Source organism: Melanerpes formicivorus, unplaced genomic scaffold, assembly GCF_026170545.1.
Source record: "Melanerpes formicivorus ecotype bairdi unplaced genomic scaffold, bMelFor1.0.p_v2 SCAF_101, whole genome shotgun sequence".
Lineage (NCBI taxonomy): Eukaryota > Metazoa > Chordata > Aves > Piciformes > Picidae > Melanerpes > Melanerpes formicivorus.
Genome location: NW_027142453.1, coordinates 1275119 through 1347207, shown reverse-complemented (window position 1 = coordinate 1347207; position 72089 = coordinate 1275119). Strand labels below are relative to the sequence as shown.

General features: G+C 45.3%; 1 protein-coding gene across 4 annotated transcripts; it reads right to left on the bottom strand.

Moving 5' to 3' along the window:
- Positions 1-18275: 18275 nt before the first annotated feature.
- Positions 18276-70023, bottom strand: AKAP11 (A-kinase anchoring protein 11). 4 transcript variants are annotated; one of them, XM_068166502.1, is made up of 11 exons: positions 69920-70023; positions 62671-62787; positions 54899-54946; positions 53117-53248; positions 50880-51144; positions 45800-50414; positions 43226-43381; positions 36204-36317; positions 35393-35439; positions 31888-32048; positions 18276-20206 (listed from the first exon to the last, which is right to left on the bottom strand). In XM_068166502.1, exons 1-11 carry the CDS (start codon positions 69977-69979, stop codon positions 20060-20062), a joined length of 5862 nt encoding a protein of 1953 aa, XP_068022603.1. In that variant the 5' UTR covers positions 69980-70023; the 3' UTR covers positions 18276-20059. The 4 variants fall into 4 exon arrangements, with proteins under 4 accessions (XP_068022603.1, XP_068022605.1, XP_068022604.1 ...); XM_068166504.1 differs by having other exon boundaries at positions 36204-36287; XM_068166503.1 differs by having other exon boundaries at positions 50886-51144.
- Between the last annotated feature and the right edge of the window lie 2066 nt (positions 70024-72089).

The window sequence follows — 72089 nt, the reverse complement described above, 5'->3', positions numbered from 1 at the left end:
ACATCTTGGTCTCTCCTCTAGGCCTGCTTATGCAATTTTACACTTTCTGTTCAAACTGATTCAGAGAAAATGCATGAACAGTTGTATCAGAGCTGCCAAAAGGCAGTCTCTGGCCTATTTCTGCAAATAAGGTTTAAATGCAGTGGAAAATGTCTTTCCCTGTCCTTGGCTTTTCTGATGTCAACTATGCCAAAATGAATGAATGGGAGATGTTAGGTGTTTCAGCCTCTCAGTCCTTCAGAAGTTCACTTGAGACACTTTCAGTGGGAACACCTGCCTGAACTGGACTCAGAGAATCATAGAATCAATAAGGCTGGAAAAGACATCAGAGATCATCAAGTCCAAGCTGTCACCCAACACCTCATGAGTAACTAAGCAAGCCACATCCAAACCCCTCTTGAACACCTGGAGGGACTGTGACTCCACCACCTCCCTGGGCAGCCCATTCCAATGGCCAATCACTCTTTCTGTGAAGAACTTCTTCCTAACATCCAGCCTAAACTTCCCCTGGTGCAGCTTGAGACTGTGTCCTCTTGTTCTGGTGCTGGTTGCCTGGGAGAAGAGACCAACCCTCACCTGGCTACAACCTCCCTTCAGGGAGTTGTAGAGAGCAATAAGGTCTCCCCTGAGCCTCCTCTTCTCCAGGCTAAGCAAGCCCAGCTCCCTCAGCCTCTCCTCACAGGGCTGTGCTCCAGACCTCTCACCAGGTAGTGACAGGACTAGGGGGACGGGAATGAAGATGGAGGTGGGGAGATTCAGGCTGGATGTGAGGAGGAGGTTCTTCACCATGAGAGTGATGAAGCCCTAGAATGGGTTGTCCAGGGAGGTGGTCGAGGCCCCGTCCCTGGAGGTATTTAAGCCCAGGCTGAATGCGGCTGTGGCCAGCCTGCTCTAGTGTGGGGTGTCCCTGCCCATGGCAGGGGGGTTGGAACTAGATGATCCTTGTGGTCCCTTCCAACCCTGACTGATACTATGATACTACTATGATATCCTCAGCTGTCTCAAACAGCACTCATACCTAAGGATAAAGGATGTGACACAGTCAGCAGTGTGCTTTGGGCTGGGATATGCCTGTTTTCCTCTAATGAGCTGACAATGCCATCCATGGTATGAAGCAGTGTGTGCCACTCTATTGTCAAATACAGGTGTTTATATGCAGGCTAACAACATTGTGCTGCATGCTTGTGGAAAGTAAGAGTACTACAAAATCAGCCTCTGGCAGGAGAAATGGATTCTGATTCCACAAAACACATTGCTTTTAAGTTCTCCTAGTAATTTTTCAGTCTCAACAAATGATGACACCTCTGTATGTTTATTTGTTACTGAACCTCCAAAAGGTTAATAACACAAGGAGGACTCCTAGCTACATATTTTCCCCTGGTTTCTTACCCATTAGTGTAATCAAAGTGTCCATTTTCCAAGCAGGCATTCGTACTGACAAGTGCATTTTACTGACCCCTTTTACACAGAGGTCAGGCAGTGAAGGATAGATAGAAATCCCTGTAGAAAATTGCCTCATTGTTAAGTAGGAAGGACATTCAGCCACTCATAAGTCATCTTGATCTGTCAGATTCATCGGCTTGTTAAAAGCTCAAGATAAGAATAGCCACCAGAGTAACAAGCCTTGCCACCTTCATTGTGGTATGTTCTTAGCAGCAGTCAATAAAAAGGTGTCATTTCCCCATACAATTCCTGTACTGCCAGAAATCTTCCTGTATGTAAATCATGGCATCAGGCTTTCAAGATTTCCCAATAACTAAGAATGGCCTCACAGTTCAATTGCCTAACTGGAAACGAGGACAAATTGTTTCCAGTGTCCAGTTTGGGGTTTGAAATATATAGACTGTGACCATCTGTGATACAGAAGACTAGACTAGACTAGAATAGAATAAACCAGGTTGGAAAAGACCTTTGAGATCATCATGTCCAACCTATCACCCAACACCATCTAATCAACTAAACCATGGCACCAAGTGCCCCATCCAGTCTCCTCCTAAGCACCACCAGTGATGGTGATTCCACCACCTCCCTGGATAGCCCATGCTAATGGCCAATCTCTCTTGCTGGGAAGAACTTCTTCCTGACATCCAGCCTAAACCTCCCCTGGCACAGCTTGAGACTGTGTCCTCTTGTTCTGGTGCTGGTTGCCTGGGAGAAGAGACCAATCCCCACCTGGCTACAACCTCCCTTTCTTCAGGTAGTTGTAGACAGCAAGAAGGTCTCACCTGAGCCTCCTCTTCTCCAGGCTAAGCAACCCCAGCTTTGTCAGCCTCTCCTCTTAGGGCTTGTGCTCCAAACCCCTCCCCAGCTTTGCTGCCCTTCTCTGGACACCTTCCAGCAACTCAACATCTTTCCTAAACTGAGGGCCCCAGAACTGGACACAGGACTCAAGGTGTGGCCTAACCAGTGCTGAGTACATCGAAAAGCATCTCTGCAAGTAACCCCAAAGCATCTCTGCAAGTAACCCCAAAGTATCTCTGCAAGTAGCCCCAAAGTTTTGTGAAAGTCTGAACTTGAGAACTCTATTTTCCTTCTCTCTCCATCTAAAAAATCCAGCCAAAAGCTGGAACTGGTGACACTGCACACTCGCTAAAGAGCTGAGAAATGTGACCTGCCAAGCTTCCAGATGTAGAGTCTATATCCTAGTGTTACATACACAAAACTGTGTTTACACCATGGACACATTTTAGGATTGACTTAAATCTCTGTGAGCATTCATAGCCATTGAGGCACTTGACTAAACATGAGCTTATTTGTGCTCACAGGCAGTTTGAAGAACAAGGCAGACAGGCATGAGGCAGATGATGGCAATCAAATTTATTAGAATAAACCTTTATTAGAATAAACCAAACCAGGTTGGAAGAGACCTTCAAGATCATCGTGTTCAACCCATCAACCAATCCAACCCACCTAAACAGCTAACCCATGGCACCAAGCACCCCATCAAGTCTCCTTCTGAACACCTCCAATGACGGCGACTCCACCACCTCCCCGGGCAACCCATTCCATAGCGCAATCTCTCTTTCTGTATAGAACTTCTTCCTAACATCCAACCTGAACCTCCCCTGGCACAGCCTGAGACTGTGTCCTCTTGTTCTGCTACTGGGTGCCTGGGAGAAGAGACCATCATCCGCCTGTCTACAACCTCCCTTCAGGTAGTTGTAGAGAGTAATAAGGTCACCCCTGAGCCTCCTCTTCTCCAGGCTGAGCAACCCCAGCTCCCTCAGCCTCTCCTCATAGGGCTTCTGTTCCAAGCCCCTCACCAACTTTGTTGCCATTCTCTGGACACGCTCCAGCAAGTCAACCTCCTTCCTAAACTGAGGGGCCCAGAACTGGACACAGTACTCGAGGTGTGGCCTAACCAGTGCAGTATACAGGGGCCGAATGACCTCCCTGCTCCTGCTGGCCACACTGTTCCTGATGCAGGCCAGGATGCCATTGGCCCTCTTGGCTGCCTGGGCACACTGCAGGCTCATGTTCAGCCTATTATCCACCACTACCCCCAGGTCCCTCTCTACCTGGCTGCTCTCCAGCCACTCTGACCCCAGCCTGTAGCACTGCATGGGGTTGTTGTGGCCAATGTGCAGAACCCGGCACTTGGATGTGTTCAGTCTCATGCCCTTGGACTCTGCCCATCTGTCCAGCCTGTCGAGGTCCCTCTGCAGAGCCTCTCTACCCTCCAGCAGATCCAGCAAAGTGAATTACATAAATAAGGACCCTTGGTTTTGAAAACCCATTGCTGCTATTGGATTTTACTAGGCTTGTAGTTTCAACTTCAGACCTCTACATGGACTTTCACTTTTGGTTCTGCAACCTGACATTTTACTCATTAGCTGTACACTGGCTGGAGGTGTGCATGTACAAGTTAAAAGGGCTATACCTTGCCTCCAAACATTCACCCATGAGCACTCCACTTACAGGAAAGCTGTGCAGTTTCGGCTTTGATTACAGCTCTGACATACAATACTGCCCATGCTTTTTCTCTCACTTAGACTTCCCCTGCTCTAACACCTCTTTGTTGTTCCAGTAATCTGCCTTTCCACTGACCCATATCCCTGCAACTTGGCAATCAAGCCCTACTGGGTTCACCACTGGTGCCTGTGGGTAACCTCATCCACCTCTTGGCTGACTCTTCTTCTCACTCTCTTGCAACACGAATCACACAGGAAAATCCCCTTTGCAGAAACCCACCTCTATCATCTTCACAGCTGAGTAAATGTGCATTCCCTTTGAAAACTAGCACTGAAATCACAAGCTTAACATTTGCAGTAATTTCCTATAATCTGGAGTTGCTGCCCTCACTGTGGTGAGGAGAAAGGTGTCAGCGTTTCAGAGCAAAGAAAGGATGGTACAAGCAAACTCAGTTGTGAGCCAGGTTTTACTGCCATTGCCAGAGCAAAGTGATTAAGAGGAGATGCAAAGGAATGTAAAGCATTAAAAGCAGGACAATGTTTAGAGGATAGATGGTCCCTGAATGTTACCTATGGGACACCACCAATGCTGAGTATCTCAGATATTGCTTTGGTACAAAATATTTTCTTTCAAGGGCAAGGGAGAGTGGGAAGCAGGTGGAGGAAGTGGAGCATCACGAGGGAGCTGGAATTGTTTAGCCTGAAGGAGAGGAGGCTCAGGGGAGACCTCATTGCCCTCTACAACTACCTGAAGAAAAGGAGATTGTAGCCAGGTGGGGGCTGGTCTCTTCTCCCAGACAACTAGCACCAGAACAAGAGGACACAGTCTCAAGCTGTACCAGGGGGAGTTTAGGCTCGAGGTGAGGAGAAAGTTCTTCACAGAGAGTTCTTAGCTGTTGGAATGTGCTGCCCAGGAAGGTCATGGAGTCACCATATCTAGAGTTGTTCAAGAGGAGATTGGACGTGGCACTTGGTGCCATGGTTTAGTTGTAAGGTCTGTGGTGACAGATTGGACTTGATGATCTTTGAGGTCTCTTCCAACCTTGGTGATTCTGTGATTCTGTGAAAGTAAAGATGCATCTGTCCCACAGATACAGTTGACATGTAAGGATCTGATGGGCCACTCAGTTTAAGAAGGACATCGAGACACTTGAACATGTCCAGAGAAGGGCAACAAGGTTGGGGAGAGGCCTTGAGCACAGCCCTGTGAGGAGAGGCTGAGGGAGCTGGGATTGTTTAGCCTGGAGAGGAGGAGGCTCAGGGGTGACCTTATTGCTCTCTACAACTACCTGAAGGGAGGTTGTAGCCAGGAAGGGGTTGGTCTCTTCTCCCAGGCAACCAGCACCAGAACAAGGGGACACAGTCTCAAGCTGCACCAGGGGAAGTTTAGGCTTGAGGTGTGGAGAAAGTTCTTCACTGAGTCATTTGTCATTGGAATGTGCTGCCCAGGGAGGTGGTGCAGTCACTATCCCTGGAGGTGTTCAAGGGGAGATTGGACATGGCACTTGGTGCCATGGTCTAGTCATGAGGTCTGTGGTGACAGGTTGGACTTGATGATCTTCGAGGTCTCTTTCAACCTTAGTGATAGTGTGAATACTGTGAATACTGAGCTGTCAAAGCACAACTTCATCTTTGACTTCCAGGGCTGTATGTTTACCCTTACTGTGAGAGATACCTACATTTGAAACTTCCTACCTGCAAAAAAATTGTAACTCCTAAGAAAAAAAGTCTGAGTATAGACAATCATTCTGGAGCATTTTGAAGTCTTAATCTTCTGCCATTTGTCTTCTCCAGGAGTTGATCTGCTGGAGGGTAGAGAAGATGTGCAGAGGGACCTGGACAGGCTGGGCAGAGTCCAACAGCATGTGACTGAACACATCCAAGTGCCAGGTTCTGCACATTGGCCACAACAACCCCATGCAGTGCTACAGGCTGGGGTCAGAGTGGCTGGAGAGCAGCCAGGCAGAGAGGGACCTGGGGGTGCTGGTCGATGGTAAGACGAACATGAGCCTGCAGTGTGCCCAGGCAGCCAAGAGGGCCAATGGCATCCTGGCCTGCATCAGGAACAGTGTGGCCAGCAGGAGCAGGAAGGTCATTGTGCCCCTGTACACTGCACTGGTTAGGCCACACCTCAAGTCCTGGGTCCAGTTCTGGGCCTCTCAGTTTAGGAAGGAGGTTGACTTGCTGGAATGAGTCCAGAGAAGGGCAACAAAGTTGGTGAGGGGTTTGGAACAGAAGCCCTATGAGGAGAGGCTGAGGGAGCTGGGGTTGATCAGCCTGGAGAAGAAGAGGCTCAGGGGTGACCTTCTTGCTCTCTACAACTACCTGAAGGGAGGTTGTAGACAGGCAGAGGTTGGTCTCTTCTCCCAGGCAACCAGTACCAGAACAAGAGGACACAGTCTCAAGCTGCACCAGGGGAGGTTTAGACTGGATGTTAGGAGGAAGTTCTACACAGAGAGAGTGATTGCCCATTGGAATGGGCTGCCCAGGGAGGTGGAGGAATCACCATCATTGGAGGTGTTCAGGAGGAGACTTGACAGGGTGCTTGGTTGCATGGTTTGGTTGATTAGGTGGTGTTGGATTAGTTGATAGGTTGGACATGATGATCTTGAAGGTCTCTTCCAAACTGGTTAATTCTGTTTTATTCTATTCTTTTCCTTCAAAGGCAGTTAGAAGCATCAGTGATTAGTGCAAAGATTAAAGCTGAGCAGAAGAACTGCTATAGCACCATGTACAAGCTAGAGAGGTAGAGAAAAATGAATACATGACAAGGACAAAAACTGGACCGGATGTCCTCACTCATCACTAGACATGCTACACGATTAACCACTTGTCCTCATTCTAGCAAGGAAGGCAGGAAATCCACAAAACCTCAGTATGTATGTAACAGTGCATTGCTAGCTAAGAAATTACAGCTATCAAGCTACAGAACAAAGCATGCACTACATTTACTATAATGTATCACACTGGCCTTCTCTGAAAACCTGGCAGTCCACTGCCATGCAAGCCCGTAGTATCAAGATTGTGTTTCAGTGGGAGTAAAGATTTGAGCATGTAGCATTGCATAGAATCAACAAGGTTGGAAGAGACCTCAAAGATCATCAAGTCCAACCTGTCACCCAACACCTCATGACCACTAAACCATGGCATCAAGTGCCACATCCAATCCCCTTTTGAACACCTCCAGGGATGGTGACCCCACCACCTCCCTGGGCAGCACATTCCAAAGGCTAACAACTCTCTCTGTGAAGAACTTTCTCCTCACCTCCAGCCTAAACTTCCCCTGGCACAGCGTGAGACTGTGTCCTCTTGTTCTGGTGCTGGTTGCCTGAGAGAAGAGACCAACCCTCACCTGCCTACATCCTCCCTTCAGGGAGTTGTAGAGAGCAATAACATTCTCCCCTGAGCCTCCTCTTCTCCAGGCTAAGCAACCCCAGCTCCCTCAGCCTTTCCTCATAGGGCTTGTGCTCCAAAACCCTCCCCAGCTTTGTTGCCTCTCTCTGGACACAGGCCAGCAACGCAGTATCTTACTTAAACTGGTTATGTTTGAAACTGGTTATGGTTGAAAGTTTGTATGAAAGTGGATGCTCTTTCCTGCTTGGTGTATGGGAGTTCAGACTGAAAATGCCCCTTGTCAGCCTTAAAATGTGTTCTGATGCCTCCAGAGAATGGTTCTTCCTACACTTTCTATATGGCTGAGCAGAGTGGAATGGTACTGAAGCACAGGTAATAGCAACAAGGAGATAGAATAAACCAGGTTGGAAGAGACCTTCAAGATCATCGCGTCCAACCTATCAACCAATCAAACCCACCTAAACAACTAACCCATGGCACCAAGCACCCCACCAAGTCTCCTCCTGAAGACCTCCAGTGATGGTGACTCCACCACCTCCCCAGACAGCCCATTCCAATGGGCAATCACTCTCTCTGTATAGAACTTCTTCCTAACATCCAGCTTAAACCTCCCCTGGCACAACCTGAGACTGTGTCCTCTTGTTCTGGTGCTGGCTGCCTGGGAGAAGAGACCAACTTCTGGCCGTCTACAACCTCCCTCCAGGTAGCTGTAGAGAGTCATAAGGTCACCCCTGAGTCTCCTCTTCTCCAGGCTAAGCAACCCCAGCTCCCTCAGCCTCTCCTCACAGAGCTGTGTTCCAAACCCCTCACCAACTTTGTTGCCCTTCTCTGGACTCATTCCAACAAGTGAACCTCCTTCCTAAACTGAGGGGCCCAGAACTGGACACAGTACTTGAGGTGCAGCCTAACCAGTGCAGTGTACAGATGAAACCATTCTGGCTTTGCTGCTCACCTGGCAAACACTGTGTTCTCAAGAAAGCCACAAAAATGTTTTGAAGAAAGCAGCATGACCACTCTACTGCTGGTGGTTTGGTGAACCTCATGGGGTGACCCGCAGTCGGAAGTCAGCCATACTTTCCAAACAGCAATAGGGCTGGTGAGTGGTTTGCTGTGAAATGCAGCCAGGCTTGTGCTTTGTCTCCAGGTAACACCACCACAACCTGTTTACAGAATTTGCTCTGTTTTTATGGTTAGCTATGGATGTGTTGGCCTAGCACCTTCATGATGAGCTCATTTATACAAAGTGCCCTGAGACACCTTGGTCTTTCTGTCACTTAGCCTGGAGAAGAGAAGGCACAGGCGAGACCTTATTGCTCTCAACTCCCTGAAGGGAGTGGTAGCCAGGTGGGGGCTTGTCTCTTCTCCCAGGCAACCAGCACCAGAACAAGAGGGCACTGTCTCAAGCTGCACCAGGGGAGGTTTAGAATGGATGTTAGGAAGAAGTTCTTCAGACAGTGATTGGCCATTGGAATGTGCTGCCCAGGGATGTGGTGGAGTCACCATCACTGGAGGTGTTTGAGACTCGATGGGGTGCTTGGTGCCATGGTTTAGTTGATTAGATGGTGTTGGGTGATAGGTTGGACTTGATGATCTCCAAGGTCTTTTCCAACCTGGTTAATTCTATTCTGTTCTAATGAATATTTTACCTTTTAGACTGCAATTTTGTGGCAGTCCATAACCAATACATTCTCATGGGAGAGGACTACAATTCTGAAATGGTCACTTCAGGTCTCCTCAAGAAGTGGTTAATTAGCTGTTGAATTAGATATGTGCATCCCAATTAATCCATGACCAGCTTCTAACATGCCTGTTAACATCTATCTGCCACGCATCTTCCTGTGCTCCTGATCTCTTTCTCTGGAGCCTCATCAATCAAATTCAGCTCAGCAGGGGACTCTTCCTTCACTTGGAGAAGGAGACAATTCTCACCAGCTCCCAGTGCAAAGGGCAGTGTCAGTCAGCTTCATGGAATAGGAAGTGAAGCAGCAGAAGACAGGAGACCTAACCAGAAGACCATTTTGGAACCCCATGTCAGAGCTGTGTGGAGAATTCCGCTATTCCAGCCAAGCACAGTGCAACAGACATCATACAACTTATCACAAGTCTTTACTGCTCTGGCTTTTATGTTGCCATGCCCTTGGCAAAACAGTAAAAAGAAGAATACCAATCACATGGAAGTTCAGATCCTTGCATTTCTCATGTTATGCAGCTCCTAACCTTTATGGCCATGTAGCCATGGGTTTACTACTACCTTGAAGGTAAGTCATCTAGAACAGAGAAACAGATTTCATGCTTTCAACACACCATTAAAAGGTTCCCAAACCAGAGGCCTGCTGGTCGATGGTAGGCTGAACATGAGCCTGCAGTGTGCCCAGGCAGCCAAGAGGGCCAATGGCATCCTGGCCTGCATCAAGAACAGTGTGGCCAGCAGGAGCAGGGAGGTCATTCTGCCCCTGTACACTGCACTGGTTAGGCCACACCTCGAGTACTGTGTCCAGTTCCAGGCCCCTCAGTTTAGGAAGGAGGTTGACTTGCTGGAACATGTCCAGAGAAGGGCAACAAAGTTGGTGAGGGGTTTGGAACACAAGCCCAATGAGGAGAGACTGAGGGAGCTGGGATTGCTCAGCCTGGTGAAGAGGACACTCAGGGATGACCTTATTACTCTCTACAACTGCCTGAAGGGAGGTTGCAATCAGGCGGATGTTGGTCTCTTCTCCCAGGCAGCCAGCACCAGAACAAGAGGACACAGTCTCAGGCTGCGCCAGGGGAAGTTCAGGCTGGAGGTCAGGAGGAAGTTTTACACCAAGAGAGTGATTGCCCATTGGAATGGGCTGCCTGGGGAGGTGGTGGAGTCGCCGTCAGTGGAGGTGTTCAGGAGGAGACTTGATGGGGTGCTTGGTGCCATGGTTTAGTTGTTTAGGTGGGTTGGATTGGTTGATAGGTTGGACGTCTTGATCTTGAAGGTCTCTTCCAACCTGGTCTATTCTATTCTATTCAAGGGCCCTTGAAAAGCACCATTTGTCTCAGGTCAAGGCAAGGCATCAGCAGAGGGAGGTACTGAACCCAGGTTCACATGCAAACTTAAAATTAAGCCCTCCAAGCCCTACATACTTTGTCAGTTTCTTCTATGACATAGTAACGAAGGCTAATTTTTATCAGCCACGTGACCGAGACATATTTGGTGGCAGCTCCCTCTGCATATTTCAACAGCAAGGGAGAGGATGAGCAGCAGAAAGTTGACTGTTTGCCACCTTCTGGCTGTGCCACACTTCTCGACAGACTGACATCCCAGAAGAGATTTTACCACCTTTGAGGGTACCAGGCCATTGTCAGGGTTAGAGAGGTGTCTGGAATACAGGACCTGAGGTTGGGAGACCCTTCAGAAGCAGAAACCAACATGAAATCCAAGTCAGACAAACAAAAGGCAGAGAAATTCCAGTGATTCAGTGCATTCCACAAACTCTGCCTTCAGTTGCTACATTGACAAGGTGGACTGGCTAAAGTCCCACCCAGAAAGGACATCAAAACCAAGAGGACGTGGCACTTGGTGCCATGGTCTAGTCATGAGGTCTGTGGTGACAGGTTGGACTTGATGTTCCTTGAGGTCTCTTCCAACCTTAGTGATACTGTGATAGGAAAGAAAATCTTGCAACCTTTACTCCTCTAAGCATCCTAAGACTGCAGAAATTACAAGCCCTATGAGGAGAGGCTGAGGGAACTGGGGTTGTTTAGCCTGGAGAAGAGGAGGCTCAGGGGAGACCTTCTTGATGTCTACAACTACCTGAAGGGTGTTTGTAGCCAGGCAGAGGTTGGTCTCTTCTCCCAGGCAACCAGCACCAAAACAAGAAGACACAGCCTCAAGCTGCGCCAGGGGAGGTTTAGGCTGGATGTTAGGAAGAAATTCCTCACAGAAAGAGTGCTTGGCCATTGGAATGTGCTGCCCGGGAAGGTGGTGGAGTCACCATCACTGGAGGTATTTAAGAAGAGACTGGATGGGGTGCTTAATGCTATGGTTTAGTTGGGCGATAGGTTTGACTCAGTGATCTTGAAGGTCTTTTCCAACCTGGTCTGGTCTATTCTATTCTATTCTATTCTATTCTATTCTATTCTATTCTATTCTATTCTATTTCTATTTCTATTTCTATTTCTATTCTATTCTATTTCTATTTCTATTCTATTCTATCATATTCTATTCCATTCCATTCCATTTCATTCCATTCCATTCCATTCCATTCCATTCCATTCCATTCCATTCCATTCCATTCCATTCCATTCCATTCCATTTATCCCATCCTATCCTATCCTATCCTATCCTATCCTATCCTATCCTATCCTATCCTATCCTATCCTATCCTATCCTACAAATACAAATACAAAAGAAGATGTTGAATTTACGACAGGATCATGTTTGAACATTGGACTTGCAAACAGAAGACAGCAGCAAATAAATTTGTGCTTAAATCAAGCGAGCTGCCAAGGTCAAGGCTGTGTTATGACCACGGTTCATTCACTTTCTTTTTCTCCTCCTTAATGAGACACAATTAGATGAACTTTAGCTTTAGTGCTCTCCCAGGCTAATTATAGCAAAAAAGAAATGTTCACATTTTAAGACATAAAATTAGAAATCAGTGATGGTAACAAACAGCCTTCTCGTTGCTGACGTCTATTCAGATTAATGTTTTTTCCTCTAATTAATCTCAGCCACTCATCCAGTGCAATTTGGATGACTGTAGCAAAGATGACTTTCCTATGTACTTACATTTTCTTTTAACAGTTGTGGCAAGCTAATATATGGAGAGAGGGTTGGGGGTGTGTGGAAAAAAAGGTCACATTTTAAAAAGACAAATGGAATGCTGGCCATATACCGTAAGCATACCAATCCTTGAGGCAGAAAAAAAAGCCCTCACAAAATTGTTTTAAATGAAAATTACCACTACTCCTCCTCTGAAACCATGTCTCCAGGAGCCTCTCAAAAGCACTTTGATCACACTGATGAGCGCCCTCCAGACTCCTTGGGGAATTTCCAACTCCCACCTCTTTATTTTCTCAGGCAGTCATAGGAAAAGAAGCTGGATTGGAAGATGCCAGCCTGTATTAGTCTTGTCAGGATGTCTCAGGCTTAACCATTTGATGACCCTGACCACCTGCGGAAGGATCATTGCCCTATGAGGAGAGGCTGAGGGAGCTGGGGCTGCTTAGCCTGGAGAGGAGGAGACTCAGGGGTGACCTTATTGCTCTCTACAACTACCTGAAGGGGCGTTGTAAACAGGCAGAGGTTGGTATCTTCTCCCAGACAGCCAGCACCAGAACAAGAGGACACAGTCTCAGGCTGCGCCAGGGGAAATTCAGGCTGGAGGTTAGGAGGAAGTTTTACACAGAGAGAGTGATTGCCCATTGGAATGGACCGCCCGGGGAGGTGGTGGAGTCGCCGTCACTGGAGGTGTTCAGGAGGAGACTTGACAGGGTGCTTGGTTACATGGGTTAGTTGATTAGGTGGTGTTGGATGACATGTTGGACGTGATGATCTTGAAGGTCTCTTCCAACCTGGTTTATTCTATTCTATTCTATTCTAATAAGCATGAAGATGTAATTTTCATATCATACTTTACAGAATGAAATGAAGACATAAGCCAAGTCCTGAACCTTCTAAGCTAACAGGACAAAAATGTGTATGATGTATCGCCATAGCAGTATCAGCTAAACATCCCTCAGTCCCCCAGCAGTTAGCTTGGAACCTGCTTATGCACAGTGCTAGCACACTGAGCTGTGACCTCTACCTCTTTGGGCAGAGTCCAAGGGCATGAGACTGAACACACCCAAGTGCCGGGTTCTGCACATTGGCCACAACAACCCCATGCAGTGCTACAGGCTGGGGTCATAGTGGCTGCAGAGCAGCCAGGCAGAAAGGGACCTGGGGGTGCTGGTTGATGGTAAGCTGAACATGAGCCTGCAGTGTGCCCAAGCAGCCAGGAAGGCCTATGGCATCCTGGCCTGGATCAGGAACAGTGTGGCCAGCAGGAGCAGGGAGGTCATTCTGCCCCTGTACACTGCACTGGTTAGGCCACACCTCGAGTCCTGTGTCCAGTTCTGGGCTCCTCAGTTTAGGAAGGAGGTTGACTTGCTGGAGCGTGTCCAGAGAAGGGATAAGTTGGTGAGGGGCTTGGAACACAAGCCCTATGAGGATAGACTGAGGGAGCTGGGGTTGCTTAGCCTGTAGAAGAGGAGGCTCAGGGGTAACCTTATTGCTGTCTACAACTACCTGAAGGGAGGTTGTAGACAGGTGGATGTTGGTCTCTTCTCCCAGGCAACCAGTACCAGAACAAGAGGACACAGTCTCAAGCTGCACCAGGGGAGGTTTAGGCTGGAGGTTAGGAGGAAGTTTTACAGAGAGAGAGTGATTGCCCATTGGAATGTGCTGCCCAGGGAGGTGGTGGAGTCACCATCATTGGAGGTGTTCAGGAGGAGACTTGATGGGGTGCTTGGTTGCATGGTTTAGTTGATTAGGTGGTGTTGGATGATAGGTTGGACATGATGATCTTGAAGGTCTCTTCCAACCTGGTCTATTCTACTCCTATTCTATTCTATTCTATTCTATTCTATTCTATTCTATTCTATTCTATTCTATTCTATTCTATTCTATTCTATTCTATTCTAAATCTACAACTTTCAGGCTGAGGTGAGAGTTCTCTGTTGTATTTCTATCCATACCATGTTAGCATTTCTACAGCAACCTGGGTAATATGTCTGATTTCGTGTGGATAATCAAGCCAGATGCAACATTCCAGTATCTGAAGGGGGCCTACAGGAAGGCTGGGGAAGGACTTCTCAGTATCTCAGGTAGTGATAGGACTAAGGGGAATGGAATGAATGGAATGGAATGAAGCTAGAGGTGGGGAGATTCAGGCTAGATGTGATGAGGAGGTTCTTCACCATGAGAGTGGTGAAACCCTGGAATGGGTTGTCCAGGGAGGTGGTCGAGGCCCCGTCCCTGGAGGTGTTTAAGAGCAGGCTGGATGAGGCTCTGTCCAGCCTGATCTAGTGTGGGGTGTCCCTGCCCATGGCAAGGGGGTTGGAACTAGATGATCCGTGTGGTCCCTTCCAACCCTGAATGAAACTATGAAACTATGAAACATCAGCTCAGAGCAAGGTATCATGAGACAATAATTATGAAAATACCTCCTCAGAAACACTGTTAATGAAAGGTGAATACCTAGCTAAAATGTGTCCTGGTAAGTGTCTGAGACAACTGGAATTCTGCCAGCTTTCAAAAGGAACAAGTTTTTGCCCTTTCTGGGAGCTGCTGCTACTCAGCAGGCTGACCGAATAACGTAGTATGTCAGTTCCATTATACTTCAGTATCCGCTTCAAAATTAGGTTCAGATCAGCATAAAACATAAGGGTTTTGCAAGAAGTTAAGTCTGGTTCCAAACCAAAGCAACCACAGATTACTTTCCTACAGGACTGAAAAGCTCAGCCAAAAGCAAGTTTAGCTCCTCTTCACTGCTTGATGATTTCTGGTAGGCAAGCCTTATTCCGTAGCATCCCAGCTAAGAAGACTCCTCTTGCTGGTTTTTAACCACTTCCACCAGCCAAGGATGAGAAGGCCAGGAGTCACACCAGGACAAGAGAGCAAGGTCAGGAAAGAAGCTGAAGACGATGGCCATAGTACAAGACTGGATGAGGGTCAGGAAAACGTAGAAACCAGCAAGAGCCACAAGGAAAGTGTAGGAGGAGACTTGGAAGTTATATGGAGACTGTACAAAAGAAGAGATTGGCAATACGTGGGCTACAGGGGCAGAAGGCAGAAAAACATGCCACATTGTCACACTATTTCTTTTCTTGATACTCATCTCACTCCTGGCTGAAGCACTGGAACTTCAGGAAACCAAGTCAAGGGAGTCGTACAAGTGTTCTCTTCTGCCCGTTCTCAATTAAAACCAAAGCCAAACAACAGCAACAAAAACTTGCACGCAAAGTGCACACAAAGAACCAAAATGCACACAAAGAACCTTCACAGCACGTGAAGCAGCAGCAACTCGTAGAAGAAGGCAATCCCAGGCACAAATCCAGGCTGGGGCAGGGACTGGCTGGAAAGCAGCCCTCAGGAGAGAGACTTGGGGGTGCTGGTGGAGGAGAAGCTCAACAGGAGCTCTCAGTGTGCACTTGCAGCCCGCAAAGCCAATCAGATCCTGGGCTGCATCAGGAGAACTGTGGCCAGCAGGTCAAGGGAGGTGATTCTCCCCCTCTACTCAGCTCTGCTGAGACCCCACCTGAAGCACTGCATCCTGTTCTGGAGCCCCTATTCCAAGAGGGATCTGGAGGTGCTGGAAGGTGTCCAGAGAAGGGCCACAAGAATGATCAGAGGGCTGGAGCACCTCTCCTGTGAGGACAGACTGAAGGAGTTGGGGCTGTTCAGTCTGGAGAAGAGAAGGCTCCAAGGTGACCTAATTGTGGCCTTCCAGTATCTGAAGGGGGCCTACAGGAAGGCTGGGGAGGGACTTCCCAGGATCTCAGGGAGTGATAGGACTAGGGGGAATGGAATGAAGCTGGAGGTGAGGAGGAAGTTCTTCACCAGGAGAGTGGTGAAGCCCTGGAATGGGTTGTCCAGGGAGGTGGTTGGGGCCCCGTCCCTGGAGGTGTTTAAGACCAGGCTGGATGATGTTCTGGCCAGCCTGATCCAGTGTGAGGCGTCCCTGCCCACGGCAGGGGGGTTGGAACTAGATGATCCTTGTGATCCCTTCCAACGCTTACTGATACTATGATACTAAGAACTGAAGGCAAGTCAGACTACATATTGATTATATCAGGGCCCCAGCTTCATTTGTTGCAATTCCTGTGGAATGGTGTTGTGTGATCATGGTCTAGATAGGCAGCACCTTGACCACAGACATAAGTTTCATGCTTATTATGGTTATTTCTCTTGCTCCAAGCAGTCACACACTTTGTGGTTTGACTTAACAGCAGGGGGAAGAGACAGTATTTGATTAATAGGGTGCTCAATAACCAGTAAGGTTAGTGGTCTGGGTACATTTCTTCACCCTTGGCATGACTCATGTTCCACAGCCACAAATAGAATAGAATAAATAGGGAATAGGAATAGAATAGAATAAGGAATAGGAATAGGAATAGGAATAGGGAAGGGAAGGGAAGGGAAGGGAAGGGAAGGGAAGGGAAGGGAAGGGAAGGGAAGGGAAGGGAAGGGAAGGGAAGGGAAGGGAAGGGAAGGGAAGGGAAGGGAAGGGAAGGGAAGGGAAGGGAAGGGAAGGGAAGGGAAGGGAAGGGAAGGGAAGGGAAGGGAAGGGAAGGGAAGGGAAGGGAAGGGAAGGGAAGGGAAGGGAAGGGAAGAATAGGACCAGGTTGGAAGAGACCTTCAAGATCACCGCGTCCAACCCATCAACCAATCCAACCCACCTAAACAACTAAACCATGGCACCAAGCACCCCATCAAGTCTCCTCCTGAACACCTCCAATCAGAGGCTTGGAGCAGTAACCAGCACAGAATTCAGTCACATCTGAAGCTCAGACTATGGAGCACAAGGAAGGTCCAAGCAAGAGCAGCAAGGGATGGAGTAGCACACACATTGGACTATGGAATAGCTGGAGCCTTTACTCTCAGTGTAATACACCAAGGTTAAACAAAGTGCACGGATACTGTTCTGTGGTTGAATCAAGCCAGCCAGACCCAGCCTGCTGAAAGAAAGAAAAATAAAGTCCAGGCAGGAAGAAAAAAAGCTCAGACTGATCTTCCACATGAATATTCTTTTCTTCTTGTGTTTTTTTTTTTTCCTTCACAAAAATATGGGGTGTTTTTTTTGGTCCCAAACTCTCCACCCATCTTTTTATAGCTGTACAACATTTTAAGATTAAGTTAAATGTTCATTTGCTTCAGTTAACATTTTCTGCGTGACTGAACGTGAGGCATTAGCCAAGACAAACCAAAACATGACAACAACAAACATCTCTTTAAAACAGATACAGTAACGAAGCAAAAGAATGCTCCTTTTGGAATTAATCTCATCAATACAACCAAAACCTCCTTCAAACAACCCTTGGGAAAAAAATAAAGCATCAAGGATAGTTGTACATGCTCACTGGTTAACTTCAGCAAAAGTTTCCTAAATTCCTGAAATAGAATTAACCAGGTTGGAAGAGACCTCTGAGATCATAAAGTCCAACCTAGCATCTAACACCATCTAATCAACTAAACCATGGCACCAAGGGACTCATCCAGTCTCTTCCTAAACACCTCCAGTGATGGGGACTCCACCACCTCCCTGGGCAGCACATTCCAGTGGCCAATCACTCTTTCTGTGAGGAATTTCTTCCTGACATCCAGCCTGAACCTCCCCTGGTGCAGCTTGAGACTGTGTCCTCTTGTTCTGGGGGTGGCTGCCTGGGAGAAGAGACCAACCCCCACCTGGCTACATCCTCCCTTCAGGTAGCTGTAGAGAGCAAGAAGGTTTCCCCTGAGCCTCCTCTTCTCCAGGCTAAGCAACCCCAGCTCCCTCAGCCTCTCCTCACAGGACTTGTGCACCAAACCCCACCCCAGCTTTGTTGCCCTTCTCTGGACACCTTCCAGCAACTCAACATCTTTCCTAACCTGAGGGGCCCAGAACTGGACACAGCAATCAAGGTGTGGCCTAATCAGTGCTGAGTACAGGCTTCCAGACAGGATGACATTGAGGTAGACTGATTATTACATCCTACTTATGTCAAGATACTAGGGTCAATCTCTCACCCAGTTTCTCCTCACAGAATCCATGCAATGCTTTATTGTATGTAATAAGAACTAGGGGCTTACCTTTCAAGCCAAAGGCAGTAAAGCTGTGCTTCTGCCTTCTTCCTGAACACCAATCTAATTCTGTAAGAAGTATGCCATCTACTGATGCACTGCTTACTATACCATTCTTCAAGCACCTGTACACAACCACTTCAGACCAATCTTACCTTTGTTAGCTGAAAATAAGAACATCATTCCATGAATTCACCAGAAATGACAGTGCTCTAGCAGCCAGTGAAATGTGTTTTATTTTAAGCCACTGCTAAAACGAGAACAAGTTTAGTGCAACCTGGAGGTCATCATGATCTGAAAACTGAGCATTGTTAAGTTACTAAAATGGCAAAACTTATCACCATTGTACAGTACACCACCTTCATATTCATTGAGTACAGTTACATAAACATTTAGAGTTATTCAAACTGCTTTTGGTATACAACTGCATCACTAACTGGAGCTGTGGATTACTGTAACACTGCACAAATAAGCAGCAGTTCCAGCAAATTATAATACATTTTAGTATTAAATACTATTCAGACAGTACAACAGAACAAAGGCCCTCTACACCTCTAACTCCAGCTATACATCAGGAATGTACAAAGATGGTACAAAATAAAGTGACTACAGTGGCTGGGCTCTGTTCTCCCTTCTTCAGAGCTCAAGTAAAAGTAAATGCTCGACAGCAGTGGCTCTGGCTGAAAAGCCAAAAATTCTTCCAGCAGAATCACTCCTGGATCTTGTCTTTGCAAATCAACTGTGTCAAACTAAGGGGGGGGTTCCATGCTGGTGACAGTGTTTACTACTTACTGTGTTCCCATCTCCAACAACAACGTGGCTCTTCGCAGAAAAGGTCCCAGACAAAGTTACCTTAGCAAATGCAACTTTGAAAACCTGAATCCGTTTTTGAGAGACCTGAATCGGTCTCGGAATGTGTGTGGCTGGGTTTGGGGTTTTGTTTTTTGGTGTTGCCCACTGAATAGTTAAGGAAAATGAAAAATCAGTTTGCAAGACATTTCCCCTTTATGTTTTCATTAGCTTTCATTAGCTTTCTTCGCTCTACTGCTTAAGTGCTCACCGAGTAACAAGATTTTCTTTGTTAGTGACAAGAAAATTCCTCTATGGAAGGCTAAGAACTGAAGAATTAGGCTGTTCAAAAAGATGACCAAAATCCTCAGAAAAAGAAGTTGTCTGTCTGTTACTTGTAACACAGCTATGTGAGAGACTAACATACAAATCCTCTGATACATCATTAATGTCATAGAAGTATCTGCATACAAAAAAGCCTCAGTACGAAATTTAGCAATTGGAACTTGGTTAGAAAGCTTCAGGAAATCTTGCTGAAGAATTATGCATGAACTTATGCTCAGCTACCCACTCTGTCCTTCTACCAGAAGTTACCAGATCTATAGTAGTCAACAAAAGGGAACATCTATTTGCACCTCAATGATTTCAGAGCAGACTGAGTTAAATCTGATAAAGGTGGCTATGAAGCCAGAGTGTATTAAGAGGCTGCTTGGGCAGGTCACAATTTTCCTCTTGGCCATGGAACACCTGGTTGATGCCAGCAATTTGTTTGCTTTGTCTGCAGCAGGGTATTCCAGAACAGATTTTTGCAGAACATCAGTGCTCTCAGTCCTATTGTGAATACAGCACACATACAAGTGGGAAGAAGAGCTATACTGGCACGGCAGGCATCCTGACTGCCACGCCTGAGACTGGCTCCTCCAAGCTACTATCATAGACGAGGACTTTTTTTCACCAATATTGCAATGGCCTGAACACAGCAGTAAATACACGTTAGGTGTGGGTGGACAATACCAATTATGGACTGAATAAACATACCATGTGCACAGTATCACAAAGCACAGCACAGCTATTTTGACTTTCACCTCCAAGCCTTTGAAATGCTGACAATTACTTGAACATTCATCAGCTGCATTTCACTTCACGCGTCTGCATTCTCTCTGTCTCCTTTCACAAGAGGAATGAAATGAAGAGTGTTGCATCTTTGGATTTTTCAGATGTTTTCCAGAAGCCAACCAACCAAAGACTTGTTTAGAACTTGATCTCCATCCGATGCCTTCTCTAGCATTTCACAATATCTCAGCACTGCTTGCAAGAGATCTCCGACTTTCCAATCTCTTTCTTGCGCTCTTCTGGAAAGCTAAGGGGAGACAGGGGAACACAAAACACAGTATGTACATAGAATTACATAGAATAAACCAGGTTGGAAGAGACCTTCAAGATCATCACGTCAAACCCATCAACTAATCCAACCCACCTAAACAACTAACCCATGGCACCAAGCACCCCATCAAGTCTCCTCCTGAACACCTCCAATGATGGTGACTCCACCACCTCCCCAGGCAGCCCATTCCAATGGGCAATCACTCTCTCTGTATAGAACTTCTTCCTAACATCCAGCCTAAACCTCCCCTGGCACAGCCTGAGACTGTGTCCTCTTGTTCTGGTGCTGGCTGCCTGGGAGAAGAGACCATCATCCGCCAGTCTACAGCCTCTCTTCAGGTAGTTGTAGAGAGCAAGAAGGTCACCCCTGAGTCTCCTCTTCTCCAGGCTAAGCAATCCCAGCTCCCTCAGCCTCTCCTCATAGGGCTTGTGTTCCAAGCCCCTCACCAACTTCATTGCCCTTCTCTGGACTCGTTCCAGCAAGTCAACCTCCTTCCTAAACTGAGGGGCCCAGAACTGGACACAGGACTCGAGGTGTGGCCTAACCAGTGCAGTGTACAGGGGCAGAATGACCTCCCTGCTCCTGCTGGCCACACTGTTCCTGATCCAGGCCAGGATGCCATTGGCCCTCTTGGCCACCTGGGCACACTGCAGGTTCATGTTCAGCCTACCATCAACCCAGCACCGCCAGGTCCCTCTCTGCCTGGCTGCTCTCCAGCCACTCTGACCCCAGCCTGTAGCTCTGCATGGGGTTGTTGTGGCCAATGTGCAGAACCCAGCACTTGGATGTGTTCAATCTCCTGCCCTTGGACTCTGCCCATCTGTCCAGCCTGTCAAGGTCCCTCTGCAGAGCCTCTAAACCCTCCAGCAGATCAACTCCTGCCCCCAGCTTGGTGTCGTCAGCAAATTTACTGATGATGGACTCAATGCCCTCATCCAGATCATCAATGAAGATGTTAAAGAGCATGGGGCCCAGCACTGATCCTTGGGGCACACCACTACTGACTGGCCACCAGCTGGATGTGGCACCTGTAATGGGTTGGGGCAGACCCCCTCCCCACCACGCGCAGAAATAACGACTCAAACGGATTGCAAAAGTGATGGAAAGTTTAAATAGAACAGTGAGTGCGTGCAGAGACCTAGAAACACAGTGACAAGGAGAGCCCCAAAACAGACCCAGAGAGATCCCATTCCCACCTGAGGGTGCACCCAAACCCCCAGGGCTCCTCCTTCCCCCCCCCACTGCTAGGCTAGTCTCAGCTGGCCAGATCTGAGGCTGCCCATCCCCCCGTGGCCTTGGGCCTAGCCACGCCCATGGCCAGGAGATCTCTCCCCCAGTTACCAGGTGGCAAGGAGGAAGGAAAGAGGAAGTGCCAGACCCCGCCGTGAAACTTACAGTGGTGCAAGGGATCATGGTAGGAAATAACCTAATTTCCTGTGTCCACCCACTGGGCTGGACTTCTGGACACAGGAAACACCCCTGTAGCAGAGGACGCCCAGCCCAAACTACGACAGGCACCATTCACTACCACTCTCTGGGCTCGGCCATCCAGCCAGTTCCTAACCCAATGCAGTGTGCTCCTGTCCAAGCCATGGGCTGACAGCTTGGCCAGGAGTTTGCTATGGGGGATGGTGTCAAAGGCCTTGCTGAAGTCCAGGTAGACCACATCCACAGGCCTCCCCACATCCACCAGGCAGTCACCTGATCATAGAAGGAGATCAGGTTGGTCAGGCAGGACCTGCCCTTCCTAAATCCATGCTGGCTGGGCCTGATCCCTTGGCCATCCTGTAAGTGCTGTGTGATTTTGACCAGCACATCCTGATGAACAGTTACAGAAGTCAGCCTTGAAACATTAGCTCAGAAGAGATCAGTTGTAATGAGTTAATCGTTACTCCCACGTCTAGAAAAACAAACACATCTGCAACCATCAGGCACTGCAGGGCAGTTTTCACAAACTCTCTTCTGGATGGAGTGATATTTTCAAATGATGTGGTGCCACAGGTATGAGGGCTGTGGTTCATCAAGACTGCAGAAAACAGGAAATCCTGAACACAAGATTAAGACACTCACCACTCCTCCCAGGCCATTAACACACATATAAAAAGACAAAACTCAGACTTAATAAAAGGATGTGGATTTTCCTTTCACAACATATAGTGAGTGTGGTTTGGGTGGCACAGATGCTACCCTCAATGAAAACAGTGTCTTCAGAGTGAGGAAATTATAACATCTTAGGGAAGAGGAAGAGAGGGGGGTTAAGCTAAACTATGACTTGGGAGCAGAGATCAGTGTAGCTGAACACATTTTTTTCACTCAGGGTCCAGATGAAAAAAAATCTTCCTTAGCTTATGTGTCAAGCTCAGCTACATATGAAAGAAACTCTACCCTAAGACAATGAGGAATTATCCAGTTTGTGCAGGCATAGAAAAACCTCAACAACCAGCTGAACATCAGCCAGCAGTGTGCCCAGGTGGCCAAGAAGGCCAATGGTGTCCTGGTCTGTATCAGAAATAGTGTGGCCAGCAGGAGCAGGGAGGTCATTCTGCCCCTGTACACGGCACTGGTTAGGCCACACCTTGAGTCGTGTGTCCAGTTCTGGGCCCCTCAATTTAAGACGGATATTGAGATGCTTGAACATGTCCAGAGAACGGCAACGAGGCTGGAGAGAGGTCTAGAGAACAAGCCCTATGAGGAAAGGCTGAGGGAGCTGGGATTGTTTAGCCTGGAGAAGAGGAGGCTCAGGGGTGACCTTCTTGCTGCCTACAACTACCTGAAAGGAGGTTGTAGCCAGGGTGGGGGTTGGTCTCCTCTCCCAGGCAACCAGCACCAGAACAAGAGGACACAGTCTCAAACTGTGCCAGGGGAAGTTTAGGCTTGAGGTGAGGAGAAGGTTCCTCACAGAAAGAGTTATCAGCTTTGGAATGTGCTGCCCAGGGAGGTGGTGGAGTCACCATCCCTGGAGATATTCAAAAAGGGATTTGACATGGCACCTGTAGCCATGGATTAGTTAGTCAAGAGGTGTTGGGTCACAGGTTGAACTTGATGGTCTCTGAGGTCTTTTCCAACCTTATTGCTTCTATGATTCTATGAAAATCCAGCACCTACACAAATAAACTTTATTCCCTGTAGCTTTCTGACAACTGTCCAAGCTGCATGCAGCAAACACAATTCAGACACTTAATCTACTTAGTCATTGGAACTGTAGAATTTTATTGCCTTTTATGGTCCCTACCACAACATTTTATATATTGAGTTTAAAGAAAAAAACCAAATCATAAACAGCATTCAGTGAAACACATTCCACAGCTACACAATTAAAATTTCATAATGTTGTTTTTATTTCCTAGAGACCTGTCAGACTGCAACATGAATTTTGATTAGAAAATGAAAAGGGAGATTATCTTTCTCTGCTTCTTCACCTAGGTGATGCTCCAAGTATCATAGTATCAGTCAGGGTTGGAAGGGACCACAAGGATCATCTAGTTCCAACGCCCCTGCCACGGGCAGGGACACCCCACACTAGATCAGGCTGGGCAGAGCCTGAAATTCAGTATTCCTAAGGTTGGAAGAGACCTCAAAGATCATTGAGTCCAACCTGTCACCACAGACCTCATGACTAGAGTAGGGAGGACACTACTGCCCACTGAAGGCTTGAACTCACAACCTTCCCATCAACAGTCTGATACGCTACCAACTGAGCCACCTCAGGGGGTCATCCAGCCCGGGCTTAAACACCTCCAGGGACAGGGCCTCAATCACCTCCCTGGACAACCCATTCCAGGGCTTCACCACTCCCATGGGGAAGAACTTCCTCCTCACATCCAGCCTCAATCTGCCCACCTCCAGCTTCATTCCATTCCCCCTAGTCCTATCACTACCTGAGAGCCTGACAAGTCCCTCCCCAGCCTTCCTGTAGGCCCCCTTCATATACTGCAAGGCCACAATTAGGTCACCTCAGAGCCTTCTCTTCTCCAGACTGAACAGCCCCAACTCCTTCAGTCTGGCCTCATAGGAGAGGTGCTCCAGCCCTCTGATCATTCTTGTGGCCCTTCTCTGCACACCTTCCAGCACCTCCAGATCCCTCTTGTAATAGGGGCTCCAGAACTGGATGCAGTACTCCAGGTACCAGAAGGCAGGTGTGAGAGACTAAAAGCTTGTCTCTCCTGGAGTGACTCAACAAAGATAAAAATCACTTGCTGCTTGTCCAGACAATAGCTGATGTGTGTTGGGCAGAGCCACTGGAAGGACTCTTGGAAGGTGCAAAGATAACATCGATCACTGGATCACAGCTGGCCTCACAACAATGGACCAAGGCCACCCTTGGGAATATGCACAAAACAAGGCTTAGACTGGATGTTAGAAATTCTACAGAGAAAGAGTGATTGGCCATTGGAATGTGCTGCCCAGGGAGGTGGTGGAGTCACCGTCACTGGAGGTTTAAGAAGTGACTGGACGAGGCAATTACTGCCATGGTTTAATTGATTAGATGGTGTTGGGTGATAGGTTGGACTCAATGATCTTAAAGGTCTATTGTAGTCTATTTCTGTGAATTTTTCAAACAGAGCACAGGAATTAAGAGTTTTATAGTCTACAACAGGCAACATTGTTGGTTTATAAAAGAATGGTCTTTATTCTTAGGCCACAGGAAAGTCTGCCTAACATCCAAAGGCCTTCTTCAGCAAATACAGCACAAAACTTCAGTCCTTTATTAGAATAAACCTTTATTAGAATAAACCAAACCAGGTTGGAAGAGACCTTCAAGATCATCGTGTCCAACCCATCAACCAATCCAACCCACCCAAACAGCTAACCCATGGCACCAAGCACCCTGTCAAGTCTCCTTCTGAACACCTTCAATGACGGCGACTCCACCACCTCCCCGGGCAACCCATTCCAATGGGCAATCACTCTTTCTGTATAGAACTTCTTCCTAACATCCAACCTAAACCTCCCCTGGCGCAGCCTGAGACTGTGTCCTCTTGTTCTGGTACTGGTTGCCTGGGAGAAGAGACCATCATCAGCCTGTCTACAACCTCCCTTCAGGTAGTTGTAGAGAGTGATAAGGTCACCCCTGAGTCTCCTCTTCTCCAGGCTAAGCAGCCCCAGCTCCCTCAGCCTCTCCTCATAGGGCTTGTGTTCCAAACCCCTCACCAACTTTGTTGCTCTTCTCTGGACTCGTTCCAGCAAGTCAACATCCTTCCTAAACTGAGGGGCCCAGAACTGGACACAGGACTCGAGGTGTGGCCTAACCAGTGCAGTGTACAGGGGCAGAATGACCTCCCTGCTCCTGCTGGCCACACTGTTCTTGATGCAGAAGAGAGAAGAACAAAGAACATCCCACCATGGTAAGACAATGGAGCTGACATCCAGCTTCACCTATGTGTCTGTTTTAATTTAGTGTTCCAAGTTAAATCCCACTGTTTCTTTAGCTGACTGATCCATTTTTTGCTGTCAGATAAGTAAAAATTTGGAGTTTGCTCAAACCAGACACAAGGAATGCTAAAACAGCTAGATAAGGTCTAGTTAAAAATTGAATACATGCAGTTTTTCAATGCAAGCATTTGCATATCCATGTTGTCAGGCTTCTCCAAAAAATTAAAGAACTATCTATTCTTATTTATTGTTGTCTTTTTTTCTAGCTCCCAACAAATGTGTCTTGTTTCATACATATGTATTTAACTTTCCTGCCTTGCTGAGCATAACATATACCCAGCTGCAGCAAGTAATGTCCTGCCTGATACATGCTACGAGTATTTCACACAGTCACATCAGTTGAGTTGCTGGAATGTGTCCAGAGAAGGGCAACAAAGCTGGGGAGGGGTTTGGAGCACAGCCCTGTGAGGAGAGGCTGAGGGAGCTGGGTTACTTAGCCCAGAGAAGAGGAGGCTCAGAGGAGACCTTATTGCTCTCTACAGCTACCTGAAGGGAGGTTGTAGCCAGGTGGGGGTTGGTCTCTTCTCCCAGGCAACCAGCACCAGAACAAGAGGACACAGTCTCAAGCTGCACCAGGGCAAGTTTAGGCTGGATGTTAGGAAGAAGTTCTTCACAGAAGGAGTGATTGGCTATTGGAATGGGCTTGCCAGGGAGGTGGTGGAGTCACCATCCCTGGAGGTGTTTAGGAAGAAACTGGATGAGTCCCTTGGTGCCATAGTTTAGTTAATTAGATGGTGCTGGGTGATAGGCTGGACTCAGTGATCTTGAAGGTCTTTTCCAACCTGGTTAATTCTACTCTATTCTATTCCAATTCTATTCTAGTGAACTAATTCTTAGAAGACGTGAGGAAGGGGGGGAAAAAGGCATCTTAATACATTTTAGAAGCTTATTGAAAAGAATACTTAAAAACCAGAATACTATCCCCACTAAATTATCAGTCACTATCAGTTGGACACAAGTCCTATGAGGAGAGACTGAGGGAGCTGGGGTTGCTCAGCCTGGAGAAGAGGAGACTCAGGAGTGACCTTATCACTCTCTACAACTACCTGAAGGGAGGTTGTAGACAGGCAGATGTTGGTCTCCTCTCCCAGGCAGCCAGTACCAGAACAAGAGGACACAGTCTCAGGCTGCACCAGGGGAGGTTCAGGTTGGAAGAAGTTCTATACAGAGAGAGTGATTGGCCATTGGAATGGGCTGCCTGGGGAGGTGGTGGAGTCGCCATCATTGGAGGTGTTCAGGAGGAGACTTGGTGGGGTGCTTGGTGCCATGGGTTAGTTGTTTAGGTGGGTTGGATTGGTTGATGGGTTGGACACGATGATCTTGAAGGTCTCTTCCAACCTGGTTTGGTTTATTCTAAAAACTAGTTTATTTCCCATGTAACTTAGAGAACTCACCGAAGTACCTATGAGATGACCAAAACCCTCTAGCTGCTAAGAGATCAGCATCATGAGTTGCCATCCCTGGAGGTGTTAAAAAAGGGATGTGGCACTTGGAGCCATGGTTTAGTTGTCAGGAGGTGTTTGGTGACAGGTTGGATTTGATGATCTCTGAGGTATTATTTTCCAACCTTATTGATTCTATCATAAGGTGACTTTATTTTTCTGCTGGGCTGCAGTGCCCTCTGGTGGTGCTTGTCCAGCTTTACAAGCGACAGAATTGCACATTACTGCTTCTCATTTAAGGCCCTCAGTTCAGATCAGAGATCATAGAATCAATAAGGTTGGATTTCAATCGACAAACAAATAGGATGGAATAAAACCAGGTAATCCTTTCCTGCCCTTTGGGGGAGTGGGAGGTGTGTGTGAAGTAAACAGGATTTCAATTCATTTTAATATACCTGCATTTGGAGAACTAAAACTTTAATCCATAAAACTAAGCCAAATCAATTAACTATTGGAACATTTTCTGAACACTGTGACTAATGCTTGCCTGAAGGTCTTATGTATTCTCTTTAGGTGTCAACTGCCAACTTGCTATCAATTTATGACCGAAGTGCCAAGTAGAAGAGGAGTATAATTTTTAAGGAGTGCATACATAATAAGACACTGCAGCACCAGAACAAGAAGACACAGTCTCAAGCTGTGCCAGGAGAGGTTTAGGCTGGATGTTAGGAAGAAGTTCTTCATGGAAGGATGATTGCCTATTGGAATGTGCTGCCCAGGGAGGTGGTGGAGTCACCATCCCTGGAGGTGTTTAGGAAGAGACTGGATGGGGCACTTGGTGCCATGGTTTAGTTGATTAGATGGTGTTGGATGATAGGTTGGACTTGATGATCTCAAAGGTCTTTTCCAACCTGGTTAATTCTATTCTATTCTATTCTATTCTATTCTATTCTATTCTATTCTATTCTATTCTATTCTATTCTATTCTATTCTATTCTGTTCTATTCTATTTTCCAGAGTGCTTTTCTCAGTATATTGTCTTAAGACATTTAAAAGTGGTGTTCAGATACACAGTCAGCTAATAATAGCTTTTTTGTGTGTCCACAGGCATTGGCTTACAACTGTGGCAATATAAATTTGAAACACACTAAGTCAGCTCTGGCAGAAGAATGAGATACTTGAGGGAAAACTAAAAAGAAAAGAAAAGGCATTGGCCATCTATTTTTGGTCTTACATGTTATGTTACAGTGTAGGATTCAGGTCTGTCTCATTTACATCTGCACACAAACAAGACTGTTATTAGCACTTTCACAGGTGCTACTCTGCCTGAGTAACTGCGACCCTGCAATCTGCATATGACAAGCATGAAAGATGGGGTAGATCTTCAAAGGGCGGCAGAATAACTCAAGAGGGCAGAATGTGTGTAGTCACTAAACCCACCTAATTCGCACCAACAGAGCTTCAGAGAACACTGGGCCAGGCATGTCAGAAGAAGTGAAGCGGGTTACAGTATCACAGTATCGCCAAGGTTGGAAGAGACATCAAGGATCATCGAGCCCAGCCTGTCACCACAGACCTCATGACTAGACCATGGCACCAAGTGCCACGTCCAATCTCCTCTTGAACACCTCCAGGGACAGTGATTCCACCACCTCCCTAGTCAGCCCATTCCAATGACTAACGACTCTCTCAGTGAAGAACTTTCTCCTCACCCCCAGCCTAAACTTCCCCTGGCGCAGCTTGAGACTGTGTCCTCTTGTTCTCCTGCTGTTTGCCTGGGAGAAGAGACCAACTCCTTCCTGGCTACAACCTCCCTTCAGGTAGTTGTAGAGGGCAATGAGGTCTCCCCTGAGCCTCCTCTTCTCCAGGCTAAACAATCCCAGCTCCCTCAGCCTCTCCTCATAGGGCTTGTGTTCAAGGCCTCTCCCCAGCCTCGTTGCCCTTCTCTGGACACATTCAAGTGTCTCAATGTCCTTCTTAAACTGAGGGGCCCAGAACTGAACATAGGACTCAAGGTGTGGCCTAACCAATGCAGAGTACAGGGGCACAATGACTTCCCTGCTCCTGCTGGCCACACCACTCCTAATACAGGCCAGGATGCCATTGGCTTTGTTGGCCACCTGGGCACACTGCTGGCTCAAGTGTTAAGACACTTATAAACCATACCAGCAAGGAACATACAAATGTAGGGATGAAACCAAACAGTATCAAATAAAAACAGAAACAGAAAAAAGTATTCTCCAACAGCCTTCCAGTTTATGAAAGCATGAAGTCCACTAAGTGTCAGAATTAAAGTACAACAAGGGCAACAAGGCTGGTGAGAGGCCATGAGCCCAAGCCCTATGAGGAGAGGCTGAGGGAGCTGGGGTTGTTTAGCCTGGAGAAGAGAAGGCTCAGGGGTAACCTCATTGCCCTCTACAACTACCTGAAGAAAGGGAGGTTGTAGGCTGGTGGGGGTTGGTCTCTTCTCCCAGGCAACCAGCACCAGAACAAGAGGACACAGTCTCAAGCTGCACCAGGGGAAGTTTAGGCTGGAGGTGAGGAGAAAGCTCTTCATCAAGAGAGTCATTCGTCATTGGAATGTGCTGCCCAGGGAGGTGGTGGAGTCACCATCCCTGGAGGTGTTCAAGAGGGGATTGGACGTGGCACTTGGTGCCATGATCTAGTCATGAGGTCCGTGGTGAGAAGTTGGACTCGATGATCTTTGAGGTCTCTTCCAACTTTGGTGATACTGTGATACAAAGCATATTTCTGAAAGAATTGTAAATCAAACATACCAGCCTCCAGAAAAAGAGCACTGGGGGTATTTTTCAACATGCAAAAACACCCCACATTTCCCCATTTTGTGGGCTATTTTAACTAACAATGTAAGACTTCCTGCTCTCAAGATCAGATACACATATCACACAGCTTACATAGACAAAAGAGGATGATCAGAGGGCTGGAGAAGCTCTCCTATGAGGACAGTTTGAAGGAGTTGGGGCTGTTCAGTCTGCAGAAGAGAAGGCTCCAAGGTGACCTCATTGTGGCCTTCCAGTATCTGAAGGGAGCCTACAAGAAGGCTAGAGAGGGACTTCTTAGGATCTCAGGTAGTGATAGGACTAGGGGGAATGGAATGAAGCCGGAGGTGGGGAGATTCAGGCTGGATGCAAGGAGGAGGTTCTTCACCATGAGAATGGAAGCCAGGAAGCCAGGTATTTCATCCCATAATACCCTGCTGCACTATAAGATCTCAGCAGGGGTCCTGGCAATCTCTCTTTATTCCCACGCCACCACCCGCTAACTTGGGGGAGATGTCTCCCGGCCATTTGGGCCTGGCTAGGCCCAAGGCAGGGGGAATGTGCAGTCTCAGATCTGGCCAGCTGCGATTAGCCTAGCAGTGGAGTTGGGGGGGAGGGGAGAAAGAGCCCTGGGGGTTATGGGTGTACCCCCAAGTGGGGATGGGATGTTTCTGGGTGTGCTTTTGGGCAGTGACTGGGTGGAAGGCAGCCCTGAGGAGAGATAGTTGGGGGTGCTGGTGGACAAGAATCTCAACATGAGCTTTCAGTGTGCACTTGCAGCCCAGAAAGCCAATCAAATCCTGGGCTGCATCAAGAGAAGTGTGGCCAGCAGGTCAAGGGAGGGGATTCTCCCCCTCTACTCAGCTCTGGTGAGGCCCCACCTGGAGTACTGCATCCAGTTCTGGAGCCCCTATTCCAAGAAGGATCTGGAGGTGCTGGAAGGTGTCCAGAGAAGGGCCACGAGGATGATCAGAGGGCTGGAGCACCTCTCCTATGAGGACAGACTGAAGGAGTTGGGGCTGTTCAGTCTGCAGAAGAGAAGGCTCCAAGGTGACCTCATTGTGGCCTTCCAGTATCTGAAGGGGGCCTACAGGAAGGCTGGGGAGGGACTTCTCAGGCTCTCAGGTAGTGATAGGACTAGGAGGAATGGAATGAAGCTGGAGGTGGGGAGATTCAGGCTGGAGGTGAGGAGGAAGTTCTTCACCATGAGAGTGGTGAAGCCCTGGAATGGGTTGTCCAGGGAGGTGGTTGGGGCGCCGTCCCTGGAGGTGTTTAAGACCAGGCTGGATGAGGCTCTGGCCAGCCTGATCTAGTGTGGGGTGTCCCTGCTCATGGCAGGGGGGTTGGAACTAGATGATCCTTGTGGTCCCTTCCAACCCTGACTGATACTATGATACTATGATCTCTTTTGTCACTGTCCTTCTGGCTCTCTGTAAACATTCACCGCTTTCCATTCAAACCTTTCACCACTTTTGCAATCCGTTTGTCTGAGTCATTATTTTTGCCCGTGGTGGGGAGGGGGTCGGCCCTAACTCATCACAGTATACTGACTGCCATCTCCCAGTCACTCCTGTTTTCTCATGAAATGATGAGTTGAGCTCTGGGAAACATCATGTTTAAGACTCCATGCTAAATTACAGAACTGGGAAAAAAGTGCAATTGCCAGCAAAAAAAAACAACCAAGGCAGGGCATATTCAATTACAAATTAACTTGCAAGACCTTGGCCTTGCAAGACCTTAAGTTCTCAGAGGGATTCAATTTATGGACAATTAAATATGCCATATGAAAAATGCTTTTCAAATCTTTTTCACTTAAACAAAGCTGCAGTTGTAACCTTGTGTGAGTAAAAGAAGGAAAATGACTCAGTTTTGATCAACACTGCTTTATGCATGGTATATGCATAGGCTAAACAGGCTGTTCCATTTTGACTTCTCAGGATTCAAATAATGATTTTCCTCAACAGTGAATACCTCCTTATTAGAGTGACAAATAAAGCATCACAGCAAATGGAAATCGATCAAGTCCTTCCCCTTCCCTCTACCCATCAAACCAAGTACTTACAGTAACAAACTCCCTTGTAGCAGCGTCGCGGAAGTGAAGATCAGACACCTCTGTTTCAGAAGCTGCTAGCCACTGGAGAACTGCTCTGAGCTGGGGGTCCACTAGATTTGGTTCCAGATCAACATTCACTATTGCTAAAGTCTTCCGTATTTGCTCCACACCTAACATTGAAAAGAGAATCATCAGGTCTATAGCTTCAATTTGCTTCCAAAAGTCTCCATAGCCCAATGCTTAGTCTGTATCAAAACCTCAACTGAGTGCACACAAAAAGAAAGTCACACTGGCCTGAAGTGTTTCTGTACTTTCACACAAGGAAGTACAGTTCATCCCACTTACAACTGTATGCAAACATAGGTGGGTATTAGAAAACATCTATCTTCCATGTATATTCCAAATGACAAACAATTTATCACAGCCTTTCAACCAGCACCAGAACAAGAGGACACAGCCTCAAGCTGTGCCAGGGGAGGTTTAGGTTGGATGGTAGGAAGAAGTTCTTCAGAGAAAGAGTGATTGCCCGTTGGAATGGGTTGTCCAGCGAGGTGGTGGAGTCACCATCACTGGAGGTATTTAAGAGGAGACTGGATGAGGCATTTGGTGTCATGGTTTAGTTGATTAGTATCATAGTATCAGTCAGGGAAGGAAGGGACCACAAGAATCATCGAGTTCCAACCACCCTGCCATGGCCAGGGACACCCCACACTACATCAGGCTGGCCAGAGCCTCATCCATCCTGCTCTTAAACACCTCCAGGGATGGGGCCTCAACCACCTCCCCAGACAACCCACTCCAGGGCTTCACCACTCTCATGGGGAAGTACCTCCTCCTCAAATCCAGCCTGAATCTCCCCACCTCCAGCTTCATTCCATTCCCCCTAGTCCTATCACTACCTGAGATCCTGAGAAGTCCCTCCATGGTGTTGGGTGATAGGTTGGACTTAATGATCTTGAAGGTCTTTTCCAACCTGGTCAACTCAGCTCAATTCAGCTCAGCTCAGCACAGCTCAGCTCAATTCAATTCAATTCAATCCTATCCAATCCTACCCTATAACAATTCTTCATCTTTCACTTCCATTCCCTTTCCTTTTCTCTTCTCCAATCTTGGCTGTTATTGCTTTGCATGGGAGATAACAGTGCTTCTGGCTGTCCTTCTGGCTAACCCACTGCTCTCTCTCAGCTTCAATCTCTCTTGGTACAGCAGGGGGCACCTGGCCCAAACTGCTACAAGGGAGGTCTAAGAGGTGTGGGGGGGTGGGCAGAGGAGCAGCTTCCCCTATTTTGTTTTGACCAGGGGGGTTTCTGTGTTGTTTGCTAATTGCCAACATCTGTATAATATTGTAAATCCTGTATATTTTGTACATATTCATTGCATTCCATTGTAGAGTGTAGTTTTTGCTTGTAAATACAGCTTCATTTGCTTCTAACTGAGTTAGTCTGGCTAAAGTTAATAGAACAGGACAGAATAGAATAAACCAGGTTGGAAGAGACCTTCAAGATCATCATGTCCAACCTATCATCCAACACCACCTAATCAACTAAACCATGCAACCAAGCACCCTGTCAAGACTCCTCCTGAACACCTCCAGTGATGGTGACTCCACCACCTCCCTGGGCAGCCCATTCCAATGGGCAATCACTCTCTCTGTGTAAAACTTCCTCCTAACCTCCAGCCTAAACCTCCCCCAGCGCAGCTTGAGAGAGTGCCCTCTTGTTCTGGTGCTGGCTGCCTGGGAGAAGAGACCAACAACCGCCTGTCTACAACATCCCTTAAGGCAGTTGTAGAGAGCAGTAAGTGCTGGGGGAAATTTCAACCCAACACAAAGCTCTATTACACTTTCTCTATCATCAGCTCATCCTTAAACCAGCTGTTCTCATTTGAAGTAACCTTTGGCACTCCAGTCAGACTAGAACCAAAGCAGAGCTTCTACAAACTAGAAGCTGTAACATGACTCTGGATAAAACCCAGTTTTTTTATTTCACTAAGAAGAGAGTATAGGAAATATATTGAATTAAAATTTTTTCCCATTGTTTCTATGACTCCTCTCCCAGGGTTAATATGGCCAGTTTAAAGAACTGTTTATCTCAAACAGAGCCATGCACGTACATTGCCACAGCTCCTTAGCAAGTATTTTACACAGAAGTTATTCTATGCATATAAATTCACACTTTCAACAAGCTGATCAGAGTTCACTACTTTACATTAAGTACATGTGTGAGCATCAGGGACTAGGCATTTCCCAAAAGCTGTACATCTCAGTGCATGAAGAGGTGTATGCAGGGCATTACCGTATGAATATATTCTGATGGGTTTGATGGGTGAACCACTAGATGGATAAGGAACTGGCTTGATGGCCACACCCAAAGAGTGGCTGTCAATGGCTCCATGTCTCAGTGGAGACCAGGGACAAGCAGAGTCCCTCAGGGATCAGTCCTGGCACCAGGCTTGGTCAACATCTTTGTGGGTGACATGGACAGTGGCATTGAGTGCACCCTCAGCAAGTTTGCTGATGACACCAAGCTGTGTGGTGCAGCAGACACGCTGGAGGGAAGGGAGGCCATCCAGAGGGACCTTGACAGGCTGGAGAGGTAGGCACCAGCCAACCTCATGAGGTTCAACAAGACCAAGGGCAGGGTCCTGCATCTGGGTGGAGGCAATCCCAGGCACAAATGCAGGCTGGGCAGTGACTGGCTGGAAAGCAGCCCTCAGGAGAGAGACTTGGGGGTGCTGGTGGAGGAGAAGCTCAACAGGAGCTCTCAGTGTGCACTTGCAGCCCAGAAAGCAAATCAGATCCTGGGCTGCATCAGGAGAAGTGTGGCCAGCAGGTCAGGGGAGGTGATTCTCCCCCTCTACTCAGCTCTGGGGAGAGAGTACTGTGTCCAGTTCTGGAGCCCCTATTCCAAGAGGGATCTGGAGGTGCTCGAAGGTGTCCAGAGAAGGGCCACGAGGATGATCTGCTGGAGGACAGACTGAAGGAGTTGGGGTTGTTCAGTCTGGAGAAGAGAAAGCTCCAAGGTGACCTCATTGTGGCCTTCCAGTATCTGAAGGGGGCCTACAGGAAGGCTGGGGAGGGACTTCTCAGGATCTCAGGGAGTGATAGGACTAGGGGGAATGGAATGAAGCTGGAGGTGGGGAGATTAAGGTTGGAGGTGAGGAGGAAGTTCTTCACCATGAGAGTGGTGAAACCCTGGAATGGGTTGTCCAGGGAGGTGGTTGAGGCCCCATCCCTGGAGGTGTTTAAGAGCAGGCTGGATGAGGCTGTGGCCAGCCTGATCTAGTGTGGGGTGCCCCTGCCCATGGCAGGGGGATTGGAACTAGATGATCCTTGTGGTCCCTTCCAACCCTGACTGATACTATGACACTTGACAGACAATGCTATGGCATGTGATGAACAGAGATAAGAAGGTGTTCACTTTGTTTTGCAGACTACAGAAGAAAAGAATAAAGGAAACAACTCATGCAGAGTGCAGAGGTCAAGAACAGCAGTATATGCCAGCCTTGATATTACCTTCTAGAGCTCCTTTGGAGTCTTCATCTTTATCTTCTGTTCCATCACTGTATTGCAAAACAAAAAGTTAATACAATCCAATATATGCACGATCAATGCAGTCAATCCTAAGACTTTAATGAAGGTTAAAGGTCAAGAAGATCATAAAATAATGAAGAAATTATCATGAAAAGAAGCTTTGCTTCTAGCACCAGTTCAGGTTGGAAACAGATTTATCATCAGCTTCACAAGATTCACTTTGGGGGGAAAGAAGAGAGAAACAAGAGAAGGGCATTAAAAAGAAGGATTGTAACATGAAGATGTTTGAAAGCAAGAAGAAAACTTACTGATTTTAATTAAGGAGGGTGGTTTAGTTTTGTGAAAAGATTGAGGCATCTCATGTCAGAGGTATGAACAGCTATAGATTAGTCAAAGCTGTAATTCACAGTAGCTCTACAAAAATCCAAAACACCAAGCAATTTTGAGAATTTCCACAAGCTAAAGGAATGCACAGAAACCCTGTAGGGAGCAAGCTCTAATTTGCATGACAAAGTAAACCTAAAGACTCGGTAAAATGGCAAGCAAGGACATGCACGAAAGGGACCTTTCATTTTGCAAGCAGGAAAAGCATTTAGGAGTTTAGCACAGCAAAATGTAACCATTCAAGTATGGATTAATTCATGATAAAAAAATCATATTGTGATTAAGGGAGGAAGAGTGTGAATAATGCATCAGCATAAAAAAATGCACCATGTATTGATTTTCCAAAATGATGATTTCATGCATTAATTATGAGGAACCCATCTGATTTATATTTCTCAACTCAACTAACCTGTCTGATGTTGGAAAGGATAAATTCTCCTCATACATATCCCCTTCTAAACCAAGACTGCTCCAGCTACTGCTGTTACCATTACTGCCAGGAGAAGAAGAGAACACAGCTGAACTAGAAAAGAACAATAGCTCAAACTAGAACCTTCAATTTGCTTAGAGCTGTTTTGTCAAGACATTTAATGCAAGAGCACTGAAATCTCCCAAGCCGGTTTGCTGTATGAGAGTGCAAACATGACTGTCAGTGCTATTCAGAGCAGCAATGTGCACAGTAATGCAAAACTGGTTAAGTTTCAGCAGCAGGTGAAAGTATTCATTTGTACTCATTAATTTTCCAGATCAGTGCTAGCAGTAATTTTGTCCTCAAGTCTAAGCACATTGCTTGTTATTTATACGAGCTCAGCAATTTCATTGCAATTACTCACAGGAATATGGATTACAGCTGTAATGTTTGCTCAAGGACTAGCTAAAAAGTTCATAAAATTATACACTGTGAAGATAACCACACAAATAAAATCCTTCCAGCTCATTCCAAAAATCCAATGATTATCTTCAACCGCCAGATGAGAAGGAATTCTTGTAGCAACAAGAGGAGAACTTAATTCTGAATGCTGTCCTAAAAGTTGATCTCTTTAAAATGTAGGGGGTTTATAGATCAGTGAAGACAATGCTAAAAAGATTACTTCACATGAACATACTGCATTTATTCTATAACTACATTCCAGCCAATGAGAAGAAGTGAAAAAACTGAGCATGACCTTACACTGGTACATTTCAGGCATTATAATTAGCACAGTTTGTTAAGCCTGTGCTTATGTACAAGACTGAGTTATTGATCTGATTACATCACTCTTCCCCGGCTTCAGACCTCCTCCAGAGCACATCTGGAACCCTTCCAAGAACACAATTTCAAGATGACCAGCAAGCCCTTGAGAAAGCTAGATTGTCTGCTAGAGATGGTATGACAAGCCAGGAAGTAACCTTCAGAGAAAACTCCTGCAAGATGCTTTCTTCACCTAAGCTCTTTGTGACCGGAAAGCTTCTTTTCCACTTATTCCACACAGTAACAACAGCTTAGCAAAGCCTGCAAATAGGATCAGACCCTAACAGGAAATACAAAATAAAAAGTTGCAGGTAATTCACTCAGCAGATTGTTGCTTATTTAAACCATAGGTGCAAAGAATAATCAAAGAGTTCTCTCATGCAAAACCAACAAACAAACAAAACCCCACAACCAAAACACGTAAAGAAAGAAAGAAAGAGCAGAAGCTTCCAAAGCAAACAATGCCATTTGCACAGGGAATGAAAATCTGAGCTTGAGAACATTTCTCCAGCTACTGTGTGAGAGTGTCACACTGTATATGAAATGTGAAATTTGGGTTGAACTACATGTATAGAAAAGATTAATACAGCCTATCAATATCAATACTTTGCACTCAAACAGCCTCCTTCAGTGAAAGTCATAGATGAATAACATAAGAGGAAATAAAAGCTGCTTCACCTCTTGGACTGAAGTATTTACAATCTAACAGAAGGCTCTCAAATGTACCATTATTCTGATTAGGAAAGGGATTAATTAACATTACAGAGGTCAGACTTGGTCTGAAACAATCACATGTATTAAACCATATGATTACAACCCACAGCAATGGATGAGACTTTTTTTGCCAACTTAAAACAAAATGTTGCTTTAAGAGGACAAAACAAAAGACTTGACAGTCCTGCAACCACAATGCAAGCAATGAACTGACAAAGATATTACAATGCTTCAACAAGGCTTAAAGTAGCTCTTCAACATGCACCAGAAGAGGAATTACAAGAAAAGCTTTTAACGTATAGAGGAGACCTTATTGCTGTCTACAACTCCCTGAAGGGAGGGTGTAGACAGGTGGGGTTGGTCTCTTCTCCCAGGCAAACAGCACTAGAACAAGAGGACACAGTCTCAAGCTTCACCAGGGGAGGTTTAGGTTGGATGTTAGGAAGAAGTTCTTCCCAGAAAGAGTGATTGGCCATTGGAATGTGCTACCCAGGGAGGTGGTGGGACTGGATGGGGTGCTTGGTGCCGGGGTTTAGTTGATTAGATAGTGTTGGGTGATAAGGTTGGACTTAATCATCTCAAAGGTCTTTTCCAACCTGGTTAATTCTATTCTACTTCTACTCTATTCTACTTCTACTCTACTTCGACTTCTATTCTACTCTACTTCTACTTCTATTCTATTCTACTCTACTCTATTCCTATTTCTATTCTATTCTACTTCTACTCTATTTCTCCTTCTATTCTATTCTACTTCTACTCTATTCTACTTCTACTCTATTCTATTCTACTTCTACTCTATTTCTCCTTCTATTCTACTTCTACTCTATTTCTCCTTCTATTCTATTCTACTTCTACTCTACTCTACTTCTATTCTACTTCTACTCTATTCTATTCTACTTCTACTCTATTCTACTCCTACTCTATTCTACTTCTACTCTATTTCTCCTTCTATTCTACTCTACTTCTACTCTATTCTACTCCTACTCTATTCTACTTCTACTCTATTTCTCCTTCTATTCTATTCTACTTCTACTCTATTCTACTTCTACTCTATTCTATTCTACTTCTACTCTATTCTACTTCTACTCTATTTCTCCTTCTATTCTATTCTACTTCTACTCTACTCTACTTCTACTCTACTTCTACTCTATTCTACTTCTACTCCTACTCTATTCTACTTCTACTCTACTTCTACTTCTATTCTATTCTACTCTACTCCTACTTCTATTCTATTCTACTTCTACTCTATTTCTCCTTCTATTCTATTCTACTTCTACTCTACTTCTACTCCTACTTCTACTTCTACTCTACTTCTACTCTACTCTACTTCTACTCTACTCTACTTCTACTCTATTCTACTCTATGATTATTGCAAACAGCCTGGAGAACCACAGAAGGAAGGTAGAGGCCTTTCCTTACCAAGTAAAACTTGCTTAATGTTCACTATTCCATTTAATTACCCTCTACCAGCATGACAAACAAATTGGTCTAATGGCATCAAAGTTGTTACAAGCAAGAGTGCTGACAGCTTTTTACACACAAGGAAGCCACTTGCATTAAGAAATAGCTGCCAAGAAAGTAATGCTACCTGATAGTACATTTAACTGTTTCAAACTGACATGGTATACATATAATCTGCACAGAAATATTTAGACAGACAGCTCTGACTATAAAACAAACAAACAAACCACCACAATGAAACAAACCCCTAAACAAACAAAAACCACCCCAGAAATCCACAAAACTATCAAAAGCGAAAGATTTCAGCTGTTGTAAACTGCATAATGAATGCCTGCCCCATGACTAAATGCCATTTTACTGCTTAATAAAAGCTTATGTTAAAAAGAGGAAATAAAAGTAACAAATCTTTATCACAGCCATGCAACTTTTTATTTCCTTGGAAGATGCTAACACTGTTCCATTAATGTGGCGTTATTGCATCTTGTTTTGTTGTATGTTTTTCCTACACCTTTTTACACAGGGGAATAGAATAGAATAGAATAGAATAGAATAGAATAGAATAGAATAGAATAGAATAGAATAGAATAGAATAGAATAGAATAGAATAGAATAGAATAGACCAGACCAGACCAGACCAGACCAGACCAGGTTGGAAGAGACCTTCAAGATCATCGTGTCCAACCTATCAACCAATCCAACCCACCTAAACAACTAAACCATGGCACCTAGCACCCCATCAAGTCTCCTCCTGAACACCTCCAGTGATGGTGACTCCAACACCGCCCCAGGCAGCCCATTCCAATGGGCAATCACTCTCTCTGTATAGACCTTCTTCCTAACATCCAGCCTAAACCTCCCCTGGTGCAGCCTGAGACTGTGTCCTCTTGTTCTGCTACTGGGTGCCTGGGAGAAGAGACCAACCTCTGCCTGTCCACAACCTCCCTTCAGGTAGTTCTAGACAGTCATAAGGTCACCCCTGAGTCTCCTCTTCTCCAGGCTAAGCAATCCCAGCTCCCTCAGCCTCTCCTCATAGGGCTTGTGTTCCAAACCCCTCACCAACTTTGTTGCTCTTCTCTGGACTCGTTCCAGCAAGTCAACCTCCTTCCTAAACTGAGGAGCCCCGAACTGGACACAGGACTCGAGGTGTGGCCTAACCAGTGCAGTGTACAGGGGCACAATGACCTCCCTGCTCCTGCTGGCCACACTGTTCCTGATGCAGGCCAGGATGCCATTGGCCCTCCTGGCTGCCTGGGCACACTGCAGGCTCATGTTCAGCCTACCATCGACCAGTACCCCCAGGTCCCTCTCTACCTGGCTGCTCTCCAGCCACTCTGACCCCGGCCTGTAGTACTGCATGGGGTTGCTGTGGCCAATGTGCAGAACCCGGCACTTGGATGTGTTCAATCTCATGCCCTTGGACTCTGCCCATCTGTCCAGCCTGTCGAGGTCCCTCCGCAGAGCCTCTCTACCCTCCAGCAGATCAACTCCTGCCCCCAGCTTGGTGTTGTCAGCAAATTTACTGATGATGGATTCAATGCCCTCATCCAGATCATCAATAAAGATGTTAAAGAGCATGGGGCCCAGCACTGATCCTTGGGGCACACCAGTAGTGACTGGCTGTAGATCCTGCCTATTCTACCTGCTAAAACTCAGCAACACAAACAATTGCTTGTGCTGCTAGTTAGTTTTGTAGAACAACTGGCATATGCAGGTTTCCTCTGAAAACATCTTCCTATACAAATCTTCCTTCCCCTTCTCTGAGTAAAATGGCAACCTAGGACATTCCTCCTCTGATGAGTCACAGATTTTTATTACAAGTTATAGAATTTACTTTCTTTTTCATTTAAATCTGTTCAGGAGATAATAAACAAACAAAAAATAGAACTTGGGTACTACAGGCCCAGGAATTTCTTCCCCCTCCTCCCCCTCAACTAACCTATATTTTTTTCACTGCCAATATGCTGAATATCCTTTCTTGCACTCCTGAGTTTCATTATTTAAGTCTCATTCATTTTGACTCGTCAGATGATGCCTTATTAAAGTAACTTTAAGGCAATGTAGTCTCTAATGAAAGTATTGAGTGGTATAAGTGATTAAGTGTAACAGTTCCTCAGTTTAGGAAGGATGTTGACTTGCTGGAAGTTGTCCAGAGAAGGGCAACAAAGTTGGTGAGGGGTTTGGAACACAAGCCCTATGAGGAGAGGCTGAGGGAGCTGGGTTTGTTTAGCCTGGAGAAGAGGAGACTCAGGGGAGACCTTATTGTTCTCTACAACTACCTGAAGGGAAGTTGTAGACAGGCAGGGGCTGGTCTCTTCTCCCAGGCAGCCAGTACCAGAACAAGAGGACACAGTCTCAGGCTGTGACAGGGGAGGTTCAGGTTGGATGTTAGGAAGAAGTTCTACACAGAGAGAGTGACTTCCCATTGGAATGTGCTGCCCAGGGAGATGGTGGAGTCACCATCATTGGAGGTGTTCAGGAGGAGACTTGATAGGGTGTTTGGTTGTATGGTTGAGTTGATTAGGTGGTGTTGGATAATAGGTTGGACATAATGATCTTGAAGGTCTCTTCCAACCTGGTCTATTCTATTCTGTTATATTCTACTCTCATTTCAGAGAGGCTCAAGTAGTTTGATTAAAATATTTAGTTAAGCTAAACATGAAAAATACTGTAGGCATTTAAGTGAGAAGCTTCTTTTTCTTGTACCAAACAGTTTCACATTCCATAAGAAAGTATATCTCCTGTATTTTCTTTAATCCAATGATGCTAGGAGCACTAGAGCCAGTAAGAAAAAAGTTCTCCCCCATATCTGCCATTTTTCAATGGAAACACTGAACTTTCTATCTAACAGCACTATGGTATCTGTATCAATCAGAAACAATCAATCAGAAACAAAGTTTACTCAAGCCTCATATATTTCTTACAGAGAAGCTCAGGCTATGACTCTTCAATATCATTTTCCCTGGCAAAAGGCAGAGGCATTCTCTCTGGAGAAGAGAAGGCTCCGAGGTGACCTAATTTTGGCCTTCCAGTATCTGAAGGGGGCCTACAGGAAGGCTGGGAAGGGACTTCTCAGGATCTCAGGGAGTGATAGGACTAGGGGGAATGGAATGAAGCTGGAGGTGGGGAGATTCAGGCTGGAGGTGAGGAGGAAGTTCTTCCCCATGAGAGTGGTGAAGCCCTGCAATGGGTTTTCCAGGGAGGTGGTTGGGGCCACGTCCCTGGAGGTATTTAAGCCCAGGCTGGATGAGGCTCTGGCCAGCCTGATCTAGTGTGGGGTGTCCCTGGCCATGGCAGGGGGGTTGGAACTAGGTGATCCTTGTGGTCCCTTCCAACCCTAACTGATACTATGATACTACTGGAGATTTTTAAAGCTCTCATTCTATTCTTCATTAGTTATCAAGCAGCCAGAGGAAGCGTAGCGATAATGTCTGTGGGAAAAGTTACTGCCCTGAACAGGTAAGTTCGTACATTATATATCTTGTAAGTTCATGCTTAGCAGTGCATAAATACCCCACCAACAACAGTTTGAACAGTTTATAAATTTAAATCCACAAAAAGACCAAAAAAGCCCTGTTAAAGTCCCTTGTACAAATTAAACTCCTATTGCTTCTTTTCAAGGATAGGTGAACTCACATAAAACACGTTCTCAATGCCTAAGCATTTCAGAACACAACTCATAAGCAGAACTTTCAAGCTGTATTTTATATACAGTGGTCATTTTTAAAATGTCTGCCTCTTTTGCTAATACTTTAATTACATATGTACTACTTTACTTGCTGTGACTCCCTGGCAGTAATGACAATGTACCCTCCACAAGCCTTCCAGTGTACAGTATGAACATTTGTGGGCAACAGCATTTTGTAAGAGAACACAAACATAACAATAGAACCATTTCTAATAAAATTCATCATGTGCTGGAGGGAAAATAATCTCTTCTTCCCCAACCCCCTGGAGAAAGAGAATTGATGCCAAGTTATTTCATGCCATGATTAACTGTTTAACTATACTAACGTGTTTATAGTTACCTGTCACTGAGGTGAAGAAAACTGCTGCTCTCATCAGGATGTTCATCTTCAAAACTCAGATTGGACCAACTCCCAGTGCTGTCATCACCAATACTAAGACTCATCTGCTGGCTAACAATAGACTCCACAGAGTGAAATCCTTCTCTTCCAGCCGAGCTGAACAAACATTCAAGACAAAAGCATCATTGCATTTCTTGCCAATCTGTGTTAGCTCATTCGCAGCAATTTAACACCAATTTAAAGACATTATATTCCAAGGGAAAAAAAAAAAGGAGAGAATCCACTATGCTTAACAAAAGAAATGGAGCAACCTTGGTTTAGCAGTAGTAGCAGGATTGGAAGCTCTAGGTAAGTGGCAGAATGACCTCCCAGCTCCTGCTGGCCACACTGTTCCTGATGCAGGCCGGGAAGATACTGGAGATACTGAGATACCCCTCTAGAAACCAGGGGATGAAAGTCAAACATAGTGTGAGGAAATCCCCCCCATGAAGAAGTAAGAAAAGAAATATTACTATAAACTGAAAATAAAACCCAACACGGCAAAGCTTGCTTTTGGACCTGAAGAAGAGGAAGTATCAGGTCACTGATACACCGCATGCTATAAGAAACAGTTGTTGTTTGCTGCAAACTTACTGTGGCACATATTTCCTATTTATAGACCTATTAAAAGAAACAGCATATTGGCCTTTGGTAAACACACAAGAATTTAAAAGTCAGATCCTTGCCTATTGTATCACTTTTTTGTAAGCTAAAGCCTGTTTTGGCAAATTGTGGATTTTTTTAACTAAGGGTTTGTGACAGTTTTAGGCTATGTGAGGCTTTTTTTCAGTAACAGTGGCCCGAAAAGCCAATCAGATCCTGGGCTGCATCAGAAGTGTGGCTAGCAGGTCGAGGGATGTGATCCTCACTCTCTACTCAGACCTGGTGAGGCCCCACCTGGAGTACTGCCTCCAGTTCTGGAGCCCCTATTCCAAGAGGGATCTGGAGGTGCTGGAAGGTGTCCAGAGAAGGGCCACGAGGATGAGCAGAGGGCTGGAGCACCTCTCCTGTGAGGACAGACTGAAGGAGTTGGGGCTGTTCAGTCTGGAGAAGAGAAGGCTCCGAGGTGACCTAATTGTGGCCTTCCAGTACCTGAAGGGGGCCTACAGGAAGGCTGGGGAAGGACTTCTCAGGATCTCAGGGAGTGATAGGACTAGGGGGAATGGAATGAAGCTGGAGGTGGGGAGATTCAGGCTAGATGTGAGGAGGAGGTTCTTCCCCATGAGAGTGGTGAAGCCCTGGAATGGGTTGTCCAGGGAGGTGGTTGGGGCCCTGTCCCTGGAGGTGTTTAAGCCCAGGCTGGATGAGGCTGTGGCCAGCCTGATCTAGTGTGGGGTGTCCCTGCCCATGGCAGGGGGGTTGGAACTAGATGATCCTTGTGGTCCCTTCCAACCCTGAATGATACTATGATACTACTATGATACTATGATAACAAGGACACTATCACAACAAAGCCATAATCAGAATAAACCTTCACACTATAAAATAATGGCTAGTTTGACAAGTACCAGATGTTGGCACCAGATTTTGCTTTGACAAAAAGAAGAAATACAGGTAGGGAACAAATGTGCATTCTGCCATGGCTTGCAGAGAAACAAAACCCATAAGGTGTATTATTCTCTCCTGTGGGTAAAAAATAACCTAGGGGTACTGACTGACAGCTGGCTGAACATGAGCCAGCAATGTGCCCAAGTGTCCAAGAAGGCCAATGGCATCCTGGCCTGCATCAGGAATAGTGTGGCCAGCAGGAGCAGGGGGGTCATTCTGCCCCTGGAATCAGCACTGGTTAGGCCACACCTTGAGTCCTGTGTCCAGTTCTAGGCCCCTCAATTTAAGAAGGATATTGAGACTCTTGAATGCATCCAGAGAAGGGCAACGAGGCTGGGGAGAGGCCTCGAACACAAGCCCTGTAGGGAGAGGCTAAGGGAGCTGGGGTTGTTTAGCCTGGAGAAGAGGAGGCTCAGGGGAGACCTTCTTGCTGTCTACAACTCCCTGAAGGGAGGTTGTAGCCAGGAGGGGGTTGGTTTCTTCTCCCAGGCATCCACCAGGAGAACAAGAGGACAGAGCCCCAAGCTGCACCAGGGGAGGTTTAGGCTTGAGGTGAGGAGAAAGTTCTTCACAGAGATAGTTGTTAGCCATTGGAATGTGCTGCCCAGGGAGGTGGTGGAGTCGCCGTCCCTGGAGGTGTGATGGGATTGGACGTGGCACTTGGTGCCACGGTTTAGTAGTCATGAGGTCTTTTCCAACCTTATTGATTCTATGATTCTATTTCAAGTTGAAATACTAAGTTCCTCTTGTAAGCCACCTACTGAAACACGTGTGCTGATATACGTAGTAACCCACAGTTGGAAAAAAGTAATGTTTTTCTAGTCCTCAATCATTTAAATATCACCAGAAGAATAAAAAGAGAACATTCAGAGCATAATGTGTGTAATTCTTGGGGGGGAAAATAAATTTCTTCTGTGCACATATTTGCAGTACCAATCCTCCTTTCTCTAGAACAAACCACAACAAGTAAGAGAAAATTAATATTACCTCATGTTAACTGCCTGACCAATATTAGTCATAGCTGATGTCATGATTTCAGTAGTAAGGCTTTCAGCAAAGCTGACTCCTTCTTGTCCAATACCACTGTCAGCTGTCAGACTTGCATAACTGAGCTCTCCTGTTTTCTCCACAGCTGCGCTGGCCCCCTTCTCGGAAAACACTGTCTTCTGCTCCACATCCACGTGAATCTTAGGAATATCTAGCTGAAACACGCTTGATTTTTGACAGGCACCATTCAATCCAGAATGTAGAACATGCCTCACTGGAACGGAGGATTCTTGTGCGGGTAGATAATGAGATGTAGTTTCTGTACAGTACCGATGTTCCTTCATACTGCAGCATCTACAGACAGCTCCAGAAAAAGGAGACAGTTTCTCAGCATATGAGAGTCTATCCACATTTTTTCTGTTTTCAGCCACATGGAGAACAGCTGACTCTAAACCCATTTCTAGAGTATCATCTGCCACTTTCCTAGCATATTGTTCTATAGCTTGAATTATGCCTTCACTGTAGCCACTTTCATTTAAACTGCCTGTACTGTGATAGAGTTTATGATCCGGGGAGAAAGGAAGAACTGTCCTAGAAAATCTTGTTTTAAGGTCCCCCGTGCCTTCATCAAACTCAGTCTTTTTATATAGACAGGAATCTGTTAGAGACTTTGGCAAACACGCTCCTGACATTTTCAGTTTCCTCCTGACATCACAGGTGATACTGCGAGCAAGGGATTCTGAAAAGTGTAACAGCTCCGCACATTCTGATCTTTGCGTCCCGATGCTCCTTTCGTACCTTTGGTCTTCATAGCAATGAACGCCGCTTTTCACTTGCTGCACTGCATCTCTACTCACTGGTTTGATCAGCTCCAGCTTACCATTCACCTGTGCATTTTGCCCAGAAAATGGTTTTCTGTTGTATCTCAATTTGGTTTTTCTAGCAGCTTGCTGTAAGCCTGATTTGATGGACCTGTAAGCAAGTCTGCTAGCGTACTGATCCATTAACAGTTCAGCATTGCCACCTTCTCTTTTCAAAACACGTATAATATGATCTGCATATTCATCAGTCACACTCTCACAGCTTGGGTATTTGGAAGTCAAACCTGTCACACCTGAACTTTGTGGTAAAGGAAGCACAGATGAATCTCTCTCCCCCAGCCACTGGTCCTGCACTGAGCTATTTTCACCTTTTCTTACATAAAGACACTCCACCTGGCAGTTAGCCCGCTTCAACCTCCAGAGTTTACAATGCCTTGATTTCACGATTTTCTTGGCCTCATTGATGACTCTTCCTGCCATATCACCTGCATAATTCCATACAGGACTGCACATCTCTTCTGGGATACTTATAAATGCAGTATATCCACATCTTTTGCTTTGCATACTTAACTGAACCTGTCTATCAGCTTCTCTTTCGTTTGTTTTACCATCTAAATGGGAAGCAGCCATTCCGGTCGCTATTGAAATGATATGGCTAGCTAAACAATCTGCATACTGCATTGTTTTCTCTGAATGTTCCTCCTTCTCAGTGGGCATTACAGAATGATCTTCATCTTCACTACTTTCCACTTCTTCAGAAAGGGACCGCATGAGTTTCAACATAAACTCCTCATTTTCTAAAGAGTCATGGTCGGTTTCAGACAAACCAGTAACGGATGGATTGTACGGTGTAGAAGGGGGTGTTGCAGGTGAAAATTCCTTTGCTAGTTCTCCCTTGAGTTTTTTAGATAGTTTTCTAAGGTTTCTTTCAGAACTACTTTGGCATGGTACTAAAGGAGTTGGTGGGGGTGTATCGGGCATTACGCAGGTATTTCCATCTTTGAGTCCCGATTTATCTTCCACCTGCAAGGCATCTTCACTGCCAAATATCACTGAAGAAACATTACTCCCATGCAGAAAATCTGCCTGCCTGTAAGGCAAAGGTCCTGATGAGGGTTTCTGAGTATCATGGTCTTTTGAGGGCTTGTTTGCTACTGAGCAGCTTCCCGTGGCAGTGAAGTCTTCTGTACGATGCCCAGCAAAAGTCACAGTGGAACAAGGTGGTGGTGATTTTAACGAAAACCTGCATCCTTTTTGTTCCTGCCAACAATCTTTACATTCTGAAAAACACTGCACTGAATGACCTGAAGTAAGAAGAAATTTACATGGATTATTCAAAGGCATCTGTCGTTGCACCATTACAGAAACATCGCTTTGTTTCTCAGCCTCTTGCTTCTTGATCACACAGTGCTCTTTTCTACTGTTCTCTGCATAAGTCTGTGAGCCCGCATTACATGGTAAATTCCCACTAGTGTTGCATAACACAGTTTTACTTTCATCTATAGACTGGTTTAGGACATAATTGACCAAGTGATCTGCAAACACATTCTTGGAATAATCTTCACCAATACATTGCACATAAGGGTTTTTATCTATTATTTTCCTTGTTACACAATCTGTATACTCTTCTACTGCTTTTGTTACACTACATGAGGTTATGGCTTCGTAGGCTTCATTTACTATCATATCTACCATAGTTCCAGAGAAAGTACTAATGCCTTTTGACTCACTTGTTAATTCTGAACTATTGTTCATTCCAGATCTGTTATTTGTTTGTTTGGTATCATTTTGGTTGAATAAGGATGGAGTACTTTCAATGCTTTGACTGTGATCTGAAGTTAGGTATATACTTCTGAAAGAACCAATTTCCTCCTCTCTCTTCCTGCTTGTGAAAAATGGACGGGTGGAGTCTTCGTATACTTTCATATTGCCATCAGAATTTGCAGCAGTGGATAGTTTTGCTTCGTAAGCATCAGACGAAACTTCATGTTGACAAAGAGCTCTTCCAGCTAAGGGCACAGGAATTGAACTCACAACACCAGATGTGCAAAACAGAGCTTGCTGTACTGTATATTCCTTCTTGGAATCTTGAATTGGCTTCAGTGCTACCCTATCATTAAAACTAGGAGAAATTGTGGAAGTCTGTGTTGACTCTAACATACTTTCTGCACTCACATATTTAATGTTGTCCATGGATACACTAATGGCTGCTTGTGTTGTGAAAGTCACATCAACCTGAGATAGTTCAATAAAGGCCTCTTGAATGACAGATTCAGACAAATCTCTGGCATAGGATCTTACCACTTTGTCTTCATAATCAAATGATGAAGGCTGTGCAGCTGTAGGTGTTGAGGGATATGAAAACTGGCATACTTCCATGATTCCCTCAAACACAAGTTCTTCAGCAAGGTCTGCGGCAAACCGCGCAACAGTGTTAGTGAATATTTGCTTCTTCACGTGCCGCAGCTCTTTCAAAGCCCCGGTTATAGCTTCACTCACCAAAAAGTTTGCTATCCCATTAATGGCACGTTCCTTCAGGGCCATTGCCCTACGTCTTCCAATCTCATAAAAAGCCATCTGGAAGACTGAAGAAGTCAACCTAGCAGCCAAGTGACAAAGTGCATTGGTGCACGAAGAAACACCTTTTTGCAAGTCTTTAAACGCACTGCCAAAACTTTTTTCAACTAATTCAGCTGCAAATTTTTGAATGCTATCCCTAATCATTAATGACTTATGCTTAGATTTAGCTTTTTTTTCTGGCTCCTTACTGGGTTTCATTTTGAGATCTGCAGCTTGACCTTTTCTCTCTTTCAAAGTAAATCTTTTGTGTTTTGAATCGTTTCCTGCACGTGTTTGCTCTGATGAAGGCTCAGAATGAAAAACAGAACCCAGTATTTCACAGGAAACTCTGTCAGCATAGGATGAATAGTTATAAACTGCATCATGGTGATTTGGGCCTGTCCCATCTCCACCAAGATTAATTCGACATAAACATTCAGAAGAACCACAGCTCCCTAGGGGACTGAAAGCTGATGATCTAATAGGGCTGAACAAGCCTCCATTCTCTTCCCCTGATGTTTTAACCGGGCGAGGAGAATCTGGGACATCAAAGATGCTGCTGTATGGCGATTCTGGCTTACGAGGAGTTGGCTTCATTACATTGGCTGGGAGAGTGGGACGATCAAACTTGAATTTCTGAGGATTCATTGCAATGCTTGAAGAAGAAAATTGTTCATGTGCAGTCCTCCTTTTCTGGGAGGGATTCCCTAGGATGGGATCCCTAATAACTTTACAAGAGTTTTCCAAGGCTTGTTCCAGCTCATCAAACTGATCAAAACTATCAAAAAATTCACTCACTTCTGAGTCTGAATCCTCTATACCATCTTTCACTACTGGAATTTTTGGCAGCTGAAGTTTTGCCTTCAGGCTTTTTTGATATCCTTCCTCATCTAAGAAGATGATAGGGCTTGGGCTGGAGCAATCGGACTCAGAGGATTCAGCTGGAGAGGAAGAAAACAAGGTCTTACGTAAAAAATTAACACCTTGATCAGAAGGATTATATGGCTTATAGAAACTCCTTTGTATCCAAGGATCAGAAATTGAGGTTGTAACTGAATTTTTCACTGAAGACAATTCCTTAAGTCCTAACATATCAATCAAAGTAGAAGATCTGGCAGACGACTTCCGACGTGCAGAACCTACAAGGATCTTTGAGTCAACAGCTTCTACACACTGCGCAGGGATGGTCTGTGAAGAAGCATCTCGATGGTTTCGAGAAGTAAAGTTGCCTGCACCTGAAAAAAACACACACAAATGTAAAGAAAGAAGACTGCTTCAAAACCAAGGATTTCCACAGAACTACAGAAAATGGAGGACAGATTTTGATGGCAACTGCTGGCTTGTTATTGTTGCCAAATGCTAGCTGTTCTTTCATGAATAAAGCAATTTTTGTTGGTTTTGTTGGGGTTTTCCCCCCCTCAAATCCTATTGTACCAACCACTGACTAATGTATTGTTTTTGCATAGAAAGTAGAACAAGATTATATTTGACCTGCATTTGACAGTGTGGTTAGAATCTTTGATTTGTGGGTTGAGAAACTGTAGTGAGAACTGCAAAAAATTGAATGTTCCATTGCTTCATAACCCTTTACAAAATGTGACTGACCTAAAACAATTACTAATCATTTACACCTACTTTCTCACCAAATCCCAACAATTTCAAATACTGCTGGCTACATGTCAACAGCAAGGAGAACTTACCAGCACCTTGTATCTTTGAAGGCTCATCCTCATCCAAGTGTTCAAAAGCAGTAACAAAATCATCCTCAATTGAAGAAACTGACTGATTAGTGTCATCATCTTCTCCATGGGATGTCTCTGTTTGATGTTTTTGTGGTGAGTTTCTTTCCACTGCGTATCTTATGCCTGTAGTATACTTGCTCAACAAGGAAAATATATAATCAACTTTGATCCTTGGGAATGAAGGAGAGAGTCTCATCACACAAAACACTTCAGGAAGTTGAGTCTTGGGGAAAAAAAAGAAAACAATAAGAAAACAAACATAACAATCTTGGAATAATTTCAACTGTCAGGAGTAGCAGAAGATTCCTTCAATGCATTTTTATGAACAGTAATCAACTTATGAAAAAATTAAGGAGTGGAACAGTTTGTGTAGAGTGATAGTCACTCACTTTCATAACATCTGCATTCTGAATAAATCATTGCAATAAACCCAACTAAACAAAGGGTGGATAATACAACTTTGATAATATCTAATTAAGAATCTATTAAAGAATACATGTTAAAAATCTGTAAAGGAAGACAGCATTTCAAAGCGTGGATATTTGCTTCAAGGTCCTCTGAACTTTACGTGCAGCATAATTACATTTACAATGCATCAACAGAAAGAATAGAACGGAATAGAACGGAATAGAGCAGAATAGAGCAGAATAGAACAGACCGGAAGAGACTTTCAAGATCAAGTCCAACCTATCACCCAACACCACCTAATCAACTAAACCATGGCACCAAGCACCCCATCAAGTCTCATCCTAAACACCTCCAGTGATGGTGACTCCAACACCTTCCCAGGCAGCCCATTCCAATGGGCAATCACTCTCTCTGTGTAGAACTTCTTCCTAACCGCCAGACTAAACCTCCCCTGGTGCAGCTTGAGACTGTGTCCTCTTGTTCTGGTGCTGGTTGCCTGGGAGAAGAGACCAACCTCTGCCCGTCTACAACCTCCCTTCAGGTAGTTGAAGAGAGCAATAAGGTCACCCTTGAGTCTCCTCCTTTCCAGGCTAAGCAACCCCAGCTCCCTCAGTCTCTCCTCATAGGGCCTCACCAACTTTGTTGCCCTTCTGTGGATACATTCCAGCAAGTCAACATCCTTCTTAAACTGAGTGGCCCAGAACTGGACATAGTACTCGAGGTGTGGCCTATCCAGTGTTGTGTACAGGGGCAGAATGACCTCCCTGGTCCTGCTGGCCACACTGTTCCTGATGCAGGCCAGGATGCCATTTGCCCTTCTGGCCACCTGGGCACACTGCAGATTAGTCAATACATCTTTAAGAAGTTTGCTTTAACAATAGTTAAAATTGGAAATAATATTTAAAATTGGAACTAACAAAATAAAGAATGAGAATATTGGCCATTGGAATGGGCTGCCCAGGGAGGTGGTGGAGTCACCATCACTGGAGGTGTTTAGGAAGAGACTTGATGGGGCGCTTGGTTCCATGGCTTAGTTGATTAGATGGTGTTGGATGATAGGTTGGATTCAATGATCTCAAAGGTCTCTTCCAACCTGGTTAATTCTATTCTATTTCTATTTCTACTTCTATTTCTATTTCTACTTCTACTTCTATTTCTACTTCTATTCCTACTTCTACTTCTACTTCTGTTCCTACCTCTACTTCTATTCCTACTTCTACTCCTACTTCTATTCCTACTTCTATTCCTACTTCTATTCCTACTTCTACTATTTCTACTTCTATTCCTACTTCTACTTCTATTCTAACAGGAAATACTGACATAAAAACAATATAAATTATGTAACTAATAGCATTTATTTTTGTAAATAAATGTTTTAGCAAGAAAAGAACCCACTTAGCTTTATGAACATCTAACATTCTCACAATTTTTGGCACCTATTTAAAAACAAAACAAAACTAAACTAAAAGCTGCATCTGAACAGAGCAGAGACAAATAACTTGATAAACTTCACCTTTTTTTTTCCAAGTGGGCAGTGAAAGCAATCATAGCCCAGTAGAAGCATGGGAGCAGCACTGTAGTTAAATCATTGCTACATATTTTCTGTTAATAATACCACACCTGAAGTTTATTTTGGGAAACTGAAAAAATACAGCAACATTAATACTGCTGTGATTAAAATGGCTCCAAAAGAGAAACAAGACAGAGAGTGATATGACTAAAGTCTTTATGAGGCTAAATATAGCAGTTCCGTAATCAAGGCACACAATAGCGCACAAAACGCTTACCTGTTTCGTGACGTGAGGCTTTCCCAATGTTTTCTTCACATCTTCTAGAAATATAACCTCATTTTCTTTTAGTTTACACAACTGGAGTGATTTCAGAGCATCTGGAAGTTCTACAGAAACAGCTGCCAACTCCTGATTTAAATATACAAACACACTGAGATTACAAAGCGGAAACAACACATAAATGTTAAAGTTCTTTACCTCACATCCCCCCTAAATAGTAACAGCTGATCGTTTTGGTAAAGCTTCTCTTTTCTCCCCCATTTCTTACCCCATTCCCTACTTAATATCTTGAACTGTGGTGTAATGTTCATGTAAACAAGCTTTAATGCAGTCCACATTCATGTCCAGCTCTCTGGCAATTCCACTGTTTCTCAGGGGCCAGAAGAGGCTTGGAAGTCACAAAGGACAATCTTGTAAGCACTTTAAGCAGCTGCACATCCTACATGGTACACAACTACAAAAAGAACATGTAACTCAGCCAAAAATGGTTCTCAGTAGATCTTAGTGTGCTTTATTGGAATGGTGTTTTAGCCCCCTGTTATAAAAACAGGGACAAGGCACTTCCACATGCATGATCCCAGATAATGTCTAGATATAACTGATATAGAAAAGGCCAATGTAAGGCCTGCTTGATTTTTTAAAACAGTACTGATCCATATCATAGTATCATAGTTATCAGTCAGGGTTGGAAGGGACCACAAGGATCATCTAGTACCAACCCCCCTGCCATGGGCAGGGACACCCCACACTAGAGCAGGCTGGCCACAGCATCATCCAGCCTGGATTTAAACACCTCCAGGGACGGGGCCTCAACCACCTCCCTGGACAACCCATTCCAGGGCTTCACCACTCTCATGGTGAAGAACCTCCTCCTCACAATAGTACAAAGCATATCTCCATAACCCTATTCACTCTGACTTTCTCTTAACTCTAACTCTAGACCATTGAATAGCTCTTAACCATAACTGAAAGAACACTTAGCACTATTATAATCTAATTAACTAGTGATATTGATACAACTTTGAAGACAAATGGGTTCAGTTTCTGTTTTTAATCAGCAAACTATTAGAACAATCTCTATCTACTAAGATCCAGAGAGAGTAGGAGTCTAGAATTGTACTGTAAACATATATGTAAAGATTATACTGATGTGTAAATTGCACAGGAACATTAAATCATTAACTTCTTGAAATGGCATAGCACAACCCCACTAGTTTGCTCCACTTCTACTTTTAAAATAGTATTTCTTCATGTAACTCTATAGGAAAAATATCTTAGGGCAATAAATAATACTGACTCCCATCAGCAATTCACAGCTATCAGTCAATTCAGGGAAGTTGTGGCTTTGCAGATGTCAAAGGCACCAAGCTAATAAACATGACTCTACTAAGAGGAAGGCTACAAACCAAAGTACTGATGCACACAGGTTTTTAACAAAAACCCAAACCACACTGAAAACAAACAAACAAACACAAAACCCCACAACAAATCAAATCCCTTTCCAAGCCCAAACACCCCCATACATAAAACAAACCCCCTTCTCCAATTTAAGCAAGCTGTTCCAAACCATTCTAATACAAAGATACAAAGCACATATGATCATATCAAAATAATTATTTTCAAACTTGTAATGGCATTTACAACTGAGGTTTTGGGAGGCTTAAGGTACCCCTATTTCACTTCCCTAAACCCAAAAATCCTCCACCTCAAAAACTAGGCACTACTTTAGAAGACATCACTAGTGCTAAAGAACATTATTTACCAATACAGATACTGTACCTGCAAATGAGCAGTACCCATCTCTTCAGCAAAACCCATGAATGCAATCTGTAAAATAAACACACAAACACACTGACATACAGAAAAGAACTCCTGCAGAGATGTAAGAGTTAAAAACACCAGCAGGCTTCACCATGATTTCATTCTACTGCCACCAAAACCACCTTGAAGTAACATAGCTTGCTCAATCAGTAGCACCTAGTCTTACATAAAGAACAGCAATGTTACACTCTGACTTGTGAAACATCAGGTCAGACCAAAGAGCATATACAACCATTTCCTTGTGGCCTGTTGGCTAGTATACACCAGGTAACACAAAAACTTCAGTACTTCTGTTAAAAGAAACATGACTTTGCAGAGATCAGTACTCATCTGTCCCTGCTTCAGCCTGGACACACATTAGAATAGAATAAAAATTGAATAAGAATAAGAGTAAGAATAAGAATAAGAATAAGAATAAGAATAAGAATAAGAATAAGAATAAGAATAAGAATAAGAATAAGAAGAACAAGAACAAGAACAAGAACAAGAATAAGAAGAACAAGAATAAGAAGAACAAGAACAATAAGAAGAATAAGAAGAAGAAGAACAAGAACAAGAATAGGAAGAACAAGAACAATAAGAAGAATAAGAATAAGAAGAACAAGAACAAGAATAGTTTCATAGTTTCATAGTTACATTCAGGGTTGGAAGGGACCACAAGGATCATCTAGTTCCAACCCCCCTGTCACAGGCAGGGACACCCCACACTAGATCAGGCTGGCCACAGCCTCATCCAGCCTGCTCTTAAACACCTCCAGGGATGGGGCCTCGACCACCTCCCCGGACAACCCATTCCAGGGCTTCACCACTCTCATGGGGAAGAACATCCTCCTCACATCTAGCCTGAATCTCCCCACCTCCAGCTTCATTCCATTCCCCCTAGTCCTATCACTACCTGAGATCTTGAGAAGTCCCTCCCCAGCCTTCCTGTAGGCCCCCTTCAGATACTGGAAGGCCACAATTAGGTCACCTGGGAGCCTTCTCTTCTGCAGACTGAACAGCCCCAACTCCTTCAGTCTGTCCTCATAGGAGAGGTGCTCCAGCCCTCTGATCATCCTTGTGGCCCTTCTCTGGACACGTTCCAGCACCTCCACATCCCTCTCGTAATAGGGGCTCCAGAACTGGACACAGTACTCCAGGTGGGGTATCACCAGGGCTGAGTAGAGGGGGAGGATCACCTCCCTCGACCTGCTAGCCACACTTCTCCTGATGCAGCCCAGGATCTGATTGGCTTTGCGGGCTGCAAGTGCACATTGAGAGCTCATGTTGAGCTTTTTGTCCACCAGCACCCCCAAGTCTCTCTCCTCAGGGCTACTTTCCAGCCAGTCACTGCCCAGCCTGCATTTGTGACTGGGATTGCCTTGACCCAGCTGCAGGACCCTGCACTTGCTCTTATTGAACTTCATGAGGTTGGCTTGTGCCCACCTCTCCAGCCTGTCAAGGTCCCTCTGGATGGCCTCCCTTCCCTCCAGCCTGTCTGCTGCACCACACAGCTTGGTGTCATCAGCAAACTTGCTGAGGGTGCACTCAGTGCCACTGTCCATGGCACCCACAAAGATGTTGAATAAGACAGGTCCCAGGACTGATCCCTGAGGGACTCCGCTTGTCACTGGCCTCCACTGGGACATGAAGCCATTGACAGCCACTCTTTGGGTGTGGCCATCAAGCCAGTTCCTTATCCATCTAGTGGTCCACCCATCAAACCCATGTGTCACCAGCTTGGAGACCAGGATGTGGTGCGGGACAGTGTCGACTAATAGACTAAGAATAAGAACAGACTAAGACTAAGAATAGACCAGACCAGGTTGGAAAAGACCTTTGAGATCATCAAGTCCAAGCTATCACCCAACACCATCTAATGAACTAAACCATGGCTTCAAGTGCCACGTCCAGTTCCCTCTTACACACCTCCAGTGATGGTGACTCCACCACCTCCCTGGGCAGCACATTCCAATGGGCAATCACTCATCCTGTGAACTTCTTCTTAACATCCAGCCTAAACCTCCCCTGGCATAGCTTAAGACTGTGTCCTCTTGTTCTGGTGCTAGTTGCCTGGGAGAAGAGATCAACCCCCACCTGGCTACAACTTCCCTTTAGTTCCAGTTCCAGGCTGAAATGTGTCCATGCTATCAAGCTGTGATACCCTTGGATATACTGAAGTGAACTTGATGCTAACACATTATACAATTTACCATGTAAACTGGTTAGCCTAAGGCCAAAACACAACAGATTACTTAAACCACAAGTCTGCATGTAATTTCCAAGCAGATGAACCCCTAAAACAAAAGTATTAAAACAAAAAGGTTTGATCAGGCTCAGGAACCTGGAATATATCAGAAATGTCAGCTTTACCTCAGGTTTTTGTCCTTGTTGTCAGGGGAGACATTTTAATCACATGCTGACCCTCTTTTCATAGCATCATAGTATCAGTATCATAGTATCAGTCAGGGTTGGAAGGGACCACAAGGATCATCTAGTTCCAACCCCCCTGCCATGGGCAGGGACACCCCACACTACATCAGGCTGGCCACAGCCTCATCCAGCCTGGGCTTAAACACCTCCAGGGATGGGGCCCCAACCACTTCCTTGGACAACCCATCCCAGGGCTTCACCACTCTCATGGGGAAGAACTTGCTCCTCACCTCCAGCCTGAATCTCCCCACCTCCAGCTTCATTCCATTCCCCCTAGTCCTATCACTGCCTGAGATCCTGAGAAGTCCCTCCCCAGCCTTCCTGTAGGCCCCCTTCAGATACTGGAAGGCCACAATGAGGTCACCTTGAAGCCTTCTCTTCTCCAGACTGAACAGCCCCAACTCCTTCAGTCTGCCTTCATAGGAGAGGTGCTCCAGCCCTCTGATCATCCTCGTGGCCCTTCTCTGGACACACTCCAGCATGTCCATATCCCTCTTGTAATCGGGGCCCCAGAACTGAATGCACTACTCCAGGGGGGGGTCTCACCTCGAGTACTGTCTACAGGCTTGTTGTATCATTCAACATGAACAAAGGACAGTATTTTGTCTTACCTTTGTTCTTCAGTGTCACACCATGATTTGTTTAACATCCACTACTCTTTCAAGCATCACATTCCCTCAGTTCTCATTATTTTCATAATGACAAATCAACAGAGCATTTGCATGCTCAAAAAAAGAAATGATCCACAAGGCATTTATTTTCAAAACAAGTTTGTAAGGAAAAAAGAATTTGACTCCATTGTGTAGATACAGAATGAAGGGAAAAGATGAAATGCTTCCAGTGATGTTTGGACTTAAGTTTGGTATGACTTGGATTCAATTATTTCAGATCACAGAATCACCAAGGTTGGAAGAGACTTCAAGGATCATCAAGCCCAACCTGTCACCACAGACATCATGACTAAACCATGGCACCAAGTGCCACATCCAATCCCCTCTTGAACACCTCCAGGGATGGTGACTCCACCACCTCCCTGGGCAGCACATTCCAATGCAGTATGCAGCAGACTGAATTTTATGTATACAAGCCACAGTTCATAGAAGTAGATTTAACCAGGTTGGAGAAGACCTTTGAAATCATCGAGTCCAACCTATCACCCAACACCATCTAATCAACTAAACCATGGCACCAAGTGCCACGTCCAATCCCTTTTTGAACATCTCCAAGGACGGTGACTCTACCACCTCCCTGGGCAGCACATTCCAATGGTAAATCACTCTATGAAGAACTTCTTCCTAACCTCCAGCCTAAACCTCCTCTGGCACAGCTTGAGACTGTGTCCTCTTGTTCTGTCGCTCACTGCCAGGGAGGAGAGACCAATGCCCACCTGGCTACAACCTCTCTTCAGGTAGTTGTAGAGAGCAATAAGGCCTCTCCTGAGCCTCCTCTTCCCCAAGCTAAGCAACCCCAGCTCCCTCAGCCTCTCCTCATAAGGCTTGTGCTCCAAACCCCTCCCCAGCTTTGTTGCCCTTCTCTGGACACATTCCAGCAACTCAACATCTTTCCTAAAATGAGGGACCCAAAACTGGACACAAAAATAAAGTCAGCCTTGTTGAATCTCATCCCACTGACCTTAGGCCATTGATCCAGCCTGCCCAGGTCCCACTGTAGAGCCATCCCACCCTCAAGTGGATCGACACTCCCTCATAATTTGGTGTCATCTGCCGATTTACTGGGGGGCACACTCATTCCCCTTGTCCAGACCACTTATAAAGCTATAATGGAATGGAATGGAATGGAATGGAATGGAATGGAATGGAATGGAATGGAATGGAATGGAATGGAATGGAATGGAATGGAATGGAATGGAATGGAATGGAATGGAATGGAATGGAATGGAATGGAATGGAATGGAATGGAATGGAATGGAATGGAATGGAATGGAATGGAATGGAATGGAATGGAATGGAATGGAATGGAATGGAATGGAATGGAATGGACCGGACCAGGTTGGAAGAGACCTTCAAGATCATCGTGTCCAACCTATCATCCAACACCACCTAATCAATTAAACCATGCAACCAAGCACCCTGTCAAGTCTCCTCCTAAACACCTCCAGTGATGGCGACTCCACCACCTCCCCGGGCAGTCCATTCCAATGGGCAATCACTCTCTCTGTGCAAAACTTCCTCCTGACTTCCAGCCTGAACCTCCCCTGGCGCAGCCTAAGACTGTGTCCTCTTGCTCTGGTGCTGGCTGCCTGGGAGAAGAGACCAACATCTGCCTGTCTACAACCTCCCTTCAGGTAGCTGAAGAGAGCAATAAGGTCACCCCTGAGTCTCCTCTTCTCCAGGCTAAGCAGCCCCAGCTCCCTCAGCCTCTCCTCATAGGGCTTGTGTTCCAAGCCCCTCACCAACTTCGTTGCCCTTCTCTGGACATACTCCAGCAAGTCAACCTCCTTCCTAAACTGAGGGGCCCAGAACTGGACACAGGACTTGAGGTGTGGCCTAACCAGAGCAGTGTACAGGGGCAAAATGATCTCCCTGCTCCTGCTGGCCACACTGTTCCTGATGCAGGCCAGGATGCCATTGGCCCTCCTGGCTGCCTGCAGGAGGGCACAGTTCAGGCTCATGTTCAGCCTACCATCAACCAGTACCCTCAGGTCACTCTCTGCCTGGCTGCTCTCCAGCCACTCTGACCCCAGCCTGTAGCACTGCATGGGGTTGCTGTGGCCAATGTGCAGAACCCGGCACTTGGATGTGTTCAATCTCCTGCCCTTGGACTCTTTTAACTGGGCCCTGGGGAACACCACTTGTGAGCAGCTACCAACTGGATTAGCAAATTAACAAACAATTTAAAGGATTTGAAAAAAAAAAACCTGTTCTCTGAAGAGGATTTTGAGAGCCTTTAGGGTTTGTTGCTGTTGGGGTTTGTTTTGGTAGTTTGGCGGGGGGGGTTTTAATTGGTGTTTGGTCTTTTGTCTTCTTACATGCCCTTTCCTCTTCTACAAGATAATGACTGCAATCCATTCCTTTTCCTTGGGGATAACTCCTTGTGCCAAATAGGGCAGGAATCATTGCTTCACACAAGTGAGGACTAACCAGTCCTTATAAACACTGACAGGCCAGCAGACTGCTGTCCCAAACCAGTGCTAAGGCTGCCTATTTTTGCCTCATTTACAGTACTAATTTAGACTCCTTTATTCAAGCCCACCTTGAACATGTCTTAAGTCAGCACACCAGTTTAAAAGTTGTTGGAGAGTAGGCCAGGAAGACAGAAAGGTGAACAGCTGGTTAACAAGTCTTTTCTTTAAACTAAAAATAGTGTATGAGACAATGTATCTGAAGGTTATCATTACCCAAGGGCACAGAGAAAATGAATTAAAATGGTATGGGAAAGCCTAAATTTCTGGGGTTTGTTAAGCCTAAGCAATTATCTTTGCAGTCTTAATGATGTGCTTTTAATGCTATTCTGCAGTCTGCTATTCTTTCCCTATATTCTCCTAAGAATACTTGTTCTGAGGCAGGATGTTGACCTTTTTGACATTTCAACTAGAGGCTTCTTAATTGCTTGAGCTAATATAGTAACTAAATATAGTCAGCTATCTTTCTCCATAGGGACCATCACTACAGGCATATAAAACATGTTGCCAGCTATTTGTCAGATATTTGCTAGAAGATAAACACACCCCCCAAAAAAAAGGAGGTGGGTAATCAATGTTTGAGGGGTTATATAGATTCTAGACCATGGTTTGTCTGGACAAACACAGACAAGGTTTGGCCTGCTCCTTCACTGATTCACTCTTCTTCCTTACCTCTAATTTGTCACAGCTCTTTATCTTTCACAAATTCAGCTTCTTACCTGTTCCCCAAACATTTCATACTCATAACCTCACCATGCAGCCAGTCTAAAATGCTCCTAGTGTCATCAAGGCAATGCCATGTCATCTCTGCTGGTCACAAAATCTGCTTCCTCCCTCCCTCCTGCTACTCCTTAATTATCAGTCTTCCCTAACCACTTCCTGAGTTTGTTTTGATTCATTCCTCCCCCTCTCAGCTTCTCCATCTGGCCTTTTCAGGTCATCCTCTCCTACACCAAGCTTCTTGTCAGGCCTGCCAACTACTACTTAACAGACTTCTAAGACACTTAATAGGACATACATGGTACACATTGCTGCTTACTCTTTTTTCCTCTTTTCCCTTTGCACAAGCTACTGTTAGTCCTGTAACTCAAAGAGCTGTAGTCCTCCTTCCTCAAAACCTGAGATTTACCTAGTAGACCTCCATTCTGTCCAGGTCTACTTCTCTCCAGACCTTGATCAGCTTTTGGCTCATCTGTATTAATGTAAAAGCAGTCAAGAGCTGCAATGCCTAGGCTTCAGCTTTTAGTGATGACCACAGGGCAAAAAAAGAGCAATCACTTATAACTTCAGCACTGGATCAAAATGTTCTGCTACTTTGCTAGGCTGTCATTCATATAACCTCAAAATGTAGTACACCCAGTTATAGGATTCTTACAAAATCATCTGTCTATACATTTGGGGGGGGTTCAGTTTCACAAAACCTACAAAGCACAGCAATACCATCTTAGAATAGAACAGAATTAACCAGGTTTGAAGAGACCTTCAAGATCATGGTGTCCAACCTATCACCCAACACCACCTAATCAACTAAACCATGCAACCAAGCACCCCATCAAGTCTCCTCCTGAACACCTCCAGTGATGCTGACCCCACCACCTTCCTGGGTAGCCCATTCCAATGGGCAATCACTCTCTCTGTGTAGAACTTCTTCCTAACCTCCAGCCTAAACCTCCTCTGGCACAGCTTGAGAGAGTGTCCTCTTGTTCTGGTGTTGGTTGCCTCAGAGAAGAGACCAACCTCTGCCTGTCTACAACATCCCTTCAGGTAGCTGTAGACAGCAAAAAGGTCTCCCCTGAGCCTCCTCTTCTACAGGCTAAGCAACCCCAGCTCCCTCAGTCTCTTCTCACAGGGCTTGTGCTTCAAACCCCTCACCAACTTCGTTGCCCTTTTCTGGACACGCTCCAGCAAGTCAACATCCTTCCTAAACTGAGGCACCCAGAACTGGATACAGGACTCAAGATGTGGCCTAACCAATGCAGTGTGTCACAGCTGTTTCCCAGACTAGAGTGACTAAATTTCAGAATGACAGTAGGGGGTACAGATTTTACAGCCAGTAACTGGCAGCATTGCTCACATTTACTATCCTTCAACCTCCAACACTGTTTCACAGCTAAATCATTTTCTATCATAGCTGCAAAATACAAACACATATATAAATTATCAGGTTATGCCAAACCTCAATAAAATTCTCTTGCTCTTCCCGACTTAGGCACTCCTCTGATGATACATTGCATAATTCTTTTCTGCTGTGTAGCAGTGACTTCATAGAATGCAGCAGACCTTCACCAAACCTCTGAAAAACAATGAAAAAAGACAAGGGAATTAAAAAAGCTTTCCCAGTATGGATACTTCCCCTGCCCCCATGGGTTTCCCTACTCTAAGTACTGTTTCAAATTACTTTGTGTATAAAATCATCAAGTTTGAAAGTTAAATGTACTCCAAGACAGAGAACTGAAACACCTAAGTTGTTTTATTTAAGCAATATTTCCATTGCAACATAAATTGACCATTCTGTATTAAAAAGAAGAAAAAAGAAGTGAGAACAGGCAGACTTGGAAAGAAACAAACACAAGGATCCATGAAGAAATCCACTCTCCACCTATTCTGGCATTAAAGCTTATATATGGAACTTTTCCAGCAGCCTTTTCTTAAAATGGGATGAAAAGCAAATTTAGGCAGTGAAAGTAATGGAGGTGGCTTGAAAATTCAGAGGGGAAGAAAGCAAACAGACTACTCCCACAACAAAATCCAGCAGATGGAATGGAATGGAATGGAATGGAATGGAATGGAATGGAATGGAATGGAATGGAATGGAATGGAATGGAATGGAATGGAGACATTTGAGATCATCAAGTCCAACCTAGCACCCAACACCATCTAATCAACTAAACCACGGCACCAAGCACCCCATCAAGTCTTCTCCTAAACACCTCCAGTGATGGTGACTCCACCACCTCCCTGGGCAGCCCATTCCAATGGCCAATCACTCTCTCTATGAAGAATGTCTTCCTAACATTCAGCTTAAATCTCTCCTGGCACAGGTTGAGACTGTGTCTTCTGGTGCTGGTTGCCTGGGAGAAGAGACCAACCCCCACCTGGCTACAACCTCCCTTCAGGGAGTTGTAGAGAGCAAGAAAGTCTCCCCTGAACATCCTCCTCTCCAGGCTAATCAACCCCAGCTCCCTCAGCCTCTCCTCACAGGGCTGTGCTCCAAACCCCTCCCCAGCTTTGTTGCCCTTCTCTGGACACCTTCCAGCAACTCAACATCTTTCCTAAACTGAGGGGCCCAGAAATGGACACAGGACTCAAGGTATGGCCTAACCAGTGCTGAGTACAGGGGCAGAATGACCTCCCTGCTCCTGCTGGCACACACATTCCCCTCTCCTATTCCTTCAAGAGCATGAGACAAGTCCAATTCAGTCCCATACAAATACTACTTGCCATGTTTCTAGTGTTTACACTTATGGTGTCACGCAAGCATACACAGAGGGCTAAAAAAGGTTTAAGAATCTAAGACTCTCTCCCAGCGTAACAATGTGCAGCAGAACAAAAGAATTATCCCTGGCATCTGAAGGCAAATAAAACAAAATGACAGAACAACAAAACCTGACTTACTCAGCATGTAAAAAAGAGTGGCCTCACATTTGTTTTAGGAAGTTAGCAACCTTTTCTTCTGGGGGTGGTGTTTTACTGAGGTTTTAAAATTGTTTATTTAGTTTTGTTATCTCTAGTAAGTGGCATAGGTAAGCAGAAAAATAAGATCACTAAAGGGTTATACATTGTTAATACAGTTATTTATTCTCTACATAATTGTCCTGTTAAAAATGAAATGAGAAACAGAATAGGGAAGGAATAGACTAGGGAAGGAACAGAATAGGGAAGGAACAGAATAGGGAAGGAACACAATAGGGAAGGAACACAATAGGGAAGGAACAGAACAGGGAAGGAATAGAATAGGGAAGAAATAGAGTAGGGAAGGAACAGAATAGGGAAGGAACAGAACAGGGAAGGAACAGAACAGGGAAGGAATAGAATAGGGAAGAAATAGAGTAGGGAAGGAATAGAATAAAGCAGGCTGGAAAAGACCTTAGAGATCATCAAGTCCAACCTATCATCCAACACCATCTAATCAACTAAACCATGGCACCAAGCACCCCATCCAGTCTCTTCTTAAACACCTCCAATGATGGTGACTCCACCACCTCCCACATTCCAATGGCAAATCACTCTTTCTGTGAAGAAGCTCTTCCTAATATGCAGCCTAAACCTCCCCTGGCACAGCTTAAGGTTGTGTCCTCTTCTTCTGGTGCTGGTTGCCTGGGAGAAGAGACCAACCTCCATCTGCCTACAACCTCCCTTAAGGTAGTTGTAGAGAGCAATAAGGTCACTCCTGAGTCTCCTCTTCTCCAGGCTAAGCAACCCCAGCTCCCTCAGTCTCTCCTCATAGGGCTTGTGTTCCAAGCCCCCCACCAACTTTGTTGCCCTTCTCTGGACATGCTCCAGCAAGCCAACATCCTTCCTAAACCTGCTCAATGTGAGAGTATTTTAAAATGCAACCAGAGGAAGTACAAAGTTACACCCTTAAAACCTAAAATCAAGCTTTAAAATAGATCTGCATATTAACAAGCTCAGAAATAAAAGACATAAGGTGATCTCCTGAAAAATACAGAGGAATGGCTGGGCAACATGATACAGCTCTGAAAACAGCAAACACTACCCCGGTACGCAGCCCTCAGTGAAAGAACTGACACAGAATGTCCTTCTCAGTGACTCTCACGTAACTGCACATACAGTATCATCCACATGCAAAAAGAAGATTAACTCCCAACAAGCACAGAAAGTAGGACTATGAAGGATAATCGCTTGAATGCGGAGGCTTGCGTATGAAAGCAGACTTAAAGCCTTAGTTTACACAGCTTCCAAAACCCAAGACTAACAGAGGACAGACCAACTGCAAAAACATCACAAGGGAGAACATCAGTGAAACAAAGGAAAAATTGTACCTATTGAAGCTGAGGAATAATGGCATGCCTAAACTAAGAGGTATAAATAGGCTGTGAATACCTTCAGTCCGGAATTAAAAAGATTCTTTACTTTTTCATTAGTGTGGTTAAAAAAGGCTTAGCTGCAGTAGGGTGCTTTCTTTAATCTCCTCTTATTGTGAGACTGTGTTTAATAACTTTTTCATCTTCTCATGAAAATGGTGCTTGTGATGGCAAAGAACTGGACTCCATTTCAGATTCTCCTACAAATTCTCCTACATGATGGAAAATGAAAGCAAGTTCGCTCTAAGAGACACAGACATACATTAAATTGGAAACTCACAAAGTTCCCAAGACTACTGGCTCAGTTTAGGTAAGGACAAGCGGTCACCTTCAACAAATAGAATAGAATAGGAATAGAATAAACAAGGTTGGAAAAGACCTTTGAAATCATCGAGTCCAAGCTATCACCCAACACCATCCAATCAACTAAACCATGCAACCAAGCACCTCATCCAGTCTCTTCCTAAACACCTCCAGTGATGGTGACTCCACCACCTCCCTGGGCAGCACATTCCAATGGGCAATTACTCTCTCTATGAAGAACTTCTTCCTAACATCCAGTCTAAACCTCCCCTGGTGCAGCTTGAGACTGTGTCCTCTTGTTCTGGTGCTGGCCACCCGGGAGAAGAGACCAATCCCCACCTGCATGCAACCTCCCTTCAGGAATAGAATAGAATAGAATAGAATAGAATAGAATAGAATAGAATAGAATAGAATAGAATAGAATAGAATAGAATAGAATAGAATAGAATAGAATAGAATAAGAATAGAGGTTGAAAGAGACCTTCAAGATCATCGTGTCCAACCTATCAAGCAATCCAACCCACGTAATCAACTAAACCATGGCACCAAGCACCCCATCAAGTCTCCTTCTGAATACCTCCAATGATGCTGACTCCACCACCTCCCCAGGCAGCCCATTCCAATGGGCAATCACTCTCTCTGTATAGAACTTCTTCCTGACTTCCAGCCTAAACCTCCCCTGGCGCAGCTTGAGACTGTGTCCTCTTGTTCTGGTACTGGCTGCCTGGGAGAAGAGACCAACATCTGCCTGTCTACAACCCCCCTTCAGGTAGTTGTAGACAGCAATAAGGTCACCCCTGAGTCTCCTCTTCTCCAGGCTAAGCAATCCCAGCTCCCTCAGTCTATCCTCATAGGGCTTGTGTTCCAAACCCCTCACCAACTTTGTTGCCCTTCTCTGGACACACTCCAGCAAGTCACCCTCCTTCCTAAACTGAGGGGCCCACAACTGGACACAGGACTCAAGGTGTGGCCTAACCAGTGCAGCGTACAGGGGCAGAATGACCTCCCTGCTCCTGCTGGCCACACTGGTCCTGATGCAGACCAGGATGCCATTGGCCCTCTTGGCTGCCTGGTAAGTACGACTACTTTCAAGATATACTACTTTCAACTTATGGGCAAAAATCCCAAACAATCTGTAAAGCTCTACTTGCTAGGCCTGTGAACTCCTTCCTCACAAAAATTCAAGTCACGTGAGTAGCAGGAAATCCCACTTCAATCATAAGCAAAGATTTTGAGCTTACTAACTTACACTACACAAAACCATGGTTATCCTCAAATGTGCACAGAGGCAGACAGACCTGAACAATGAAAATCACTGTTCAGGTCTCCCTCAAATGAGCAATTCCAAGCTTGGTTTTTGTGGCCAGCAAATCAAGAAGTCATTATCCATGGATCCTTTAGAGTACACTAGTGGAAATTCTATACTAATCAGTGTCATGAACTATTTTAAACAAATGCTCTCTAATATTTTCAATAACCCAGAAACCTGTAGGCTGCCATGATCTGCAGAGAAGGTCAGTGCTGGAAAGTCATGTTTACTCTGCTCCTGAACAACAAAGCAGCTCTTTGATTTCATGTGCCATAAGATTTAAATGGACTGAGTATTTGGAAGTCATTCTCTAAAGCTGGAAACTTAGGCTTTAAAAGAGCATACCACAACCCTGCACTGCAACAACTCCTGTCAAGTGTTATGAAATATTACAAAGAAGACATGAATCAAACCACAAGCTGTGAATCAAGAGAAGATGAAACCTAAGAACCACTCTGACCACCCTACTGCCTAGCTCTGAGAAAGAATGAAAGTTCCACACTGTAATCCAAGTAGCTGTCCCTCAGGGAAACATGAAGAGGCAGCCTCAGATCAAAACACTGGAGTCTGGCTGAATTCTGCAACACACCCAAGAAGGGCCACATACATGTTCCTGGAACTACAGAATGCTCAAAGGTAATGAACAGAGCAGTTCAAAAAGCTAGTATTTTTGGCAACTAATAGGATCAGTGAGGTACTGGTCCCTCTCATTACCAGAAAGATGTTTCTGCAACCCAAAGCTCTAAAAACCTAGGGGAGAGTTCTGGTTTGTCTGTTCTGCTTTGCTTTTTAAATTGAAGAGGAAAAACAAATAAAGGGCACACTAAAAAAAATCTTCTAAAAATCAGTTTATGTTCAGGTTTATAACTGTAGATAAAGAACTCTTTGAGCTGGAGATTCCTCATAAACCACTAAAATAAAACCTTGTATACAGTGTGTCTTGAAAAAAATATCACCCATAATTAAAGATGCTTAATGTATGGTGGTTAATATCCCACAGCAGGGCCTGAAACAACTATTAACTGCCTGGTGGTCCCATGTCTACTTCTGCCTTCATGCAGTTTCTACAGGATCTATACCACAGACACTGTCTCCTTAAAACAACAAAATGCAATAAGATAATGCAATTTCCATGTGGCACGATACTTCCTTGCTCAGTTGAGGCTCAGCTGGTAGCACTTAAGACCCTTAATGGGAAGGTCGTGAGTTCAAGCCTGCGGTGGGCATTAGTGTCCTCCCTACTCTAGTCGTGAGGTCTGTGGTGACAGGTTGGACTTGATGATCTTTGAGGTCCCTTCCAACCTTAGGAATACTGAGTTTCTCTTCTTAATCATTGCACACTTTTAAGTAAAGGATGACTAAGTAACCAGTGAAGACCTAGAAGAATATTCATTGTTACTCAACTACTTTCAGAAATATGGCTGGGTAAATACATTTGTTCTTGCAGGATGAACTGCAACTTTCATTTGATTAAGTGCTTATGGAACTTGCAAGACAATGAACAGAGAATAAACCAGGTTGGAAGAGACCTTCAAGATCATCACGTCCAACCCATCAACCAATCCAACCCACCTAAACAAATGAACCATGGCCCCAAGCACCCCATCAAGTCTCCTCCTGAACACCTCCAATGATGGTGACTCCACCACCTCCCCAGGCAGCCCATTCCAATGGGCAATCAATCTCTTTCTATGAAGAACTTTCAAACCCACTCTCTCTATATAGAACTTCTTCCTAACATCCAACCTAAACCTCCCCTGGCGCAGTCTGAGACTGTGTCCTCTTGTTCTGGTACTGGCTGCCTGGGAGAAGAGACCATCATCCGCCTGTCTACAACCTCCCTTCAGGTAGCTGCAGACAGCAATAAGGTCACCCCTGAGTCTCCTCTTCTCCAGGCTAAGCAATCTCAGCTCCCTCAGCCTCTCCTCACAGGGCTTGTGTTCCAAACCCCTCACCGACTTTGCTGCCCTTCTCTGGACTTGTTCCAGCAAGTCAGCCTCCTTCCTAAACTGAGGGGCCCAGAACTGGACACAGGACTCAAGGTGTGGCCTAACCAGTGCAGTGTACAGGGGCACAATGACCTCCCTGCTCCTGCTGGCCACACTCTTCCTGATGCAGGCCAGGATGCTGTTGGCCCTCTTGGCTGCCTGGGCACACTGCAGGCTCATGTTCAGTCTACCATCGACCAGTACCCCCAGATCCCTCTCTACCTGGCCGCTCTCCAGCCACTCTGACCCCAGCCTGTAGCACTGCATGGGGTTGTGGCAGCCAATGTGCAGAACCCGGCACTTGGATGTGTTCAATCTCATGCCCTTGGATTCTGCCCATCTTTCCTGCCTGTCGAGGTCCCTCTGCAGGAAGAGGAAGAGTATTTATGTTCTCCAAACTAAAATAACAACATTTAAAAGAGCAAGTACTTAGTACACCAGTATCTTACATAAGTGTTAGAGAGATTTCCTTTTTCACCAAAGCACTGCCTCCAAGTTCATGTAAACAAAAGGCAAAAGCATGCACCCCCTCCTAAATTATTCTGTCTCCCAACTCAACTGTGCTAAATATACCAAAGCACAAAGCAAAGGCAGTTTCTTTGCCTCCCTGAAATGTTAAGACACCAAAATCAAAATACAGGAAGGAAAAAACCCAAACAACCAACAAAAACTCAATCAAAGTATCAGTTCCCTTTGTTCATCACTAGACTGCTGCGATAAAAATCTGTCAGGTCTGATGTATTAAAAACCAAACAAATCAACAAACCAACAGATACTTACCTTTTTCACAGCTATCCTTGGCTTCATTCGACTGCCCTGAGCCCTGCTGTACACATCCATGGTTTTACCAATCTCAGTATTTGATGGAAGAACTCTGCTCAGAAACACCTACGGAAAATATTTACATTTAATTGTTTTAGGCTTCCTTCTTTGGTCTGTCTACATCTTGACTATCCAACTAGACTAAACAAGAACCAATAAGAAACAAATTTTACAGCATTTTTAAACCTGAGGAAGATTACCCAGCACACCATCCACACCGCTTGTTGCCTTTAAATAAGCACTGCCTTAGCAACTCTTAAAGCGACGTGTGAAATGCAGAACAGTTTGTTCCAATATTTTCCCTTAACTGTATTTCGAGGCTGCATTGTGGGGGGGGGAGGAACATGATGTGAAACAGTGTTTCACAATCACTGATATTCTGGTGAAATTTATCAGCTAATTTCTCGACCATGCAATGCGCTGGAAATACACTTCAACGATCTTGAGAGGGAAATGCACTACTTACCCACAGAACCAACTGGACTCTATCTCTGTCAACTCTAAGTACTACAGACAAGCATATGTGACTTCTGTTTAGCCAATAATCTTGTTCTCTGGCACCACTCTGGGCAGTCCTGTCTCTGCTCACAAAGCACAAGGGACCGAAGATGTATTTACCAGCATTCTTACTTTGGCAAAGCAAAGTTTCTGCTCAAGCCAGCTACCCTTATTGATCTTCAGTGTAACCAATAACAGTAATAAAAAACAGCAATGGCATCAAAATAAATGTTCAAAGTTTCCTCCTTTAATCAGCAGCAAGGAAAAGGATAGGATAGGATAGGATAGGATAGGATAGGATAGGATAGGATAGGATAGGATAGGATAGGATAGGATAGGATAGGATAGGATAGGAATAGGATAGGATGGGACAGAATATAATGGGACAGAATAGAATGGGACAGAATAGAATGGGACAGAATAGAATGGGACAGAATAGAATAGAATAGAATAGAATAGAATAGAATAGAATAGAATAGAATAGAATAGAATAGAATAGAATAGAATAGAATAGAATAGAATAGAATAGAATAGAATAGAATAGAATAGAATAGGAATAGACCAGGTTGGAAGAGACCTTCAAGGTCATCACATCCAACCTATCAACTAATCCAACACCACCTAATCAACTAAACCATGCAACCAAGCACCCTATCAAGTCTCCTCCTGAAAGAATAACCTGTTTTGTTTTGATCATCTCTAAATCTCCAAAACCAGACAATAAATATAGGGTATTAATAAAGACAGAAAGCATGTGCTGGGCTTTTAAGTTCTATGCAAATTTTGATAGTTCATCTTTTCCCGTAGTCACACAATGTCACCAGGAAAAGGAACTCCCAGACTGCTCAAAATAAACCAGGTATGGAGCCAATACATTTTAAAAATGACTGCAAAATAAATAAAAGAGAAAAACAAAAGCCAAACACCAAGACATCACTGTGCAGGTCTCCTTTGCACAACTGCCTGCCTTGGTTTTCTCAGTCTCAGCTCAAGAACATGATGTTGTGTAACCTTGGCATGGGAAAATCTGCTGGAGAGTAAAGAGGCTTTGCAGAGGGACCTCGACAGGCTGGAAAGATGGGCAGAATCCAAGGGCATGAGACTGAACACATCCAAGTGCCAGGTTCTGCACATTGGCCACAACAACCCCATGCAGTGCTACAGGCTGGGGTCAGAGTGGCTGGAGAGTGGCCAGGCAGAAAGGGACCTGGGGGTACTATTCAATGGTAGGCTGAACATGAGCCTGCAGTGTGCCCAGGCAGCCAGGAGGGCCAATGGCATCCTGGCCTGCATCAAGAACAGTGTGGCCAGCAGGAGCAGGGAGGTCATTCTGCCCCTGTACACTGCACTGGTTAGGCCACACCTCAAGTCCTGTGTCCAGTTCTGGGCCCCTCAGTTTAGGAAGGAGGTTGACTTGCTGGAGCAAGTCCCGAGAAGGGCAACGACGCTGGTGAGGGGTTTGGAACACAAGCCCTAGGAGGATAGACTGAGGGAGCTGAGATTGCTTAGCCTGGAGGAGATTCAGGGGTGACCTTATTACTGTCTACAACTACCTGAAGGGAGGTTGTGGACAGGCAGATGTTGGCCTCTTCTCCCAGGCAGCCAGCACCAGAACAAGAGGATATAGTCT

Coding starts and splice junctions, on each gene's coding strand:
- AKAP11 (XM_068166502.1), bottom strand. CDS start 69,979: ATGGATGTGTACAGCAGGGCTCAGGGCAGTCGAATGAAGCCAAGGATA. Junction 50,415..50,879: donor TTCAAAGATACAAGGTGCTG/GTAAGTTCTCCT, acceptor TGTTTTTTTCAG/GTGCAGGCAACTTTACTTCT. Junction 20,207..31,887: donor CTACAAGGGAGTTTGTTACT/GTAAGTACTTGG, acceptor GTCTCCCCTTAG/CTTTCCAGAAGAGCGCAAGA.